This window comes from Strigops habroptila, chromosome W (assembly GCF_004027225.2).
Source record: "Strigops habroptila isolate Jane chromosome W, bStrHab1.2.pri, whole genome shotgun sequence".
Lineage (NCBI taxonomy): Eukaryota > Metazoa > Chordata > Aves > Psittaciformes > Psittacidae > Strigops > Strigops habroptila.
The window spans coordinates 14915247-14971851 of record NC_044301.2 but is presented as its reverse complement, the minus strand read 5'-3'; the positions used below and the strand labels follow the sequence as shown (position 1 = coordinate 14971851).

The 56605-nt window shown below is 44.5% G+C and overlaps 1 long non-coding RNA gene and 2 other non-coding genes across 3 annotated transcripts; 1 reads left to right on the top strand and 2 right to left on the bottom strand.

Annotated features, from left to right (window-relative positions):
• Window positions 1-15418: 15418 nt before the first annotated feature.
• LOC115619052 lies at window positions 15419-32886 on the bottom strand. Its single transcript, XR_003994899.1, has 3 exons — window positions 32775-32886; window positions 16090-16093; window positions 15419-15430 (listed from the first exon to the last, which is right to left on the bottom strand). It is a non-coding gene; the product is annotated as an uncharacterized LOC115619052 (long non-coding RNA).
• LOC115619308 lies at window positions 23869-24031 on the top strand. Its single transcript, XR_003994965.1, has one exon. It is a non-coding gene; the product is annotated as a U1 spliceosomal RNA (small nuclear RNA).
• Window positions 32743-32905, bottom strand: LOC115619307. The gene has a single exon (XR_003994964.1). It is a non-coding gene; the product is annotated as a U1 spliceosomal RNA (small nuclear RNA).
• Between the last annotated feature and the right edge of the window lie 23700 nt (window positions 32906-56605).

Below are 56605 nucleotides of genomic sequence, written 5' to 3'. Positions count from 1 at the left end.
TTTTAGGGGATGCCTTTATTATTTTATAAGCCCTTTCTATCATATATATATATAAAAAGCACCCTTTTTAAAGTATTTTTCTATCAGAGTCAAGGTCATATATCTTAAAATGTAATCTCCCATATTCCCCAAAATTAACCCAGGAATTACATTTTGGCTTGTATCTTACAAATTCCTAGTTCTAGGTGTAAAAGCATTTGCCTTCATAATAGTTAGCTATCTTCTGTATTTTAAGACTTCTGTGGTGGAATCTAGATTGGCTTTACCAATCTGAGGATTCAAATTTCACTAAAGTCCACTTTTTCCAGTTGCAAGCTTTTTGTAAGCCATTCTTCTCAGTATCCTCACACTATATTTTCATTACATGAGATAAACCAACAGATTTTGGCTCAGTTCCAGAGAAGCACCAAGATCGAGTTGACATTTGGTTGTGATCTTACGAATTGTCATCTCTATTACAGGAAACGGAGGAGATAAAATCAAGGTTCCTACTAGAGATCTTGTTGGAGCATGACGTCAGGGTAAGAAGGTGTTGTGGTTTAAGCCCAGCCGGTAACTCGGAACCACACAGCCGCACGCTCACTCCCCCCCTTCATCCTACCCCTGCTCCCAGAGGGATGGGGAGGAGAATCGGAAGAATGTAACTCCCACGGATTGAGATAAGAGCAGTCCAGTAAGTAAGGTATAATACAAACCCACCACTACTACCACTAATAATAATAACGATAAGGGAAATAACAAGGGGACAGATTAAAGTTGCTCACCACCCACCGACCAATACCCAGCCTGACCCCAGTAGTGATCTCGGCCTTCCGGGTAACTCCCCCTGGTTTATATACTGGGCATGACGTGCCATGGTATGGAATACCCCTTTGCCTAGTTTGGGTCAGGTGTCCTGTCTCTGCTTCTTCCCGGCTTCCCCTCCACCCTGGCAGAGCATGAGACTGAGAAAGTCCTTGGTCGGAGTAAACATTACTTAGCAACAACTAAAAACATTGGTGTTATCAATCAGCGTTGTTCCCAGGCTGAAAGTCAAAAACACAGCACTTCACCAGCTACTAAGAAGGAGAAAAATGACTGCTATAGCTGAACCCAGGACAGTATGCACCCCTTATTCCATACCATTCATGTCATGCTCAGATCCCACATTTTTCAATATAGCACCGCTTTTGTCTCATATATATATATATACACCCACACCTACACACAAAGAGAAAGACATCATTCCTTAGTCCATGCACCAATCCCTATAAAGTTGCTGAATTCATCCAGTCCATGATGTCAGGCTCCATCTCTTGTAATAGTCTTTCAGGGCAGGAGGGACAGTATGTAGTGTTGGGTTGTTGCCTGCTGATGACACTGCCAAACTCATCTGATGACTGCTGAGCTTGTCTGGTTTCCTCAAAATTCATTCTTTGTTGAGGTGATGATCACAGGGAAGTCAGGGTCAGTTGCTGGCGACCTGAAGATATCTAGCTGGTGGGCTATAAAAGTGTTCTAGAGCAGGCAACAGCATACAATTAAGTTCATTGGCTGTTTTCCCCCAAAATGAAATCCCCTTGAGGTACACATCGGACTTCCCCATCTTCCCGCATTACCCACCAAGTATATCCAGGTCCCTGAGCAAAAGCAACCCCACGAGTGGGTTTGCCTTTACCTGGAGCAGGAAAAACCCAGACTGTCTTCCCCAACAAATTCTTTATGTGCACCACAGGAACTTTATCCCCCTCTACAGGACGTAAAAGTTCTGATTGGGCTGGGCCAGCCCTGTTGGCAGATCCCCTACTGTTGACCAACCAGGTGGCTTTTGGTAAATGTGTATCCCAGTGTTTGAAAGTCCCACCACCCATTGCTCTCAGTGTAGTTTTTAACAGCCCATTGTACCGTTCGATTTTCCCAGAGGCTGGTGCATGGTAGGGGATGTGATATACCCACTCGATGCCATGCTCTTTGGCCCAAGTGTCTATAAGGTTGTACCGGAAATGAGTCCCATTGTCTGACTCAATTCTCTCTGGGGTGCCGTGTCGCCACAAGACTTGTTTCTCAAGGCCCAGGATAGTGTTCCGGGCAGTGGCGTGGGGCACAGCATATGTTTCCAGCCATCCGGTGTTTGCTTCCACCATAGTAAGCACATGGCGCTTGCTTTGGCGGGTCAGTGGGAGTGTGATATAGTCAATCTGCCAGGCCTCCCCATATTTGTACTTCGGCCATCGTCCTCCATACCAGAGAGGCTTTAAGTGCTTGGCTTGCTTAATTGCAGCACATGTTTCACATTCAGGAATAACCTGGGCAATAGCATCCATCGTTAAGTCCACCCCTCAATCACGAGCCCATCTATATGTTGCATCTCTGCCTTGATGGCCTGAGGGGTCATGGGCCCACCTGGCTAAAAATAATTCACCCTTATGTTGCCAATCTAAGTCCATCTGAGCCACTTCAATCTTAGCAGCTTTATCCACTTGCTGGTTGTTCTGGTGTTCCTCAGTGGCCCGACACTTATGTACATGAGCATCTACGTGGTGTATCTTCACCACCAGGTTCTGCACCTGAGCAGAGATATCTTGCCACAGTGCAGCAGCCCAGATGGGTTTACTTCTGCGTTGCCAGTTGCTCTGCTTCCATTTCTGCAACCACCCTCACAGGGCATTTGCCACCATCCATGAGTCAGTATAAAGTACTGGCTGTTTTTCTCATTCAGCAATGTCCAAGGCCAGCTGGATGGCTTTCACCTCTGCAAACTGACTCAATTCACCCTCTCCTTCAGCAGTTTCTGCAACTTGATGCAGGGGACTCCACACAGCTGCCTTCCATCTCTGATGCTTTCCTACAATATGGCAGGACCCATCAGGAAACAAGGCCTATTGCTTTTCACTCTCTGACAGTTCATTATATGGTGGGGCCTCTTCAGCATGCATCACCTCCTCTTCTGGTGACATCCCAAAATCTTTGCCCTCTGGCCAGTCCATGATGACTTCTAGAATTCCTGGATGACTGGGATTTCCTATCTGCGATCGTTGTGTAATTAATGCCACCCACTTACTCCATGTAGCTTTTGTTCCATGATGTGTAGAGGAGACCCTGCCTTTGAACATCCAGCCCAGCACAGGCAACCGAGGTGTCAGGAGAAGCTGTGCTTCAGTGCCAATCACTTCTGAAGCAGCTCGAACCCCTTCATAGGCTGCCAGTATCTCTTTTTCAGTGGGAGTATAGCTGGCCCCGGATCCTTTGTATCCCCGACTCCAAAAGCCGAGGGGTCGACCTCGAGTCTCCCCTGGAGCTTTCTGCCAGAGGCTCCAGGTAGGACCATTCTCCTCAGCTGCGGTATAGAGCACATTTTTCACGTCTGGCCCGGTCCAGACTGGTCCAAGGGCTACTGCATGAACTCGCTCTCATTTAATTTGTTCAAAGGCTTGTTGTTCCTCAGGGCCCCATTTGAAATCATTCTTCTTCCAGGTCCCGTGATAGAGAGGGCTTACAATCATACCGTAATTTGGAATGCGCATTCTCCAGAACCCCACAACACCTAAGAAAGCTTGCGTTTCTTTCTTGTTAGTTCGTGGAGACATTGCTGTTATCTTGTTGATCACATCTGTGGGGATCTGGCGACGTCCATCTTGCAATTTTATTTCGAAAACATGAATCTCCTGTGCAGGTCCCTTGACCTTACTCCGTTTTATGGCAAAACCGGCCTTCAGCAGGATTTGGATTATCATCTTCCTCCCTTTCTCAAAAACTTCTGCTGTGTTGCTGCACACGATAATGTCATCAGTGTGTTGCAGGTGTTCTGGAGCTTGCCCCTCTGTGGTATGACCAGAATGACAGTACACCTCGTTTAAGTGTTTTACTAGTTTTTCCGGATTTTTCACTTGTTCAAGGGTGAGGTTCCAAAGCACTGGAGGGGCCCACTGGCCTAAATACTTGCCCATACTGTCCCACACACCCTGCCACTCATGACTGTCCAGCCTCAGGGAAAATCTCTTGGTGGTCCTCCTATATCTTCATCTAACCCTAGACCAGATTTAAACCGAATACTGCTTAACTTTCGAGATCAGATGAAATAGGGTGTTCCCAGGGTGGGATGGCTGTGGGTAAAACACACTCCGTGTGTTTGCCGACATGCTGATCCCCAGCACAATCAGCAGGCAGGTCTCAAGGGTATTCAAAGGCCATCCAAAACCTTCAGAACTCTCAAATGCTGTTGCAAATAGCCTGGTGGGGGAACGGGGGGTGTAAGGGAATGCCTCCTTCATAGGTTGACCCCCCGAGGAGAAAAAAAAGATATGTAATTGTTAAAAAATTTCATTATATACCTCCCAAAGTATAGAGGTGATGGCCACGCTGGGAACACAAGCCAGACCAGTTTCATGATCAATGAGTCTATTGTATTACAAGTCATTATCATGAAGTACAGTGAAACAAGAACCTTAGCCCAGGCCCCCCAGCCAATAAACACTTAAACAGCAAATATTGTCTGTAAGATACGACATGCTGAAACTCCGAGATCAAGTGCAAGAACTCTGAGAGCAAATAAATCAACATTGTGAAGAGTAGTAACAATGAATGCTTATCACAAATATCATTAGACACACTCTGGTCAGATCTGTCGTTATCTCAACCCTTCGTGCCCCACGTTGGGCGCCACAAAGAACTGTCGTGATTTGAGGCCAGCCGGTAACTCGGAACCACGCAGTTGCTCGCTCACTTCCCCCCTTCTTCCTCCCCCCACTCCCGGAGGGATGGGGAGGAGAATCTGAAGAATGTAACTCCCACGGGTTGAGATAAGAGCAGTCCAGTAACTAAGGTATAATACAAAACCACTACTGCTACCACCAATGATAATAATGATTAGTGAAATAACAAGGAGAGAGGATACAATTGCTCACCACCCACCGACCGATACCCAGCCCGACCGGAGCAGTGATCTCGGCCTTCTGGTTAACTCCCCCCAGTTTGTATACTGGGCATGTCGTGCCATGGTATGGGATTCCCCTTTGGCTAGTTTGGGTCAGGTGTCCTGTCTCTGCTTCCTCCCGGCTTCACCTCCTCCCTGGCAGAGCATGAGACTGAGAAAGTCCTTGGTCGGAGTAAACATTACTTAGCAACAACTAAAAACATTGGTGTTATCAATATCAGCGTTGTTCCCAGGCTCAAAGTCAAAAACATAGCAGTGCTCCAGCTACTAAGAAGGAGAAAAATGACTGCTATAGCTGAACCCAGGACACTGAACTAAGTAGGTCAGATTATGATCTGCATAACCCTCCTGTTGTCAGTGCTACTCCCTCATAAAAGGACTGGTTCAGTGTGACCATAGGTCTTGTAAATTGGTATATGGCATAGAAATGCATACTAGATCTGTCTCTGAGACTGTGACATTTACTACAAATTCGGGTCCAGAAGATTTGCTAAAAACTCTGAGGGAATTTTGACACTGTGGCAACTCATGAATGAAAAAGAGGACTGTGTCGTTTACTGGTTAACTTCAGTTTCTAAATGATTCATTTGATATAACATAATCTTAAAGATATGAATTCAGTCTAATTAAAGACAGATGTGCAAAATATAGCCTGTATGATGGATATAAGAAAAACATACTTTTCCATGTGAGTGGCAAGACTGCAGCCACAAATACCTCTCCAGTTTGGTAGCCTCAAAAATGCATTCACAAATATTATTCATCTCAGTGGACTGCAAAGATTTATCGGGGGTTATAGGTTTCTGAAAACATCTGTGAAACTAGGAGTTCTGTGTATGTGTGTATTCGTCACTCAGTAAAGAGTCACTTTCTTTTACTGTACCCAATTGTCTCAGAGAGCAGCAATTATGAGTAAGGCAGTCTGGAAGAGAACGAGGTGTTCAGAAATGGATTTTATGGGGAAAATATAGCTTGATGTTTACAATAATTTCTCCAATTTATAGTCATAAAAAGCATCTTTCCAACATGTCAATATGTCTCCTTACCACTTTTTTTGTGGGAGAATCTTTTAGAAAGAAAATTACATCTGAATTTGCCTCAAATTCTTTTAAAATAGCTTCTCATTTTGGATGAGGAAGGCAGAATGCATCCACCTATAGATGAATGCAGTAATCCTGAAACTTCAGGAGTTGTGTAAAAGAGGCATCTGGTATTCATTGATTTTGATGAACCACTTCTTGGTTTATGGATGTTGTTGAATCACTATGTTATATCAGATTTTTTCATGGTCACTAAGGCATTTTTAAAAGATATGCCTACTAAAAATAAGAAAAAAAGAAAAGTCCCTATGGGATCTAGGACTCATATCTTGTTAGTGGTGATAGGTACACTGGAGTGTGCTAAAGTCTGTAAGGGTACAAACATGCACCCTGAGCAATACCAGCATTTCTTTCCCACATTCACAGAGACTGAAGTGCCATTAATGTTACTCAGAGCTTTGTTCATGAAGGAACCACAGGATAAGCTACTGAATGACAGTTCTGGATTAAATATTTGCTGATGATTCTCATTTTCTGTCTTTCAATGTCTAGCTGAGATGTTTTATAATGACTACTTCTGGATGCATAGCTGTAAAACAGAGACAGTCTGTGATTCCTAGGATCTACTTGGTCTTCTCATCCCTCGTTTTAAAAACAGATAAAATGGGGGCTGCTCCTGTGCCTCATTTCTCTAGATTAAATCATCTTTTCCTATTGATTTTCTCATTTTTCTTTTTGACTTATCCCTTTGATGTTATCCATTAAGACTCATACATATTGTCCCCAAAGCCTCATTAATTTTGTTACGATAACCATTTCAGATAATCCATCATTTAAAAAAAAAAATAAAATCGATATTTCTTTGGGTTTGTGCCTCTTTGAGCTTTCCAGTCCCCTGCAGCTAGACCAAACCCAGTGACAAGCACAGCAGCTGCTCAAACCCTGACCACAACAGACAACGCAACTACTCCAACGCCAAGTACAGCAGCTACACCAACCCCAGTGACAAGCACAGCAGCTACTCAAACCCTGACAGCAACAGACAACACAGCTGTTGGTGTTACTCAATCCCCAAGCACAGCAGCTGCACCAACCCCAGCAACAGACACTGCTGCCACTCCAACCACAGTGATAGACACTGCAGCTAAACCAAATATCCAATTTGTGACAATATCGGTTGCCCCTGTAAGCCAAAGCAAACGAGAGGCACAAAAAGCAACCCATGTAGTGAAGAAAGATGAAGTCCCAATGCAATTACTACATGCAACAGCATCTGAACAAGAGTTACTACTACGTGGGTCAGAGGAAGAGGAAGAAGAAGAAGAGGTCACTTCTCGACCCCGGACCTCAACCGAACTGCGGAATATGTAAAAAGATTTCAGCCATCTTCCAGGGGAGCACATTGTCACCTGGTTGCTCCGATGCTGGGACAATGGGGCCGATGGTCACGAACTAGAAGGTAGGGAAGCCAAGCAGCTGGGATCACTTGCTAGGGAAGGAGGAATTGACAAAGAGATTTCAAAAGAGAATCAAGCCCTCAGCCTTTGGAGGAGGCTCTTGGCAGCTGTGAAGGAAAGGTTTCCCTACAAGGACGATATTATGAGTCGCTCAGCCAACTGGACCATGATAGAGAGAGGCATCCAGTCCCTGAGGGAATCAGCCATTCTAGAGATGATCTATTGTAGGCTGGATGCTGGGAATGCATCTGTAGATCCAGATGAAGTTGAATGTACACGACCCATGTGGCAGAAATTTACACGGAGTGCACCATCATCATAGGCCCACTCATTGGCATCGATGACCCAGAATAACGCAGCACCACCAACAGTGGATGAAGTGACTCTTCAACTCTGAGAGTTCGAAGACAATTTCACCCCTTCCATCATTTCAGCTGTGGAAAAACTGTCCCAGGAGTTCAAACAATTGAGAGATGATTTATTCGATCTATGCAGCTCCCCACGTGTACCAACCCATGTCTCAACTATTAACAGAAGGCGCCCTACTTCTCGAGAGAAAAAATATAGGAGGTAAATGCCACGGGCCACCCTATGGTTTTACCTGTGGGATCATGGAGAAGACATGAGAAAGTGGGATGGAAAACCCACCTCAGCTCTGGAGCAACGGGTGCGTGAACTGAAGAGGAGAACAATGGTCAAGGATGATCCTCCCATGAAAGCTGCTGCTCCAGTCTCTGGTGAGCAGTTTCCCAGATGGAGTGGAAGAGCTGATTTTACTCCAGGTCCTGTGATAAGGAATACTAATCCCTTTCTAGAAGACATAAGTGGAGAATCTTATGATCACTATTAGAGGGGCCCTGCCTCCAGCCAGGTGGAGGAGAGGGATAATCGAGTTTACTGGACTGTGTGGATCAGATGGCCTGGCACATCAGTCCCACAGAAGTATAAGGCTCTAGTAGATACTGGTGCACAGTGTACCCTGATGCCATCAAGGTATCAAGGGGTGAAACCCATTTCTATTTCTGGAGTGACAGGAGGATCCCAAGAGGTGACTGCACCAGTGGCTGAAATCAGCCTGACTGGGAGGAAGTGGCAAAAGCACCCCATTGTGACCGGTCCAGAGGCTCCATGCATTCTTGGCATAGACCATCTCGGGAGAGGGTACTTCAAAGACCCAAAAGGGTATAGATGGGCTTTTGGTGTTGCTGCCCTGGAGAGAGAAGAAATAAAGCAGCTGTCCACCTTGCCTGGTCTCTCAGAGGATCCTTCTGTTGTGGGGTTGGTGAAGGTCAAATAACAAGTGGAATCGCGACCACAACAGTGCATCAGCGGCAATATCACACCAACTGAGATTCCCTGATTCCCATCCACGAGGTGATCCGTAGACTGGAGAGCCAAGGAGTGATCAGCAGGACCCGCTCACCCTTTAATAGCCCCATATGGCCAGTGCAGAAGTCAAATGGAGAGTGGAGACTAACAGTAGACTATCGTGGCCTGAATGAAGTCACGCCACCATTGAGTGCTGCCGTACCGGACATGCTAGAACTTCAGTATGAACTGGAGCCAAAGGCAGCCAAGTGGTATGCCACAATTGATATTGCCAATGCATTTTTCTCAATTTCTTTGGCAGCAGAATGCAGGCCACATTTCGTTTTTACTTGGAGGGGCGTCCAGTACACTTGGAACCGACTGCCCCAGGGGTGGAAACACAGCCCTACCATCTGCCATGGATTGATCCAGACTGCACTGGAACAGGGGCAAGCTCCAGAACACCTGCAATACACTGATGACATTATCGTGTGGGGTGATACAGTGGAAGAAGTTTTTGAGAAAGGGAGGAAGATAATCCAAATCCTGCTGAAGGCCAGTTTTGCCATAAACCGGAGTATGGTCAAGGGACCTGCACAGGAGATTCAGTTTTTGGGAATAAAATGGCAAGATCGACGTCGCCAGATCCCCACAGATGTGATCAACAAGATAACAGCAATGTCTCCACCAAGTAACAAGAAAGAAACACAAGCTTTCTTAGGTGTTGTGGGGTTCTGGGGAATGCACATCCCAAATTACAGTCTGATTGTAAGCCCTCTCTGTCACGTGACGCGGAAGAAGAAAGATTTTAAATGGGGCCCTAAGCAACAACAAGCCTTTGAACAAATTAAACAAGAAATATTTCATGCAGTAGCCCTTGGACCAGTCTGGACCGGGCCAGATGTGAAAAATGTGCTCTATACTGCAGGCTGTATATAAACCCAGTATATAAACTGGGGGGAGTTACCCGGAAGGCCCAGATCTCTGCTCAGGTCGGGCTGGGTATCAGTTGGCAGGTGGTGAGCAATTGTATTCTCTCCCCTTGTTATTTCCCTTATCATTATTATCAGTGGTCGTAGTAGTGGTTTTGTATTATACCTTAGTTACTGGACTGATCTTATCTCAACCCATGGGAGTTATATTCTTTTGATTTTCCTCCCCATCCCTCCGGGAGTGGGGGGAGGACGAAGGCGGGGAGTGAGCGAGTGACTGCGTGGTTCCAAGTTACCGGCTGGGCTTAAACCACGACATTCAATTAGACTACATGGATTCAAAAAGTATTAGGATCTAGCCTAAATCTAATCTAAAGGGACATACTAGCTGGCAAGTTACACTAAAATCTTCATTTTATCAAAATGACCTTATGGATCTGGACCAAGTTTCTGCATCATCTACTTCTCAGCCCCATAGCAGTCCTCTGACAAGCAAGATCCTTCCCAATCTGGAGGGAAGGACACGAGCCCATTCAGAGGTGCATATTTACCATAATGTGTCCGATCGATAGCTTTGGGAGGCAGTTTGAGAAGACTGCAACAAAGGAGGAAGCTCATCTCTGTTCTTCACAAACCTATTTGGAAAGGGATTATTTTTATTACTGCAATGAATAAGACCACAATGATTTAGGCTGAATGAAATATGGAACATCCTGCAGCACCCTCCATCCAGTTGTCTGACTCACACCCAACCATCTGCAAGCTTCTAGATGCCAAAGTCATTCTCAACCTGATCATTTGCCTTTGCAATTGGGGGCAAAAAATTATGCCTCATGCCAAAATTCAATTTTTGAACACCACCAATGTTTTGGAGAATGTCTCTGAAAACACTGCAGTCCATGCTGCTAGACAGTGAATAGCAGGAAACAAAACCCCCTCAGTTTTCTTGTTTTCATCTTTCCCCCCTCCAGCTTTGGTCATGCATTCACCCACTTTAATGAAATTTTCCTAGAAAGCTCAGTGCTTGTTACCTTGATAGTCAGGGCAGTTACACTTTAGTTGTTGGTAGTTCTGCTTGTGCAACAGTAATCCCAAGACAAAAATCCCACCAGTCTCAGAGAAACAGTGTTACTGTTTTACCTGCTGTAAATCAGAGGGGAAAAAAGGAAAAAAAAACCCCAACAAACAGTGGGTTTTACAACATTTTTTGAGAGGGAAAGACAGAATACATACCATGTTACAGAACTAGGAATTTCAATGTTTTGAGCATAGCTACTAGCTTATAGACTGTATATAATATATATAATACATATAATGTGCTTATATGTTGTGCATAATATAATATGTATGTTATATATGTATCTAAGTACACACATGGGGGATAAATGTCATCTTTCCCATCCTTGCTTTGACTACTGGCTTATCTGATGGCCCAGAGCAGAGAGGACAGGGAAGTCCCTCCTTGCCCTGTCCTGGCTTTACCCTGTGGCTGTCAAACTCATCAACAAGCTGTCACATCTGTCCTTTTATCTTCTATCTAACCTGCATTGATTTTGCCTTCTCATGTTATGTAAAATTTAAAAGACTGAAGGAAAAATTTGACAGAAGAAAAAGTAATGAAAAACAAATGGAAGAACTTTACCAGCTCTAATAATACTTTCAGGAGCTCATGCACAGGGAGAAGGAAGGGCAGTGTCTGTGCTAACAGGATGATCTGTGTGGGCACAGCTAAAGTGCAATACCATATAATGTACTCAAACTCCCAGTACTACAACTATTTTTCCACTCCCATATGGAATAACCTAATCTCTATCCTCCTGTTTGGCTTTTTTCCCTCAGATATTTTGGCGGGGAGGGAGAGAACCAGCCTTAAATCCTGGAAGAGCTCTCAAACCCAAGCTTCATTTCTGATTTCAGTTATGTTTAGAGCATAACATGGGTTTGTTACTCTGTGGTCCCTTGCTGAAATAGGTCAGTGTGGCCTCCCCAGTTAAAAGCTGCCTGCCAATTATACTTTGCTTCAGGCCAAAATTCTGCATAAAAACACCAATGAAATATTAGTGCAGGAAAAGGCTCTTTATTGTTCTTATTTATATTCCAGCAGCACTTAGGGGATGGATGCTTCTAGAACAGGTGCTGCTCAGAAATGCAGTAAGAAACAGTCCCTACTTAGGATAAATGAAGAAGAGGTAGGAAGGAAAACTGAAGAGTGAAAACAGAGGCCAGATCTGCTCAGTCCCAGATGCATGTCTTTCCCATCGGATTATGCCACGGCATTGTAAGATGTACCTGAATCCAGATCTCACAGTGTGGGAGAGAGTTTAATCATGCATCTAATTGTTTTAATTTAAAGAGTTCATGTCCGAAATCCCTGTTTCTTCTTGTCGTGGTTTAAAAAAACACTTTTGTCATAAGAACTGATCAGAAAGACACAGTGAAGGTTTCTGGATATCCAGGTTAAGTTAAGGCTGATTTTTTACTTGCTCATACATTGCTGTCCTAAAACACAATTAGCATAGAGCAATGGCCAATGTTTACTTATCACTTTCCCCATACATTTCAAGTATTGCACTCAGTTATGCTGGTCAGTTAGGACAGAAGCACATGACAGAGAGTTCTGATTGTGCTTAACATGTAGTTAACAGTTAAAACCAGCTAACTGAATCAAAACCAGCATAAGCTTCAAGGGTTCTCTGCTTGCCACCTACACCAAGCCATCCCTGGAAGCAGGAGCAGCTCATGTCTCTGATGCTCCAACGGTAGGACTGTCTTCCTCACTGACAAGGAAATTTGGCTTTGGTGGAGTGGCTGGTGGGTAAGTGATGGGAGCTGAGAAACTGTCATTGAATGAACTTGATAGGACCGGAAAAAGAACATGACCTGAGGTACAAGCTTTGTTATGGTCCTCATTAATGCAGCCTTCATCTTCTTTTCAAGGGAGCTACTTATTTCTGTGCCTCAGGTGAGATCCAGAGCCAGCTGGAGATAATTTAGGCCTACTTCACTCATGTTGATGTGTCTGGATTTAATATTGGCTTTTCTGGAACCCTACTATGACTCTTTGGCTTGGAGAGATGGCTCGGGTAGTTATCCTGAGCATAATATTTTGTTAACCAACTGGCTGCAGATCTATTTCAAATATGAAACAGAAATCTGGTTATCCAGGACTAACAAACCTCAAGCTCTTCCACTGCTTAATGCTCAGCAGCCCCCAGCTCTGGGGAACATCTTCAAAAGCCTTTCAGTGAGCAGCTTAACCAATGCCTGCTGGAGAAACACACAAAAGCAAAACAAAGTCTTCGGAGAGAAAATCCAGTGGCAGGAGAGATGGATGGATGCTGCTGGGAGAGACGGAGAGGGAGCTGCAGAGAGCAGTGAGCTCTATCAACGGAGGTCACCACAGACTTTGCTCAGTAGAAGCAACATACAGATTCAGCCAGCCCAAACCCCACTGCTGTCCCCATGCCTCATATTTCCCAGTGCCCCTGGGGGCTGTGAATACCTGATTCAAAGGACCTAAGCAATGGCCTAAGGAGAAGCTGGAAGAGACCCCAGATACAGCAAGTCTTTAGAAGAACAGGCAATAAAAAGCCGAGGCACATCATGACAGCCTTTGTTCACGCTGTTGTGTCTGGGGACAGGCATAAAACCACCAGTTGAAATCCCTGTCAACCCAGAAAGCCAGAGTAGGATTAAAAAACTGTCCCATGCAAGACTGCTCAGGTATATTTCACCTGCACTGTTGCTCATTGGCACTATCCGGGGATGGTATCAGCCTTGTGTTGCTTGCTGTTCCTTGTGTGCAGGATAATTTGGTACAGAAGGACATCACTGATGGAAAGGAGATACTAAGTGTATCCTCATCAGTTTTATACAGACCATTGGTGTTATCAGAGGGCTAGGACAAAGGAGGAGCATACAGAGACACAGCGATTCAGAGCCTGTAGAAACCAAGCCCCTGTAAGCTTACAGTAACTTCAGCTTGACCTAACAGCATCTAAACTTCCCTCAAACATGTTCAGCAGAAGAGCAAAGCCAAATTAAAAAAAATATCTTTTTTATTTAATTTCAAACACCAGCTCCAATTTGGTGCCTGACTTACACACAGGTCTGGTGAGAAATATTGGTGTAATATATATCACAAATCGAGATTTTTTTTTTAATTCAAGCTCTTTGAAATCTCATCTGTTAGATCAGTGGCTGTTACTACACCCTCTTACTTAAGCAGCTAACTGTGGTCCTGTTACATGACAGTGGTGTGGAAAAACCCTGGATATAACCCAGCAGTTTTGATGTCTGCAGTAACTGTACCCTACCTTCTCTTTCATGAAGAAAAATTAGCTAAAATACTTGAGATAAAATAAAACCACTATGAAAACCTATCTAATTGAATTAAATGAAAGTAGCCTTTCAGACTGCCCATTTTGTGAATAACCTTATCTTCATGTCTACTATTTGACAGAAGTCTAAATTGTCCTAAATTTTATCAGAATAAATCAACTAAACAAAAAAGAATTCCTTCTAAAAAGGACAGACATTCTTACTAGCCATCTGGAATATATTATTCCTTTCCAAGTAGCATTGTTGATACTGAAAGTGTTGTAACAATATCCTATTCTAATGTGGTTCTGCAGTTGCTCCATCCATAATAAAACTAGTCATGGATTCCAAAGAATCCACTTAGCATGACAAGATCCTCAAAACCTGGATTATTTGTGTAAGACTCTAATTTGACATTCTGAGTTTCATGGTCTGATGAAATTTCTTATCATATTTTTAAAGGAGACCAAAGAATGAGCATCATCTAATCTGGGGAAATGCTTTTGCTGAACCATACACCCTCCAAATTCTTTTAAATCCTAAGGAGAGATGGAGACTAAAAATGAGGAAAACCTTCCCTGTTTCCTGTCTTGCAAAGCCTAAAATAACCATACCTTTTTTATTTTTTTGAGTATTTGGTCAGGTCTGCAGAATGGCTGCATTCAAAGTTTACCTGTATACCATAGGAAAAGTGTAATATACATTACATCTGCTGCCTTGCAGATGTTTATTTGTAGCTATGTCTCATTTCCCAGCACTGTTCCATCTCAATCCTTAAGGAAGCTAGAGATGGGTTCTGTAAAACTAATTTCCCTAGGAAATTAGACTTAAAATTAGAGAAGTCCCATTGACTTTGTTGCAGCCAGGTTTTCACCTTGCTTTTTCACTCTCCCTTTGCCCACTTGCTGATGCACTATATCTGATCTGTCCTACCTATCTAACCTCAGTTTATCTAGCTGTACACATTCATGATTAAGCAAAAAAATAGCCATTCTTTGTAAAAGCTCTTCAGAGCTTCACAGGGAAAAGCAAGGATTGATTGCAAAAAACCAAAATATCATCATAACAGAGTCTGTTAGATGCTGGAGATTACCAATTCCAGCCATTCTATCAGCCAAACACTTCCAAGCAATTTAGCTCACAGCAGCAAATCTCAATGAAAAGCTGCTCAGAAAAGGGGATGAGAAGAGTCAGAGCCATTTCAGAACTTCTTTGAAGTCTTAGACTTCACCATCAGTCTGCTGTTCCCTCAGGTCCCTTTACTGTGCTTCAGCCCAAATGCCATCCCCTCACAGACAAAGAGCCCTGGGTGCAACTTTGCATTGTTGTTTGCCCACACTGAGAAACGAAGCCTGTGATTCACAGAAAGCCACAATACCAGCAAGAAAATTTTGTCTATGTGGTTGTTGGCAACTGCTGGGACAAAATATGGCTTGAAGTCATAACAGGACCTGGTGTCCCCTCCCTCCACCCCGCCATCCTTGCTGAGATACAGCTGTGAGTCTTTCTTCTTGTTTTCTTTATTCTCTGGGTTTCCTGATAGTAGAGGTTCTACCAGTCTACAATTAGAAACAGAGCTTTGTGCTCTGACTGCCCAGAGATAGGGCAGTGATTTATCTAGCCAACATGCCAAGGACTTGGCAACAATGTCAAAAACAAGTTCATAATAAATAACTCTTCTTGGGGCATTTCCTTCACTTTCCAATAGAGGAAAAGCAAAGAAAAATGACAAAAAGCCCCTCCTTTTCTTCAGACAACTGTGATTTATTATAGGCAAATTGTGGAGGATTCCAAAAACATTATTCCTATAAGGGAAGGTAACTCAATCTCCAGCAAAAATAAACAGACATATTTAAATAAACTTTCTGAGAATTGTTGCTGCTCTTTTCACAGAAGTTGGGGGAACATTTTTTCCTCTGATACTGACAAGTTGCTGCTAAGTGCCTGCTCTGAAGACCCAGGGATCTCCTCTGGTTTGGGTGGCCTGGTAAGTCATCAAAGGATAAAAGGTAGAGAACAAAAGGAAACATCAAAGTATTATGAGCTGCAGATGAAGTGCCTGACAGATGCTGGTTTGCTGCTTATGGGAACTGTCTTTCTGCATCGGAGTAGAGGTTCACCCAGCTTGTTGCCCAGGCTCCCAGCCCAGCTAACAGTGGGGTAGGGAAGGGTAGATGTGCAAGGTCTTTCCCCGATACACTTTCCTAGGGGTCAGTGGTTTAGGGATTTCCCATAGCTCTTCTGAGTAGTGAATTCAATAAATCACAGTACCATTGAGACCATATACCCTGCTAGCATCTGAGTACTTCACAGAAGAGAAGGATGTCCCTCATAGAAGCCTTGGGAAGAAAGCTCAAGCCAGTGAAATAGAAATGGCAATACAAAAGTCTCTCATTTCACTGATGCAGAGGACTTAAGCCCACTTTAAAAGTGCACATAGCAACAAGCCCTACACAGTAACATTCTTGACTCACTCAGGAAGCTGGGCACCTTCTTTTAGCTCTCTCCACAACCAAGAGACAAGCATCTCTTTCTGGCCATGGGAGCACCGCATCATTTTCTGGGCTCTTCTGGTTGACCCATGTAGGAAAAAAATCAAGCTTCACTAGGTCAGAAAAAGAGCATTAGCAAGAGCACAAATGGATATTATCATAGAATCATAGAATAGTTAAGGTTGGAAAGGACATTAAGATCATCTAGTTCCAACCCCCCTGCCATGGGCAGGGATGCCTCACACTAGACCATGTCACCTAAGGCTCTGTCCAACCTGGCCTTGAACACTGCCAGGGATGGAGCATTTACCACTTCTTTGGGCAACCTGTTCCAGTGCCTCACCACCCTCACAGGGAAGAGCTTCTTCCTTATATCCAACCTGAACTTCCCCTGTTTGAAACCATTACCCCTTGTCCTATCACTACAGTCCCTGATGAAGAGTCCTTCTCCATCATCCTTGTAGGCCCCCTTCAGATACTGGAAGGCTGCTATGAGGTCTCCACAGAGCTTCTCTTCTCCAGGCTGAACAGCCCTAACTTTCTTAGCCTGTCTTCATACAGGAGGTGCTTCAGCCCCCTGATCATCCTTGTGGCCCTCCTCTGGACTTGCTCTAACAGCTCCATGTCCTTCTTATGTTGAGGCACTCACTGTGGAGGTCTCTTAATTTCAGGCACCACTCTTGATACTGTGTTTCATATTGCTCCTTAGTAAAAATTCACAAAAGGAAAGGAAATATCCCCATCCTCTTTTCTCTATAGAAGGGTAGTATTTCAAGCATTGCTGCAGACACACCTCACAGTTTGGGCCCCAGCACCCTTAATGTAAGTCCCTTCAACATATCAGGGTCCACACAGACTTCAGAGCTTTCAGCTATACTAAGAAACCTGGGGACAACAATCTTCCCGTGGCTCAGAGGACAGGATCCAACCCCTCTGCATTGAGGCCTGCAGACCTTCTTCTCTCCTCTGTGATAAAATGAGAGGGAGAAGGTTAAATACCAACTTCTTTCCTCCTCTCCTGCTTTGGCACTACAGGGGAAAATTACTTAATATGACCAATAGCAAATGGATTAATAAGAATTTGAAAACAAATGCAGACATTCAAGAAAAGTCAGGTTGTGGGCATCCAGCCCAGTGAAGCTTACAGAGAAATGGCATCTACTTGTCAGTAAAGACTGCCCACTGGTATTTAGGTCATGCTTTTCCTCCTTAGCTTTCACACATAACCCCAACCTCTGATCCCATAAGGTGTGGAGAACCCCAGCCAATTGCCAGTGCCCTTTGAACACCCCCTTGTGATTTATTGCCTCAACTGAGTGTGATCTGGTTTGCAAGGCACACCTTATGACTCCTCTCTTACTGGCCTTGCTGTTTGCTTTGCTTTCTTTTTTCTGAATCACTTTTTCATTAGCGGTTTTTATTAATTAAGAAAACACACTCCAGTAATGTGAATCCCATTCTCCCCACTAAGATAAGACATAATTAATGACATAGGGCAAATTAGTCATATAGTTGCTTGGGATTGCCATTGTTCTCTTAGATGCTTCTGTGAACACATCACCTAGACACAGGGCAGATCTTTTCTTATTAAGCTTATTGTGCTTCATGAAGTTTATTCCTTCACAGTCCATCAGCAAGAGAAAGGTAATTACAGCAGCTCTTTTTACTGCACTTAAAAAATTATTAGGATAAAAGAGTGTGGAGAAAAACTGCAAGTCCTGTCTTTATGGATTTCTGTGACGATGAAAAGGTTGGCAAGAATAATTTACTGATGAATTAAGAGTGAGCTGAGCTCCTCTGGTTAGCTGAGAACCAGACTAAAGACCAGAGCTCGCACATAGCTTCAGGCAAATCAGGCAGGGTTAAATCCCCTGATGAGCTGAGGCAGCCAGGACATCCTATGGTACAAAGCAGACTGCTGCTGCAAAGGCTCCTTTTTCAGGCTGTGGAGACAGCGAGACACCTTGGCCTGGGCTCCAAAATAGCTGGCATGGGAAGCAGAGAGCTGCTGGCCAAGGGAAAATGCTGAAGGAAGAAGGGAATCAGGTGCTCCAGTTGCTGGCTCCCAGTCTCACTGTGACAATCTCCATGGCTGAATAAATGCCCCAAAACAGACTCCTAATCCAAATCATAGCCCTAATCTATGCATCCACCAAGTCGTTAGAGGACTCACCTTTGAGGTGAGACAAGGAAGTACAAAATGAAATATAATCCTTTGTAAATAAGAAAATTCAGTTTTAAGTAACTTTAAGCTTGGTGGCTTTGTACATAACAACAAAACTTTCCAAACCTAAAAAGCCCAACCAAAAGAACATAATAAGGATCCTTGTGTAAGATAAATCGCTGTGGCTGACATAGTTTTAGAACCTTATGACCATCGTATAAAATTTATTGTTAGCAAAATGAGGACTGTAGATAAAGAGTGTCTGAAACTAGCAGATGTTCAGGATGTGCTGTAGCTAAGTTAACTGATAAATAGAAGGATGGGAAGAAATCACTCACTTATGTCAGCAGTGTTACCAAACTAATTAAACTGGCGTAAGCACTTATCTACTGTGCAGACCTCAAAGACTACCAGAACAAGAATTCAAGGAAAAGATAAGGTGATGAAGAGGAAGATGATGAAGAAACGACCACCAAAGGCCCCAAAGACCACTACCATAACAAAGTGCGCATGCGGGAAGAATGTTCTAGGAATGCGATGTCATGTATAAACAACTTCATGAATATGTATACAATATAATGAATATGTATGACTAACAACAATATAATCACGGTTTGGTTGATGCTTGGACAGAACACGCTAGGAGGAGCTATCCCCGTGTTCTCCAGCACTGCAATAAAGAATACCTGCTTGTCAACTTAAAACTTTGTTGACGAGTTCCTGACGAGTTCCTAATGAGTTCTACGAATCAGAGGCATGAGACATCTCATCCCTGGGCCAAGAACTACTTCAGTATCTTATGCTGTGTGCTGGATCCCTGATGACGGCCCTTGTCTCCATGTTGGCTGGGCAGTGCAGTGATGCTGATGATCATTCTCTGGCTCAGCACACAATAAACTTTCCACGACTGAGCTTGATGACTACAAAAGCCTTGGGAACACCTTCCACTTGTAGCCAGATGCCTCTGGAGAAGACAGGCCAAATGGAGAAGGACCCAAATGCTTCATGGAGGAATGTCTGTGGTCCAAGGATGGGAATGAGAGTTGGACATCTGTTTTTCTGCTTCCACCTTTCTTGATGGCAGTGATAGTCAATTTGCCCAGAGACTGATGCCTCAGGATCCTCACTGTCGAAATGAAGGTGCTAATGGACTTTCAGGGGCTTTCTAACTGGGCAGCAGGGGTGATTAAGAATCTATACTTTGTACTGAGACATGCTGAGCTAAGCCACCATTTCCTTTTGTGGCTACAGCCCTAAGTGCCTAAATTGTCTGCTTATGAGATTCAGCTCATCATCCCAAGCCCCTGTGAGGCAGGGAGGTAACACCTGAAACCCTCTGCAGTGCTCCTCAACCACAGGGGCTAGATAAAAAACCCTGCAGGAAATCTCCATTTCCAAATATTTTGCAGTGAAAATAAAATACTTCAGCATGAAAGTACAGCATGTTCTTCAAAGTACATTCTTGTAAGTACATGTTGTTGTGATCTTTTTGTATCATTTTCCAGATTAATTAAGAATGTATTTATTTAAAAAAAAAAAAAAGATCTGCAGAGTGGTTAGAAAAGTCCCTTCTGAGTTATGTCCTCTTGCTTCTCAGTCTGGGCTGCCTTGGTGGTTTCTAAGACCAGTGTGAATTGTCTCATACTATCTAATAGAGCTTTTAAAAAAGAAAACCAAACCAAAACCAAAAAACAACAACAAAAAAACCCAACACTCGAAAGAACTCAGGAACCATCATCATAAACTAAGGGAGTATTTTAAGAACTCAATTCAAATATCTTTCAGAGACAGATATATCACTGAGCTACAGGGCCTTTTTTTTTTTTCATAGGATAGGTAGTTTTATTCCCCCCAAAAATAGAATGCTAATGCTTTTGATCCCAGTTCTCTCTGGCAGTCTTTCAAGTTTCCATAGTTTGGCAACCTAGCAAGGATTAAGAGACTTCCTGATGTTCTCCTCCCTTCTGAAAAGGAACACATGGCTGACGTACCCTTTTTTGCATGCAATATTCAGGCCCACAGTCAATGGGGATGTCTTACCTGCTTTCCATTTGGTGTTACTTCTTGTACTTCACCTGCTGCACTAATGTGATAAAATACAGTGCTGATGGAACAGATCTTTAGCCTGGCAATTAGCATCCTCTCCCCATATCAATTCCCTTCTCCTTAGACCTTCTAAGCCTGTGAAAACAAAGCACGGAGCTCCTAATAGGGAGAACAAAATAGGGGGAAGAAACCATACATCTACATGGTAACAGATTTCTGATTTTGCTGGATTGGTTAAAACATGGAGCACATCCAGATTATTGTGAAGAACTGGTACCTCCTTAACAGTTCTGGTTCAGAAAGTACCACTTAGCCTTAGACTTTTTTGGACAGTTTGCCACAGAAAAAGTGAATGGAAATCCACTGATCAAAGAGTATACATCTGCAACACTAAAAGATATCAGCCAGCCATAAAAGTGCTGTAAATCATTATTTCATACCTGCTCATCCTAGTAGCCATAATCCATTTGTGACACTGACCCTTGGCATCTTTTATGGCTTTATCTTCAGATATTCCCAGTATCTGAATAATCAGGCTGTTTTCCTATAACATCAGGAAATTGAGGCTGTTTTGCCTAAAGAAACCTGGATCTCCCACCAGCCAGGCTTTGCAGCATCATAATAAAAGCACCCACCATGGGAAAGAGAGGTGTATATTTTGTTCCTCTGCCAATAAATTTCATACAAAGCAAATGATTCATACAAGAACAAAGACTCAAATGGGGTCATCCTATAAATGAGTGCCCTTACCTTTGCATTCCCACCTCCTCTGGGTCACCCTTTGGGGCTGCTTTGAGGTGGTCTACCAAGTAATCCCTGCAAGGTGAGTCAGCCTTCTCTTATGATCCTATTACTAAGTTTCAAACTTCCAACCCCTCAACACTGCCATATTTTAAGTAATTTTAAGGTCCCAGACACACGTATTTAGCTGTTTATGAACATTTCCTGATGGAAAGTTAGACTTCTTTAACATCTTTTTTAATTAAGGCACTTTAGAAGTGGTAAGATAGGACTAATTCTTCTGCCCTAGCTTAAAGTAACTTGGCTGACATCACCTGGGCATCAGATAAAAAAACAGGGAGCTTGACATATCTCCGACACTTTGATGAAGATGGTGGTGCAAGGAAAGACAAACTCCTCATTGACCTCATTGAGTCTGTCCGCTCTCCACATCATGAACAAGAACATTAAAGTCTCTCAGAAAACTACAGACTTGTCTGCCCTTGAGGATGATTTTTCCTGTTTAATTTGACTGCCCTAAAACTTGGGAGTATAACTGCAGTTTCATACTGGTAATTACTTGGCAACTACAGAATTGCTGGACCCTGAAAAGCTAGATTACCGTGTAAGCTTTCATTATATACTTTATTCATACTTACTTTCTAGAGAAAGCCCCCAAACTTGAAATAAAACAAAAGGGAGAGTCATCATGAGGAGAAAGTGCAAGCTAAGTGCATGCTATTTTTTACTGTCAGTTGCTGCACTAGAGGCAAGAAGCCAGGAGCAAATGATTCAATAAACATTTGGCAATATTAAGCTTTTGGTGTCTCACTACAGTGTTTTTCAGATGGATAGATGTAAAACAATCCCAAGTCAAACTATAATCAAGGTATGTGACATACTGGTTCTGTTTCTGACATACCTGCCATCAGGTATGGTCCAAGAGAGGCAGATATGAAGGAAGTGGTGGAATGGAGGGAAAGTAATCTAGCCAAAACCCATGCCCAATTCATCCAGTTCATTCCAGTGATCAGTAAAGATTATTAATGTCTGCACCTTGCCACTCAGTGATACTTTCCAGGATGTTCTTCAAGCAACATTCCTGAAAGATAGCTGCTGACAGAAGCATCTTGTTGTAAAGCCTGCCATCAAAGAGCTGCAAAACAAAGTGGTTTTCCAACAAGATCAGAAGCTGGGTTGGGCAGGAAGATGGTGCAGAAGAGACATGCTATGCTGTTGTGGTTTAAAGCCAGCAGGTAACTCAGAACCACGCAGCCATTCACTCACACACCCACCCCACCACCCCTCCCCCTCCAGGCGGGATGGGGAGGAGAATTGAAAGAATGCAAACCTCAAGGGTTGAGATAAGAACAGTCCAATAACTAAAGTATAATACAAAACTACTACTACTAATAATAAAAATGATGATAAGGGAAATAACAAGGGGAGAATATAAAACTAAAAGGGGAAAGGAAAAAAAAACCATAAGTGATGCACAATACAATTGCTCACCACCCACCGACTGATACCAAGCCCAACCTGAGCAGAGATCTGTGCCTTCCGGGTAACTCCCCCCAGTTTCTATACTGGGCATGACATGCTGTGGTATGGAATACCCCTTTGGCCAGTTTGGGTCAGGTGTCCTGTCTCTGCTTCCTCCCGGTTTCCAGTGCCCCTCCTCACTGGCAGAGCATGAGAGACTAGAAGGTCCTTGATCGGAGTAAGCATTACTTAGCAACAACTGAAAACATCAGTGTATTATCAGCACTGTGCCCAGACTAAAGTCGAAAACACAGCACTGCATCAGATAGTAAGAAGGAGTAAAATGACTGCTACAGCTGAACCCAGGACAGTATAGACCCCTTATTCCATACCATACATGTCATGCTAAGATCCCAAATATTTCAATATACCATCGCTTTTGTCTCATATATATACACATATATATACATATACACACACCCACACACACAGAGATATCATTCCTTAGTCCATGGACCAACCCATATAAAGTTGCTGAACTCATCCAGTCCATGAAGTCAGGCTCCATCTCTTGGAACAGTCGTTCAGGGCAGGAGAGATGGTGCATAGTGTTGGATTCTTCCCTGCTGATGACACCGCCGAACTTGTCTGGTCACTGCTGAGCTCATCTGGTTTCGTCAGTGTTCATTCTTTGTTAGGGTGATGATTGGAGGGAAGTCAGGGTCAGCCAATGGTGACCTGAGGACAGTGCTGCTGCTGCTGCCAGCTTTTCCCATGACTTTATTCTCCAGTGATGATCATGACAGCACATATCTTCTCTTCAAAGACCAGAGTGCTGGAGATGGGCATCTAGCTGATGGGCTATAAAAGTGTTATACAGCAGGCAACAGCATATAATTGAGTTAATTAGCTGTTTTCCTCCAAAATTAAATCCCCTTGAGGTACACACTGGACTTCCACATCTGAGCAGTTGATTCATTAATTAGCACACACATTAGCTTGAATGCAGGGGAGACACCATGATTGGGCAGGTGGTTTTTCCAGGACGAGGCTCATCCCTTGCACTCCGGGTGTGCTGACCCCTGCGATTTCCCCAAATGCGGGAAACTGGACTGCATAATTGGTGGTACTGGGGGACCGTGTTCGCACTCTCCCCTTTTCCTCAGGGGGTCAACCTATGGAGGAGATATTCCCTCACACCCTCCGCTCCCCCACCAGGCTATTTACAGTAGAAGTAGATTCTGGAAATGTTAAAGATCTTGAACATCCTTTCAATGCCCTTGAAAGCACCCTGCTCCTTTTGCTGGGAACCAGCTTGTTGCTGCATATGCTCTCTCTCTTTGGCCTATGGTGTGACCACCTTGAGAACGCCCAATCTTGTCCAATGTCGGAAGCTAAGCAGGATCCGGCTCAGGTCTTGTCTAAGGTTAAATGACTATTTAAGAATACTACCAAGAGATCTTCCCCGAGGGTGGAGAGTCATGAGTGGCAGGGTGTGTGGGATCGTATGGGCAAGCACTTAAGGCAGCTGGCCCCTCCAGTGCTTTGGAATTTCACTCCTGAACAAATGTGGAATCCAGAAAAATTAGCAGAACACTCAGACAAGGTGTGCTGTCATCCTGACAATACCAGAGAGGGGCAACTCACTGCAACGTGCTGGGGCTTGGCCTACACCTATAGAGCCCTGTTCTGTAAGGAGCAGGAAAAAGATGCCCCTGGATGTGATGGCAAAGCAACAGACAACGCAGCTACTCCAACTCCAAGTATGGCGGCTCCCCCAACTCCAGCAACAAGCACAGGAGCTACTCAAACCAGGACTGCAACAGATAACTCAAACCCCGACAGCAACAGACAATGCAGCTACTCAACCTCCAAGCACAAAAGCTACACCAACCCCGACAACAGACACTGCAGCTACTCCGACCACAGTGATAGACACTGCAGATAAAACAAAGGACCAATCTGCACCAATATCAGTTGCCCCTATAAGCAAGGGGAAAAGCAATCGACAACCACAAAGAGCAACGCATGCAGTGAAGAAAGATGAAGACCCAATGCACATACTAGAGGGGACGCCATCTGAAGGAGAGTTATTACTACAGGAATCAGAGAAAGAGGAAGAGGAAGAGGTATCTTCGTGATCCCGGACCTCGACCGAGTTGCGGAATATACGAAAAGATTTCAGCCATCTTCCAGGTGAGCACATCGTCACATGGTTGCTCTGATGCTGGGACAATGGGGCCAGATGCAGTTTCTGCAGGGGACTCCACACAGCTGCCTTCCATCTCCAACGCTTTCCCACAATATGGCAGGACCCATCAGTAAACAACGCATATTGCATCTCACATTCTTGACAGTTTATTACATGGTGCTGATCCGTAGACTGGAGAGCCAAGGAGTGATCAGCAGGACACGCTCACCCTTTAGTAGCCCCATATGGCCAGTGCAAAAGTCTAATGGAGAGTGGAGACTAACACTACACTATCGTGGCCTGAATGAAGTCACACCACCATTGAGTGCTGCCGTAACAGACAGGCATTTCAGCCTCCAGTACAGTCAACTCTTGGGATCCTCCTGTCACTCCAGAAATAGAAATGGATTCCACCCCTTGATACCTTGATGGCATCAGAGTACACTGTGCACCGGTATCTTCTAGAGACTTATACCCCTGTGGGACTGATGTGCCAGGCCATCTGATCCACACAGTCCAGTAAACTCGATTATCCCTCTCCTCCACCTGGCTGGAGGCAGGGCCCCTCTAATAGTGATCACAAGATTCTCCACTTATGTCTTGTAGAAAGGGATTAGTATTCCTTATCACAGGAGCTGGAATAAAATCAGCTCTTCCACTCCATCTGGGAAACTGCTCACCAGAGACTGGAGCAGCAGCTTTCATGGGAGGGTCATCCTTGACCGCTGTTCTCCTCTTCAGTTCATGCACCCATTCCTCCAGAACTGAGGTGGGTTTTCCATCCCACTTTCTCATGTCTTCTCTATGATCCCACAGGTAAAACCATAGGGTGGCCCATGGTGCGAACCTCCTATATCTTCTCTCTTGAGCGGTAGGGAGTCTTCTGTTAATAGCTGAGACATGGGTTGGTACGCGTGGGGAGCTGCATAGATCGGATAAATCGTCTCTCAATTATTTGAACTCCTGGGACAGTTTTTCCACAGCTGAAATGATGGAAGGGGTGAAATTGTCTTCGAACTCTCAGAGTTGAAGAGTCACTTCATCCACTCTTGGTGGTGCTACGTCATTCTGGGTCACTGATGCCAATGAGCAGGCATATGATGATGGTGCACTCCGTCTAAGTTTCTGCCACATGGGTCATGTACATTCCACTTCATCTGGATCTCCGGGTGCATTCCCGCCATCTGGCCTATGAAAGATCATCTCTGTAATGGCCGATTCCCTCAGGGACTGGATGCCTCTCTCTGTCGTGGTCCAGTTGGCTGAGTGACTCATAACATCATCCTTGGAAACCTTGGAAACCTTTCCTTCACAGCTGCCAAGAGCTGCCTCCAAAGGCTGAGGGCTTGTTTCTCTTTTGCAATCACTTTGTCAATTCCTCCTTCCCTAGCAAGTGATCCCAGCTGCTTGGCTTCCCTACCTTCTAGTTCGTGACCGTCGGCCCCATTGTCCCAGCATCGGAGCAACCAGGTGATGATGTGCTCCCCTGGAAGACGGCTGAAATCTTTTCACATATTCCGCAGCTCGGTCGAGGTCCGGGGTCGAGAAGTTACCTTTTCTTCCTCTTCCTCCGATTCATGTTGTAATAGCTCTTGTTCAGATGCTGTCCCCTGTAGTAATTGCATTGGGTCTTCATCTGTCTTCACTACACGGGTTGCTCTTTGTGGCTGTCATTTGCTTTTCCGCTTGCTTATAGGGGCAACTGATATTGTCATGAATTGGTCATTTGGTTTAGCTGCAGTGTTTGTCACTGTGGTTGGAATGGCTGCAGTGTCTGTTGCTGGGGTTGGTGCAGCTGCTGTGCTTGGCGGTTGAGTAACTCCAACAGCTGGGTTGTCTATTGCTGTTGGGGTTTGAGTAGCTGCTGTGCTTGTCACTGGGGTTGGTGTAGCTGCTGTACTTGGAGTTGGAGTAGCAGCGTTGACTGTTGTGGTCAGGGTTTGAGCAGCTGCTGTGCTTGTCTCTGGGGTTGGTGTAGCTGCTGTGCTTGGAGTTGGATTTGCTACGTTGTCTGTTGCTTTGCCATCAGATCCAGAGACATTTTTTTCCCTTTGAAGGTGCTGGATAGTGTTGAGCAGGGCTCTGCAGGTGTAGGCCAAGCCTCAGCACGTTGCCATGATTTGTCCCTCTCTGGTATAAACAGGACGACAGTACACCTCATTTAAGTGTTATACTAGTTTTTCCGGATTTTGCACTTGTTCAGGGGTGAAGTTCCAAAGCACTGGAGGGGCCCACTGTCCTAGATACTTGCCCATACTATCCCACGCACCCTGCCACTCATGACTGTCCAGCCTCAGGGAAAATCTCTTGGTGGTCCTCCTATATCGTCATCTAACCCTAGACCAGACTTGAACCCGGTACTGCTTAACTTTCAAGGGTGTTCCCAGGGTGGGATGTCCATGGGTAAAACACACTCCGTATGTTTGCCAACATGCTGATCCCCAGCACAATCAGCAGGTAGGTTTCAAGGGTATTCAAAGGCCACCCAAAACCTTCAGAACTCTCAAATGCTGCTGTAAATAGCCTGGTGGGGAGTGGGGGGTGTAAGGGAATTCCTCCTTCATAGGTTGACCCCCTGAGGAGGAAAAAAAAGATATGTAATTTTTAAAAAATTTCATTATATACCTCCCAAAGTATAGAGGTGATGACCATGCTGGGAACACAAGCCAGACCAGTTTCATAATCAATGAGTCTATTGTATTACAAGTCATTACCATGAAGTACAGTGAAACAAGAACCTTAGCCCAGGCCCCCCAGCTGATAAACACTAAAACAGCAAGTACTGGCTGTAAGTAAGATATGACATGCTGAAACTCTGAGATCAAATAAATCAACATTGTGACGAGTAGTCAAAATGAATGCTTATCACAAATATGATTAGACACACTCTGGTCAGATCTGTCGTTATCTCAACCCTTCCTGCTCCCCGTTGAGTGCCACAAAGAACTGTTGTGGTTTGAGCCCAGCCGGTAACTCGGAACCACGCTGTCACTCGCTCACTCCCCCCCTTCTTCCTCCCCCTGCTCCCGGAGGGATGGGGAGGAGAATCAAAAGAATGTAACTCCCACGGGTTGAAATAAGAGCAGTCCAGTAACTAAGGTATAATAAAAAACCACTACTGCTACCACTGATAATAGTAATGGTAAGGGACATATCAAGGGGAGAGGATACAATTGCTCACCACACGCCGACCGATACCCAGCCCGACCCGAGCAGACATCTGGGCCTTCCGGGTAACTCCCTCCAATTTCTATGCTGGGCATGACATGCTGTGGTATGGAATACCCCTTTTTCTAGTTTGGGTCAGGTGTCCTGTCTCTGCTTCCTCCCGGCTTCCCCTCCTCCCTGGCAAAGCATGAGACTGAGAAAGTCCTTGGTCGGAGTAAACATTACTTAGCAACAACTAAAAACATCGGTGTTATCAGCGTTGTTCCCAGGCTCAAAGTCAAAAACACAGCAGTGCTCCAGCTACTAAGGAGAAAAATGACTGCTATAGCTGAACCCAGGACAACAATAAAATCTTAGCCTGGAGCAGTTTGTGCTTCTTTAATCCTTCACTTGAGACTGGTGTCTTTGGAAATATTAGCAAGGAAGAAACGTTTGACAGTCGAAGGCTTTGATTTACAGCCTGAGGTCTGCAAGCCAGAGCTCTCATACTCTATTTAATTACAGACTCTTGAGATGCTGGAAGATAAACTTGAAAAGGATGCATTGGCTTCCCTCACCTTGTTTTCACAATAAGTCTCTTAATTAACAACAGGTAGAAAACAACTGAGGAAGTACTACCAGCTCCGCAAATAGCTTCAAAAATCTTCCCAAGCAAAAAATAAGAAGGAAACAAACTAAAAAACCCAGAAAAGCTGCCAAGCGGTAACTGCTGAGTGTGAAGTATTGTAAATGGATAATAAAACCAATATGTCTCTAAATTCATTACTGATACCTGACCCAAAGTAGCCGAAGGGGTATTCCATACCATGGCACATCATGCCCAGTATATAAACTGGGGGGAGTTACCTGGAAGGCCCAGATTGCTGCTCGGGTCAGGCTGAGTATCAGTTGGCGGGTGGTGAGCCATTTTATCCTCTCCCCTTGTTATTTCCCTTATCATTATTATTATTGGTGGTCGCAGTAGTAGTTTTGTATTATACCTTAGTTACTGTTCTTATCTCAACCCATGCGAGTTAAATTCTTGTGATTCTCCTCCCCATCCCTCTGGGAGTGGGGGCAGGAAGAAGGGGGGGAGTGAGCGAGCGGCTGTGTGGTTCTGTGTTAAGTCTAACGGAGAGTGGAGACGAAGAGTACACTATCATGGCCTGAATGAAGTCACGCCACCATTGAGTGCTGCCGTATCTGACATGCTAGAACTTCAGTACGAACTGGAGTCAAAGGCAGCCAAGTGGGATGCCACAAGTGATACTGCCAATGCATTTTTCTCAATTCCTTTGGCAGCAGAGTGCAGGCCACAGTTTGCTTTCACTTGGAGGGGCGTCCAGTACACTTGGAACCGACTGCCCCAGGGGTGGAAACACAGCCCTACCATCTGCCATGGGCTGATCCAGACTGCACTGGAACAGGGGCAAGCTCCAGAACACCTGCGATACACTGATGACATTATCGTGTGGGGCAATACAGCAGAAGAAGTTTTTGAGAAAGGGAGGAAGATAATCCAAATCCTGCTGAAGGCTGGTTTTGCCATAAAATGGAATAAGGTCAAGGGACCTGCACAGGAGATTCAATTTTGGGGAAAAAAAAGGCAAGATGGATGTTGCCAGATCCCCATAGATGTGGTTAACAAGGTAATAGCAATGTCTCCACGAATTAATAAGAAAGAAACACAAGCTTTCTTAGGTGTTGTTGGGTTCTGGAGAATGCACATCCCAAATTACAGTCTGATTGTAAGCCCTCTCTATCACGGGACCCAGAAGAAGAATGATTTCAAATGGGGCCCTGACCAACAGCAAGCCTTAGAACAAATTAAAGGAGAGATAGTTCATGCAGTAGCCCTTGGACCAGTCCGGGCCGGGCCAGATGTGAAAAATGTGCTCTATACTGCAGCCGGGGAGAATGTTCCTACCTGGAGCCTCTGGCAGAAAGCTCCAGGGGAGACTCAAGGTCGACCCCTCGGCTTTTGGAGTCAGGGATATAAAGGATCCGAGGCCAGCTGCACTCCCACTGAAAAAGAGACACGGCACCCCAGACAGAATTGAGTCAGACAATGGGACTCATTTCCGGTACAACCTTATAGACACTTGGGCCAAAGAGCATGGCATTGAGTGGGTATATCACATCCCCTACCATGCACCAGCCTCTGGGAAAATCCAACTGTACAATGGACTGTTAAAAACTACACTGAGAGCAATGGGTGGTGGGGCTTTCCAACACTGGGATAGACATTTACCAAAAGCCACCTGGTTGGTCAACACTAGGGGATCTGCCAACAGGGCTGGCCCAGCCCAATCAGAACTTTTACGTCCTGTAGAGGGGGATAAAGTTCCTGTGGTGCACATAAAGAATTTGTTGGGGAAGACAGCATGGGTTATTCCTGCTTCAGGTAAAGGCAAACCCACTGGTGGGGTTGCTTTTGCTCAGGGACCTGGATATACTTGGTGGGTAATGCGGGAAGATGGGGAAGTCCGATGTGTACCTCAATGGGTTTTAATTTTGGGGGAAAACAGCCAATGAACTCAATTGTATGCTGTTGCCTGCTCTAGAACACTTCGATAGCCAACCAGCTAGACATCTTCAGGTCACCATCAACTGACCCTGACTTCCCTCCGATCATCACCCCAACAAAGAATGAATTTTGAGGAAACCAGACGAGCTCAGCAGTGACCAGATGAGTTTGGCGATGTCATCAGCAGGCAATAACCCAACACTACACACCGTCCCTCCTGCCCTGAAAGACTATTACAAGAGATGGAGCCTGACATCATGGACTGGATGAATTCAGCAACTTTATATGGATTGGTCCATGGACTAAGGAATGATATCTCTCTCCTTGTGTGTGGGTGTGGGAGTGTATATATATATATGAGACAAACGCGATGGTATATTGAAAAATGTGGGATCTGAGCATGACATGACTGGCATGGAATAAGGGGTGGATGCTGTCCTGGGTTCAGCTATAGCAGTCATTTTTCTCCTTCTTAGTAGCTGGTGCAGTGCTGTGTGAGATACTGGCAGCCTACGAAGGGGTTTGAGCTGCTTCAGAAGTGATTGGCACTGAAGCACAGCTTCTCCTCGCACCCCGCTTGCCTGTGCTGGGCTGGATGTTCAAAAGCAGGGTCTCCTCTACCCATCATGCAACCGATGCTACATGGAATAAGTGGACCGCAGTAATTACACAACGACCTCGAATAGGAAACCCCAGTCGTCCAGTAATCCTAGAAGTCATCATGGACTTGCCAGAGGGCAAAGATTTTGGGATGTCACCAGAAGAGGAGGTGATGCGTGCTGAAGCGGCCCCACCATATAATAAACTGTCAAGAATGTGAGATGCAATATGCGTTGTTTACTGATGGGTCCTGCCATATTGTGGGAAAGCGTTGGAGATGGAAGGCAGCTGTGTGGAGTCCCCTGCAGAAACTGCATCTGGCCCCATTGTCCCAGCATCAGAGCAACCATGTGACGATGTGCTCACCTGGAAGATGGCTGAAATCTTTTCGTATATTCCGCAACTCGGTCGAGGTCCGGGATCACGAAGATACCTCTTCCTCTTCCTCTTTCTCTGATTCCTGTAGTAATAACTCTCCTTCAGATGGCGTCCCCTCTAGTATGTGCATTGGGTCTTCATCTTTCTTCACTGCATGCGTTGCTCTTTGTGGTTGTCGATTGCTTTTCCCCTTGCTTATAGGGGCAACTGATATTGGTGCAGATTGGTCCTTTGTTTTATCTGCAGTGTCTATCACTGTGGTCGGAGTAGCTGCAGTGTCTGTTGTCGGGGTTGGTGTAGCTTTTGTGCTTGGAGGTTGAGTAGCTGCATTGTCTGTTGCTGTCGGGGTTTGAGTTATCTGTTGCAGTCCTGGTTTGAGTAGCTCCTGTGCTTGTTGCTGGAGTTGGGGGAGCCGCCATACTTGGAGTTGGAGTAGCTGCGTTGTCTGTTGCTTTGCCATCACATCCAGGGGCATCTTTTTCCTGCTCCTTACAGAACAGGGCTCTATAGGTGTAGGCCAAGCCCCAGCACGTTGCAGTGAGTTGCCCCTCTCTGGTATTGTCAGGATGACAGCACACCTTGTCTGAGTGTTCTGCTAATTTTTCTGGATTCCACATTTGTTCAGGAGTGAAATTCCAAAGCACTGGAGGGGCCAGCTGCCTTAAGTGCTTGCCCATACGATCCCACACACCCTGCCACTCATGACTCTCCACCCTCGGGGAAGATCTCTTGGTAGTATTCTTAAATAGTCATTTAACCTTAGACAAGACCTGAGCCGGATCCTGCTTAGCTTCCGACATTGGACAAGATTGGGCGTTCTCAAGGTGGTCACACCATAGGCCAAAGAGAGAGAGCATATGCAGCAACAAGCTGGTTCCCAGCAAAAGGAGCAGGGTGCTTTCAAGGGCATTGAAAGGATGTTCAAGATCTTTAACATTTCCAGAATCTACTTCTACTGTAAATAGCCTGGTGGGGGAGCGGAGGGTGTGAGGGAATATCTCCTCCATAGGTTGACCCCCTGAGGAAAAGGGGAGAGTGCGAACACGGTCCCCCAGTACCACCAATTATGCAGTCCAGTTTCCCGCATTTGGGGAAATCGCAGGGGTCAGCACACCCGGAGTGCAAGGGATGAGCCTCGTCCTGGAAAAACCACCTGCCCAATCATGGTGTCTCCCCTGCATTCAAGCTAATGTGTGTGCTAATTAATGAATCAACTGCTCAGAGCAAAAAGCTCTCCCAGAGTCCTTGCAAAGCTGGGGTTTAGCTTAAAGGAGCTGAGGAATAAGAAGCAAGAAGTAATTTGGGACCACCTAAGTGGCAGCAGGCTCCCCACTGCTGCACTGGACCAGCCTTGGCAGGATGGGCTGCAGAGCCAGGGCACAGCATTATGAAATCAGGCACTGTTGATGAAACCAAGTCATTGCTGGCAAAATAAAACACTTTTGGGGAGTTAGAGGAATATGTGCTTGTGGTGGTTCAAAGCATCGTGATCACCTCACATCCTGACTTCCACTCACCCCTCTTTTTTTTGGGGACTGGCTTTCGTTCAATGTCCAAGGCAAAACTGCCCTCAGATTTTACAAAAATAAGGCCTTAGACTCCAGTTTGTCTCTTTGTCATAGCCCCTTGCTCTTCACTCCTCCTTTTGCTCCATTCCTCCGAGAAAAGCCTTTCTCCTTCACAGTTCTGCCTGGAATCTCTCTCTTTTTTTTTTTTTCAGTTGACACTCCTTTTCAATAAAAAAAAAAATTAATTGCTCCCCTCAGACACCACCTCAGTCTCCACCATGAGCCAGGAAATGCCAGTTATACACCACAGGAAACAAACAAAAAAAAAGAATCTAATTAAAATTCTCTGTTAATGCTTTCCAGAGCCAACAAATTTTTAAGCCATGCTTTCAAACGTGAAGAGAAATGACCGAAATAACTGAATTTTCACTTTTTAAAACTGTTTTTGGTTTTGGTTTGGTTTTGTGTTTTTTTTTAATTTTGATCAGCAAATCCACTTCTCACTTGAAACTGCCTCAATAGAAAAATGAGGGGTGGCTCCCGCTCTGTTTTGCTCCTCAATGCAAAAAAAGTGCTTTAGGGGATTGGGTGGTTGCATAAACTTTGCATAAATGTGGTCAGGTTTGGGTTGATTTTTTTTCCCAGAGGTCAGTCTGACAATGAAATAAACCCCCTCATTTATCTGCAATTTGGAAGTATGGAGTCAAACCCTCCAATTCCCCAGGACTGCCCCACTACTGACCCCTGGACGAGGTTCACTGCTCAATACCATCCCTTCTTGGGTCCCTTACAGGGAATCTGTTCCCTCCTGGGACTTAGACACCAACTGGCTTTGCTGAGCCAAGACCTCGGAGCAGCTCCAAGCCTGCATCTCAGACATGAAAGGTTGGCACACACAAGACAAAAAAAACCCAAAGGAACACATACCCAATTCTGTAATATTGCACATAAAAAAGACCTGCCTTAAAGATCCTGCTAATATTTCTGTTCCCAGTGTATGAATTATTAATATTTAGTATCTGTGGCTCACTAATATTTACTTTAGGAAGTATTTTTATAAAGTTTGACTGATTTTCTCAATGTAGGAGCTAATGGAGGCTCCTGTTGTTAACAGCTAGGGAGCCCACTCTGAACAAACTTTTCTGGTCACTGTTTAAACTGGGCTGCTGGGCTCTTTTATAGCCCTGAACCTCTAACATCGAGTGCTGAGGCTGGCAGGGATCACTGCTGATGGCTCTGCTGAGATGCAGCTAATTTTAAATCTGGATCTCAAGGCAAATGAAAAACCTCTCTTTTACTGGCAAAACTGTCAACAGTCGAATGCTATGTTCGGATTACAGGAAAAGGCTGCGAGAGACCACACACAATCCCTTTTTTGGGCACTTGGCATTAATTTTATTTAAAGTCATAGATTATATAAGAACAGAGCAGAGATTTCACGAGTTTCTCCTGCGTCAGTGTGGGACACCCCATGGTGGGGCTGGGAACCCCCCTCCACACCGAGCCCTGACCACTATGCCATGCTGTGCATGTGGCAGAAGGGACAGGGCTTGACCACTTTTCCAGTAACTCTCCTCAAAAGAGGATCGCAAGCATTTTCTGGAACTGCATCCTGAGCTGTCCACATCAACTAGAGTTGGCTTTTAAAGTCCTTTTCTTGGCCTAGACTTTGAGCTTATCAAAACTTGAGTGCTTTCATAATTTTATTGCTCTTGTTAAAATGTTTGGTGTCCAAACAAGTTCCAGTTTAGTGCTTTATATTTACAAAAATCGTCATTTTCTGATAAAGAAGCTGTTCCCCAGAAAAGCATTGACCAGCAGCAGGCTTCTTAGCTCCATGCATCTGTTTTGCTGTAATGGTTTAAGACAGCCTGACTTCACTCATGTATTTGGAAAGGTGAATGCAGCCTGCCAAGCTGGCCAGCTGCCCTCAGACGCCTGAGATTGTTTCATGACTCTGCAGATGAAAAAATTTCCATGGTCTCCACCTTCTCACCAAAAGCCTGTCCTCAGATGGTGCTACATGCCTGGCACTGGTATGAGATGCCTCTTCTGCATTTCAGCAGTTTGTGCTGCTGTCCAACAGCCAACACTCAGTTTGTGTTACTCTGCTCAGTGACATCCCTAGGGGGATGGCCTAAATCACCCCTTGCTAGCATTTCAGATCAGCATTTTTCCAGGGTTCTCCCCAGTACTATACCTCAGACATGGCAGGAGGTCCACAGGTCCATCTGCAAACCCACCACATGGTCCCACGGCCCTTATTTGTTGGATAAAAGACCTACAGGGGAAAAAAAAAATGTGAACAACAGTTAGGAGAACAATGACTACTTTCTGTTATCTCAGTCCATACTAGCATGACACTGCACACCTTTACCCAAGCCACTTCTACTAGAAGGTCTCTATCTGTGTCACCCATGGGACAATGTAAGTCCATGACTGTGCACCATCCCAGATCTTTATTCCAAGGATCCTTCTTCCTTTCTTGGGGATTGTTTTGTCTTTCTGGTCCCTCTCTTTGCTTCCTCCTGGACTTCCCATAGTTGGTTGTATACTTTTGGGGCAGTATGTACAGATCCAGACATCATACTGCACTAGAGACCTTAACAGCATGAAGAAAAGCTGAAAGGTTTTTCACATGTCTTGCAGACTGTGTCCCAATTTGCACATCAGATATGACATTTATCTCCTTGGCAATAGTGTGATGATTCTGACTTTTTTATCTCAGTTGGGCTGAGTTACTGCCTTACTGGTTCTTCTCCATCTTTTATTATTCTTTGTATTCTTCCCTTCCCATTTTTGCAGACTGTTTCTCCAACTTCCAACACAGTTACTGATGCAGTTTTGAAGCCCCTTGCATTTATCTAAACCATATTTTGATTATGAACATGTCAAGTGAGATGGTATCAAAAACCCTCCTACAGTCAATCTGTATTGGGTTTTACTCTTTTTTCTTTTTTTTTCCCCTCACCTCACAAAGCCTGTTAAGCTGGTAAAGAAGGAAATTAGGCTGCTTTTAAGATTTGTTTCTGTCAAACTTGTCCTCTGTCCCTTTGGTATAGTTCATAGATGGTATTTTCTTAAGCTTTCAAAAGTGCAAAAGATAGATGTGCAGAAACAAGCCTTGAAGCAGCTACTGAAAAACAAAACAAAACTTGAGAATATCAGTGTCAAGCACCTCTCGGAACAGTGTACATGTTGGCAGGTCCTGCCTCTCTTGCGGTCATGGTCACCAACAGCCCCTAAAGCAGAGGAGCCCCAAACCTGAGAGAAGTAATACTTGTAAGGCATTACGAAGCACTGAATTTATTTTGCAAACCTGTGCTCCCTTCTCCTTCTGCTTTCAGCTATAATATTCCACCTGAGCCTCCTGACTTTTAGCCCGCTATAAATATCCTTGTATTCAATTTGACACTTAATAGACTACGATGTGCTCAGCTATGCAGCAGAGGGTGAAGGAAACTACATATAGCCCTTGGCTGCTTACATGGGATGAAGGGTGAGGAGCAAACGCTGCAAAGAGTGCTGCATAAGGGAGACTTTGTCTGTTGATTTAACTCCATAACCTTATCTATCTTAACCACTATCAACAAGATATAAGGGTGGCTTCTGTTTGCACTGAGGATTCTTTACACTGCTCTGTCCACACCCTAAAGTAGCATAAATGTCTTCAAAGTGCCTTAAAGTAAGTCCTTAGTATAAATGAGAACCAACCCCATCGTTTGCAAAATGGCTTTGTAAACATTGCTTGGGTGCATTCTATAAATGAATGTGAGTTTTTGGAAGAACACCCATCCCAAGGCATACCCATGCTATACATAGCCTCTGATGAGCTCAGCATGGGGTGAGGAGCAGGCAGCAGAAGGCAGAAGAACAAGTAACAAGACCTTTTCCTTAAACAGCAATCAGGGAGAGCCCTGCAGCTTGCTGATCCCAGAGGATTATCTGCAACATAGGAAAACAGAGTTATCAGATCTGCTTCTTTTGCAGACTGCTACCCTCACTCAGGTCAACACTGGTTTCTCTTTCCCCTCTACTCTCGTTCAATCTTCCAGTTTTTATGTCCTCTCCACTAAAGCATGAATCTGAATCATGCCCCCACAGCTGGGGAGAAAAAATAGATCAATCTTGCTCCTACCTCTTTGTGTTGTGCTCTAAGTCCTCACTTACCTGATCTGCATAGCTGCTCTCCAGAAAGAAGACACAGTGTTGTCTGTGATGTTGTTCTCATGCAGCACTCATGATAACACCATTTTCTTGCTGACAAGCATAGGATAAAGGACATGGCTTGAGCAGGAGGAAACAACAATTCACAAAACCAGAGCCAGCATCAAAAGGTCAGAAGCTAACACAAAAAAATGGGAATGTCAGCTTTAAATTTTAGGTGTTATGCTGTTTTTCTCTCTAAGCCAACCAGGACCTAAATTTTGCCAGAGTAATTTTGGAGCATTTCACAGCACTAGCAAATAGGAACTCAAGTAACTCTTACAATTAATAGGATGGTCTAAGCAGCCTCAGCATGACCATGAGCATTAGTATGAATACCCATCCCTGCTTACTTTTAAGCTCTGCTTGTGAAAATCTTCCCCAATACTTTCAGCAAGGGAGATATTTTTGCATCAGTGAGAATGGGGGAAAGCAAGCACAAACTGGACATTAGCAAGTTCAAACAGGCAGCTTGTAATTGCAAAGTATGCAGAAGCTATGAAATTTTCTTTCTGCAGAAATCACTGGCAGCAGAATAAAGGTGTTATCTTGTAAGTCCTTGGTTTGGGCTTTACAGTCAAATACCATTCAACCATAACTGTATCAGGACAGCTTAGGAGTAATGCAAACATCTCTGTATTTTATGTTGATCTTGTTGCAATGGAAAACATAAAATTTTATTGCTGCCTTGTCAGTCAGGACTCCCTCCCATAGCTCAGTCCACATTTTTTGTCAAAAGCCATATGGTGCTCATTGCCTGGAGGCTGAGTTGTAAACCTCCTTGCCATGTTGCTCCTTTAACCAAGATGGTGTTGAATTACCATGAAACAACTCAGTTTGATTTGTGGTGCTATTGGCAAGTATGAGCTTGGAGAAAATTTCAAGGGGAATTTAAGAAATAAAATACATGTGTACTTTTGCCTTCGAAAAATTAAGGGTGCATTTAACAACAGCCTGGTCAGGTGGGGGGGGAGTTCATCTCAGTTGTATTTTGCAGCACTACTTCATTAAACATTTTTCCAACCACTTTTCATCTACTTCAGCACTTACTTATATTGCAGGGACTGATTTTTCCTTACTCTCAGGATGTTTTAGGAAAGGATCTTTCTTATTCTTGATGGAGTAAAGGTTGACTTTTAATGCTTGGGCACTGGGCAGTTTTATTTATTTGTCTGTGGAACAGACTCTGCACATCCCAATCTTGCTTGGGCTCTCCAGGGGATACTCTAGTCCCCAGGAGTAATCCCAAATAGCTCTTCTAAATACAACGCCAGCTCTGGCTAAGCATTAAAGACAAGGGAACTATTCATTCTGGGAAGGTTTTATTTCACAAATAATTCAGAAATCAAAAGAAAATGGGGGGGAGATATTTTACAATTCTGTATTTAGAAAAAAATATATATATTTTATAAACAAATACATGGCCCCTTGAAAAATATGCAAAGGAATGCAAAAATTTACAAGAAACTTTTATACATAGGAAGTAAAATACATAATTTTTCATAGGAAAAAAAAGTGCAACTCTATGAACTGGCCCTAAATATTTAGACTGCACAACCAACCAAGTGGAGACTCCTCAATCAGCTGTTGGCTGAATATCTTAAAATGAAGAAATTAATGGAGCAAACAGACCCAACAGCATGTGGGCAGCTGGGGAAGTGCTGTGCTTTGGCTTTCGCACTAGTTGTGTTTTCTGGAGAGCTGGCTATGCTGAGCCAGATGCTCTGCAATGGCAGTGTCTGCACTGGCAGGCTTGGCTTAAAAACTAAATTTCTTGGAAAAGAACAACCAGGCAGCATTGGCTTTGCCAGGGGTTTCACCAGACTCTTCATAAGGCTACACCTGGATGCTTCAAGCTGGCACATACTTACTAATCTGCTGAGCTGGTGTCTAAGGAGGAACAGATCTTGTGATATAAAGATGTGTTGTATCTTTAAGCTGCATTGAAATATATTAGGCTGAGAAATGTTTTGGTATCAGAAATAAAATCAGCAAATATTTGGCTAAAAACTGGCACTGTCCCACCTATATATGAATAGCTAGCACACATGATTGATTGCAAGTAATTGATATATCATGACTGCCTTGGAGGACCTGATAGCTCCTAATTCTGGTGGAGATATGTTTAAATTAATAGCACCCAGGACCTCGAATAATATTTATGTAGTAAAGTCACAATTTCTCTTTTGTACAACAAATATAAAAATAAACAGATACAAACTTAAATTAATGACAATTTCTAAAAATCCAAACCAGTTGGCTGAAGTTAAAAATATGCAATTGTAACTTGAATTATGCATTTTAGGATATTTCTGTTGGAATAATAATTCTTCCCTCACCTCCTTTTCATCAGGTAGATATATCCCAAGCCACTTGGATTTTTATGTGCTCAGAATAACCTCCTGGACTTTTCTGCAAGAGCCCTCACATGTCTTTCCATCATTTTACAGCACACGTAATTATAGAATCATAGAATAGTTAGGGTTGGAAAGGACCTTAAGATCATCTAGTTCCAATCCCCCTGCCATGGGCAGGGACACCTCGCACTAAACCATGTCGCCCAAGGCTCTGTCCAACCTGGCCTTGAACACTGCCAGGGATGGAGCATTCACAACTTCTTTGGGCAACCCATTCCAGTGCCTCACCACCCTCACAGTAAAAAACTTCTTCCTTATATCTAATCCAAACTTCCTCTGTTTAAGTTTGAACCCGTTCCCCCTTGTCCTACCACTACAGTCTCTAAAGAAGAGTCCCTCCCCAGCATCCTTCTAGGCCCCCTTCAGATACTGGAAGGCTGCTATGAGGTCTCCACGCAGCCTTCTCTTCTCCAGGCTGAACAGCCCCAACTTTCTCAGCCTGTCTTCATACGGGAGGTGCTCAAGCCCCATCATCCTCGTGGCCTCCTCTGGACTTGCTCTAACAGCTCCATGTCCTTTTTATGTTGAGGACACCAGAACTGTACACAGTACTCCAAGTGAGGTCTCACGAGAGCAGAGTAGAGGGGCAGGATCACCTCCTTTGACCTGCTGGTCACGCTTCTTTTGATGCAGCCCAGGATAAGGTTGGCTTTCTGGGCTGCAAGCGCACACTGCCGGCTCATGTTAAGCTTCTCGTCAACCAACACCCCCAAGTCCTTCTCTGCAGGGCTGCTCTGAATCTCTTCTTCCCCCAACCTGTAGCTGTGCCTGGGATTGCCCCGACCCAGGTGTAGGACCTTGCACTTGGCTTGGTTAAACTTCATAAGGTTGGCATCGGCCCACCTCACAAGCATGTCAAGGTCCCTCTGGATGGCATCCCTTTCCTCCAGCATATCAACCGAACCACATAGCTTGGTGTCGTCGGCAAAAAACCTGGTGTCATCGGCAATTATCACAGACAGCATGTTAGAGGTGGGATCCTACGTTAGCATTGAGGCATTTATGTGTTCTTGCAGTCCCTGTGAAGAATACCTGATTGCATATCTTACTCTTTCCAATTCAATAAATAGCACTATGGCTACTATTTGGCCCATGATGGTCCTAGATTCATGCTGCAGTATGTAGTGGGCTCGAACCAGACCATGTATAGCATAATTATTCACAGTGGGCAGAAACGGGGAAGCCTTATCTCACTGCCAAGATCTCAAATGCTTCCAACCAGCAGCTTTTCTAAGATATGCTCCAGCTGTTTTTAACATCAATTTACCTAGTAAGAAAAAAAATAGTTCAGTTTTCCTATCTAAAGCAAATACTGTACACCTTGGAAGACAATACTATATAAACAAAGACGACACAGAGTCATTTCTCTCTATCCATCCCAAAGGTAGGTTTTCTGTGCAGCACTTTTGGAGACAATCCAAAGCAGCTCCAATTTCATATTTTACAAAAGGTCTCTTTCCAAATTCAGATTTCACAAAGAAAGAAACCCCAAAAGTGAGGCAAACTGAGTGATAAATGTAATTTCCTTGCTGATTTCATGGCGTTTACAGAATTAAAGTGCTTAATCATATAAACATTTTTGATCTGTGTTTTGAAACAGCTTGAAGAGGTGGCTTTTATATCTGTCTATATTAAAACAAACATGACCTGAGCATAAGAGCAGCTATGAGACATTTGCCAAATAGAGGGAAATATTTTCTCATTTGTTATAAAATATTACAATCAAGTTATTGAGCAGAAGGATTATGCATTTACAAGAACTGAAGAATTAAAGTTTAAGTTGCCTTCTTATGACTAATGAAGTTGCAACCAGATTTGTGTTTAGACCAATTCTAAAAATTCATTTCCAATATAAAGCAGAGAATATACTCCAGCCTTAAAAGAGCAGGTCATACTAGGCTCTTCTCTTGGCTTTGGAGTGCAGTTGGGTGCATGTTGAGATGCAAATAACAAAATATGAAATAATATCATTACAGCACCTCTGGGTTTTGCAAAACATACCATTCTGGGTATCAAATGCTTGTGGGTACATCATTTACACTGATAGTGGGGATCTGTTGGTTTCACAAATTGAAAGGGAAAAGTTAATCTAACCCAATTTATGTCATAACTTTAAAGTCTCAGAACTGCATACACACCACAAAGAGCTTCACAAAGGTGAAGTGAACATTCTTCCTACAGCTGCAACCATTCCTAGCAGAAATAAGATTATCACTACTTAACTACTACAGATAAAACAATCAGCACTGCTGTATAAAACAATACACTTCATTTAACTGAAATTGTATTTGAAATGGCATATAAAATAGGATGAGATGTGCCAGCACAGGAGCTCAAATTCACTGACTTCTCATAGGTTGCCAGACTTGCAAAATACCTGGGAATGTTTGACCAGCAAACACTAAACTTCCCATTTTAATTATCTGGTGGCCTCATTTTCTGCAGTGAGGATCTCTACCACCATTTCACACCCTACTCCAGTCCCCAAAAAACCTTGATGTCCAGCTGACAAGAATGTCCTCTCCCCAAACGTGACACCATCATACAACATAGTCTAGCGTGATGCCCCAGCAGCCTTACACAGCAGTGCTGATGCATGCCACCTCATTGGGAAAAGACCAAATTTTCTCTTCTGTTGCACACAAAACATCATACATACACAAAAACACTCTATCAAAGCCCAGCCTCTCCCCAAAAGATGCAACTTTTCAAACAGTTTCTCATTTCAAAGGGTCCAGTGCCTGTATAGTTGCTCACTTCTGAGTCTGCCCGGCAGTGTGCATCCTCACACCCATCACAGTAGATGCTTCACACTCTAGAAATGCCACCCGGGGCCAGGCCAAGATCCCTACATCTGCTGTACATTGAGCCACCGCCGTTCTGTGTAGCACACCTCTCGTAAATTGAAAGTTAGAACAGTTTATCATTGCTGAACGCCCCTAGAGAAACAAAAAGAGGAAATGAAAAGATACAACACTGAACGGGTGTGATGAGATGCGAACAGCTGAGTCAGAACCTGGTGTGCTTTTTTTTTTTTTGTCTTCCCCTCCCTCCCCCCCCCCCCTTTCTTTTTTAATTCCCTGAAAGAGATCAGCAAGGAGGGTACAGTCAGAGCTGATGCCATCAAAGAAGCCTTCCTGTCTCTGGAGATCAACAGAGCGCTCTCTCCCAAAGAAACCTGGACCTTCCCTGGGAATTTACTGCTTCACAGAAAAAATTCAGAAGGCATTTCCATCCACAGGATTCTTTAAGCTGGAAAAAAAAAAAAGAAAGAAAAAAGAAAAAAATAAAAAATAAAAACCAAAACCCAGGTAATGAACCAAATGCAGACACTGCAGGACCCAAAGTGCAATAGACCTACAGGCAACTACAAATTTCTTTGAGGTACACTGCTTCAGCACACTGGCTCTGTGCTGATGTGGCCTGAGCAGGAGAAAGATAAAGGATGAAAAAGAAGAGGCACAAATCCACGAGTTCACCTTTGTTTTATGTTTTCAATCCAAATCTACAGCATGAATGTCAACAAAAGGAACTGGGAAGCAACAGCCTCTCTTACAGCTCAAGCTTTTATCCAAGGAACACTGTGCTCCCTTATGCAGAGATTCAGGCATAAAGAGGAACATGTTTTCCTAAAAAAACAGTTGTCAAATAGGCTGGCAGGTTCCCAGGGCCTGTCTGGCCTGTGTCTTGGTGCTGGCAATGGGAGCAGCCAGATCAGCTAACATTAAATGACAATAAATATGGATATTAATTTTCAATCTGCAGAGGTGTCCCCAACAGCTCAAACTCCAAGCTGCTGGGGATGAATGTGTGCATGGGGACAAGGTTTTTTTTCTGTTCCCAGCCCTTATTTCTTCAGCCCTGCTGGGCTGCAAAACCCCAGGAAAAAAAGTAAAATTTCATATTCCCCACAAAATAAACATTCCAACAAGGGTAAAGACTCAGTAAATCTTAAAGGCAACCTTTTGCCATACCTGTTTGGGTATGTATTTTTACCAGAGGTTATTTCCAGTGTCCTAAAGAGCAAAGGTTTTCACCTTCATCTTTGAAAAGCTATTTCACTATCTAGTGGGTCTCACAGCATGAAGGTGCTCCTTATTGTTGAGTGTAAATAACATTTTCCAAATCTTCATGATCATCCCTGCTGCGAGAATGTCTTTGGTTTCTCTCACCTCCTAGATTGGCACTGGGTGCTCATATTGCATGTCACTGCTAGTGGTAGAGTTTATTCTTAGCTAGGGCAGAGTTTGCCATCCAAGTATAAAATTATCTGTTAGTATACAAGATAAGTGACAGCAAGACAGAGATAGAAGAAAACTCATGAACAGGTTTGTCACCAAAATCCAATCTACCAGACTGCAAATCACAGAACTGCAAAATGCTGACCCTGATAGATCTACACTAAAGCAGCCCATATTTAATGCCTATAGCTTTCCTGTCTTAGTCTATTTCTTATTCTATTATCTGAGATGCTCTACAGCATTCTGGGATATCCATTATTAGAATAAAACCAGCAAACTCAAGAAAGCTTTAAACTAGATGTGTTGGGGGAGGGGAGCATTGATCCATCCCAACACTCCTGGTCAGTTGCCAGCACCTGTAATAAGTGCTTGGAGCCATGTAGAGATGTTCCAGCTGCCCCAGCCATTGAGTCGGCTGCATTTGGAGCTCGGCTAAGGTGCCTCTATACAAACGCCCATAGTATGGGGAACAAGCAAGAGGAATTAGAGATGTGTGCAAGGCTACGGGAATATGATGTCATTGGTATCACAGAAACATGGTGGGATGGCTCCTATGACTGGAGTGTCAGAATGGAAGGTTACAGGCTGTTTAGAAAAGACAGGCCAGGCAGACGGGGAGGGGGCATTGCTATCTATGTCAGTGATAGGCTGGAGAGTATGGAACTCTGTCTGGGGACGGGTGATGAGTCAACAGAGTGTTTGGGGGTCAGGATCAAAGGGAAAACAGCAATGGGGGACATTATGGTGGGGATCTGTTACAGGCTGCCTGATCAAGAGGACTCTGTGGATGAAGCGCTCTATAGACAGATAGGAGCAGCCTCACGCTTGCAGGCCCTTGTCCTCATGGGGGACTTCAACCATCCTGATATCTGTTGGAGGGATGGTGCGGCCCAGCAGAAGCAATCCAGGAGGTTCCTCGATTGTGTGGAAGACAACTTCCTCTTTCAAGCAATAGAGGAGCCGACAAGGAGAGGTGCCATGCTTGACCTCGTGCTCACCAACAGGGAGGGACTGGTTGGAAATGTGATGCTCCAGGGCAGCCTTGGCTGCAGTGATCACGAGATGGTTGAGTTTGAAATCCTCAGGACAGTGACAAGAGCGTGCAGCAAGCTCACTGCCCTGGACTTCAAGAAAGCAGACTTTGGCCTCTTCAGGAACCTCCTTAGTAAGGTTTCATGGGATACAGTCCTAGAGGGCAGGGGGGCCCAAGACTGCTGGTCGATGTTCAAGGATCACCTGCTACGTGCTCAGGAGTGTTGCGTCCCGACTAGAAGAAAGTGCAGCAGGAGGGCCAGGAGACCTCTATGGATGGACAAGGAGCTGCTGAGGAAACTTAGAGGGAAAAAAGAAGCTTATAGAAGGTGGAAGAGAGGACAGGCGGCCTGGGAAGAATATAGGAGCATTGCCTGGGAAGCTAGGGACCAGGTTAGGAAAGCTAAGGCCCAGCTAGAATTAAGTTTGGCAAGGGATGTAAAAGATAACAGGAAAGGATTCTATAGATATGTAGCAAATAAAAGACAGACTAGGGACAATGTGGGCCCTCTCTGGAAGCTATCAGGAGAACTGGCTACCCTGGATTTGGAGAAGGCTGAGGTTCTTAATGACTTCTTTGCCTCCATCTTCACCAGCAAATACTCTGACCACACCACGAAAGTCTTGGAAAGCAAATGCAGGGACTGTGAAAATGAAGACCTTAGGCCCACTGTAGGAGAGGATCAGGTTCGAGATCATCTTAAGAACCTGAACGTGCACAAGTCCATGGGATCTGATGAAATCCATCCACGGGTCCTGAAGGAGCTGGCGAATGAAGTTGCTAAACCACTGTCCATCATATTTGAAAAATCCTGGTAGTCAGGTGAAGTTCCCGATGACTGGAAGAAGGGTAATATACCCCCCATTTTCAAGAAGGGGAAGATGGAAGACCCAGGGAAACTACAGACCAGTCAGTCTCACCTCTGTGCCTGGCAAAATCTTGGAGCAGGTTCTCCTGGAAAACATGCTAAGGCACATGAAAAACAATGAGGTGGTTGGTGACAGTCAACATGGCTTCACTAAGGGGAAATCCTGTCTGACCAATTTGGTGGCCTTCTATGATGGAGCCACGGAACTGATGGACAGGGGCAGAGCAGTTGACGTCATCTACCTGGACTTGTGCAAAGTGTTCGACACTGTCCCGCATGACATCCTTGTCTCTAAATTGGAGAGACATCAATTTGATAGATGGACCACTCGGTGGATAAAAACTGGCTCGAGGGCCGCACACAAAGAGTTGTGGTAAATGGCTCGATGTCCAGTTGGAAACCTGTAACGAGTGGTGTCCCTCAGGGATCAGTGTTGGGACCGGTCCTGTTCAACATCTTTGTCGGCAACTTGGACAGTGGGATTGAGCGCACCCTCAGCAAGTTTGCCGATGACACCAAGCTGTGTGGTTCAGTTGATACGCTGGAGGGAAGGGATGCCATCCAGAGGGACCTTGACATGCTTGTGAGGTGGGCTGATGCCAACCTTATGAAGTTTAATCAAGCCAAGTGTAAGGTCCTACACCTGGGTCGGGGCAATCCCAGTCACTGCTACAGGTTGGGCAAAGAGATTCAGAGCAGCCCTGCAGAGAAGGACTTGGGGGTGTTGGTTGACGAGAAGCTTAACATGAGCCGGCAGTGTGCGCTTGCAGCCCAGAAAGCCAACCGTATCCTGGGCTGCATCAAAAGAAGCGTGATCCTGCCCCTCTACTCTGCTCTTGTGAGACCTCACTTGGAGTACTGTGTACAGTTCTGGTGTCCTCAACATAAAAAGGACATGGAGCTGTTGGAGCAAGTCCAGAGGAAGGCCACGAGGATGATAAGAGGGCTGGAGCACCTCCCATATGAAGACAGGCTGAGAGAGTTGGGGCTGTTCATCCAGGAGAAGAGAAGGCTGCGTGGAGACCTCATAGCAGCCTTCCAGTATCTGAAGGGGGCCTATAAGGATGCTGGGGAGGGACTCTTCCTTAGGGACTGTAGTGGTAGGACAAGGGGTAATGGGTTCAAACTTAAACAGGGGAAGTTTAGATTAGATATAAGGAAGAAGTTCTTTACAGTGAGGGTGGTGAAGCACTGGAATGGGTTGCCCAGGGAGGTTGTGGATGCTCCATCCCTGGCGGTGTTCAAGGCCAGGTTGGACAGAGCCTTGGACCACGTGGTTTAGGGCAAGGTGTCCCTGCCCATGGCAGGGGGGTTGGAACTAGATGATCTTAAGGTCCTTTCCAACCCTTACTATTCTATGATTCTATGATTATCCAAGGCCAAAGCTGAATCGAGGACAACTTTCCAGTCAGTGCCTCTTGAGTCTGCACCAAAGAAACTGCTGTGGTGAAACTCTGTGTTAGTGACTAGCCGCCTCAGCAAAATTTATTCACCCAGTTGCTTGAAAAGCAGATGCTTTTCCTGAATTAAGGTAAATGATCACCAATTATCCAGGATAGTTCACTTCCTTCTTTCTAGGAAAACCAGAAGGGCTGCACCCACTGAGTGGTGTAGCTTTTGGACAGGCATTACCCCATAAGACGACCCCAAGTATGGAGATTAGCACTTCTAAAAAGACTAAAGCCTCTCTGTTGCACACTATGCCATTACCCTGCTCTCCAAGATGTGCAGAGTCAGAAGAGCTGGAGGAACACAAATCACTAACAACTGATGACTAAGATCCCAAAGCGTCCAGAAAAAGGAAGCAAAAGCAAAGAAGGCCAAGACATAGTATAAACTTGGCCATCATCTCTCTAGAGGATTTACATACAGCAAGCTGGAATAACAAAAAGCAAAACCTAGCTTTGCACAGGGAACTGCAGCAGGTGAAAATCACAACCCCATAAACTCCCTGATTGCTAAAATTCAAAGTACCACAAAACCAGTGCCAAGGGCAAACATTCCCATTGTGTAGGTACAATACAGATCATGCTGTTTCATTCTCACAGCCATATATGGCAGGTTTGCCTTTCCCCCTATATATTTATCACTTTGGATGGCCTGTCTCTTGGCAGGTCTTTGAGTTTTGAGTGCCAATTTGGTATTTTGCTTCTATATATGGTCAAGGGAGCAAGGGAACGCTGTGTTTGGAAGATATGCTGTGAATCCGCCCTAGTATGTGATGAGAAATCTGTAAATCTAAAATTGGCTCATAAAATTAAACTGTCCTGAATCAATTTGCAATGTTCTCCACTGGGAGACATCCTAAACAATGTTCTTTTCAAGGCATTCCTGCTTTTTTCCAGGACTTGCTGTTCTGTCACTTACTCAAAGCTTTGACCAACAGGCTTTTTGTTGCTTTTCCCCAAACCTCCTCTTATAACTCTGTTGGATTACAGCCCTCTCATATCCCAGGCTGGGCCTCTCTGACGAATTGATTGCAGAGCTTTTGGAAGATGAGGCATTACAAGAACAAGGCCTTCCCCTCAAATTCAGAAGTACAACAGCTATATGGACAATGCAACGGCTTTCCATGGCATAGCCCCTTGGGATGCTCTGGGAGCATCTCCTGATGAAGTGGGCTCTGAGGCATACCCCATAAAATGACAGTACTTCTTATAGTGGGCCATTAACAATAGTCTGTGACTATGAGTTTAATCACCCATAATTTCCTCATTAGTGTGACTGGTTTAATCATTAAGTTCCATATCTCCTGAGAGCTGAGCCACCCAACTTGGTTTACCCTGGTGATAAATGCCTGCCTCATTATGTGGGTGATCTATCCTCCTCCAAATAATTGCTGCACAACTGTGGATAAAAGACCTTATCTCAAGAGCAGAGAGTTGTTTTCTCTCCTGGCTCCATAGGGCTCCTAAGCAGGGATGGGGACAGGTTTCCCTTGCAGCCTTGTGCACACTAGGATACAGGCAGAGTGTCAAATAACAGTGTCTTGTGAAACTTAAAAGCTCTTTTATGGCCTTGATAAAGACCCCTGGATGTTCACACAGCTCCAGCATCACCCCAGAACTGGTCCTGTCCACATGAACAAGAGCTGAGTTTATTTCCTAGGCAAAATAATGTGTTCATAGTTTTTTTGTTTTCTTTTTTTGTTTTTGTTTTTTTTTTTTAATGTCCCTACATTGCCATGTAAATGGGAGGGGAAGAGCTTTGCTGCAGTGTGCTACCAGGGAAAAGAGGCAACAAATCTTCTGTTCCCCAGCCAGCTGCTTCTTGCTACTAATTTCAGCACTATGAGGATCCTGGATATGTTTCATGCTGCTTCTATCTGCAAACCCTGCATGCAGGCAGCAAGTCTCTTCTCACTGAAAAGTAATGCCATTAAGTGGCATTACCTTGGATTTGGGCATCAGCTTTTCCCATAGCATATTTTCTTGCACTTTGTTCGTTTACCCCCAAATTTAAGGCTCCTCTATGTCCCTGTTCCAGTCTTAGTAATTGCACCATGAAGAATTTCCTGTGCTGCTTTTTAAAGCAAAGGCTTCCAATATCTCTTTGTGCTTTAAACCACCAGGAGTACCCAGGAGATAATCTTACAAACACACAATCCAAGATAATTTTATAATGATGAGTAAAAACCCCCTGATCAGAATGCATTTAAAGTGGGTACAAATTCCTTAACACAAACCAAGATAGTGGCTTCTATGCTCCCTTGAATAAAAATCAGAATTATGCCACAAAACCTGCCAATTCTTCATGTCACAGCTTTGTTCTTCATGGCAAAACAAACTTTCATAGGCCTTCCTGGGATCATGCAAATGTGAATGCTACCTCGGGCCAAAAGTGGAGTGAATCATGTAATTACACAGACTGACAAAACATTTTGTCATCAGAGTTTGGACTATCAGGAGCATTTAGCAAGTCAACATTTTGTGAAAGATGCTAACAGGCCAGAGGGCACCTAGTAGGGAGTGCAGGCTAGAAATGGGGCAAAATGCCTCATTTTCTTTTAGATAATTTTCCTGGGTTCAGCTGTAGCAGTCATTTTTCTCCTTCTTAGTAGCTGGTGCAGTGCTGGGTTTTCAACTTTAGTCCGAGAACAGTGCTGATAACACACTGATGTTTTTAGTTGTTGCTAAGTAATGTTTACTCCGACCAAGGACTTTCTCAGTCTCATGCTCTGCCAGGGAGGAGGGGAAGCCAGGAGGAAGAAGAGACAGGACACCTGACCCAAACTAGCCAAAGGGGAATCCCATACCACAGCACGTCATGCCCAGTATAGAAAGTGGGGGGAGTTACCCGGAAGGCCGAGATCACTGCTCGGGTCGGGCTGGGTATTGGTCGGTGGGTGGTGAGCAATTGTATTCTCTCCCCTTCTATTTCCCTTATCATTATTATTGGTGGTAGCAGTAGTAGTTTTGTATTATACCTTAGTTACTGGACTGTTCTTATCTCAACCTGTGGGATTTACATTCTTTCGATTCTCCTCCCCATGCCTCACGGAGCGGGGGGGAAGAAGGGGGGGAGTGAGTGAGCAGCTGCATGGTTCTGAGTTATGGGGTAGGCTTAAAACATGACAGTTCTTGTTGGTGCCCAACATGGGGATCAAAGGGTTGAGATAATGACAGATCTGACCGGAGTGTGTCTAATCATATTTGTGATAAGCATTCATTGTTTCAGATTAATAGTCACTCATCACAATGTTGATTTATTTGCTCTCAAAGTTGTCCCGCTTGGTCTCAGAGTTTGAGCATGTCATACCTTACTTGCAAGCTAGTATTTGTTGTTTTAGTGTTTATCAGCAAGGGGGCCTGGGCTAAGGTTATTGTTTCACTGTACTTCATGATAATGACTTGTAATACAATAGAATCATTGATCATGAAACTGGCCTGGCTTGCATTCCCAGCATGGTCATCACCTCTATACTATGGGAGGCAAATAATGGGAATTTTTTAGCAATTATATTTTTTTTTCCTCCTTGGGGGGTGAACCAATGAAGGAGACATGCCCTCACATTCTCTGCTCCCCCACCAGGCTATTTACAGCAGCATTTGAGAGTTCTGAAGGTTTTGGATGGCCTTTGAATACCCTTAAGACCTGCCTGCTGATTGTGCTGGGGCTCGGCTAAACATAGAGCATGTGTTTTACCCACGGCCATCCCACCCTGAGAACGCCCTATTTCGTCTGATCTTGAAAGTTAAGCAGTGTCGGGTTCGGGTCTTGTCTAGGGTTAAATGACGATATAGGAGAACCACCAAGAGATTTTCCCCAAGGCTGGACAGTCATGAGTGGCAGGGTGTGTGGGATTGTATGGGCATGCACTTAAGCCAGGTGGCACCTCAAGTGCTTTGGAACTTCACCCCTGAATAAATACGAAATCCGAAAAAAACAGAAGAACACTTAAACTAGGCATGCTGTCATCCTGGCAATACCAGAGAGGGACAACTCACGGCAACATGCTGGGGGTTGACCTACGCCTACAGAGCACCTCTGGAAAAAGATGTCTCTGGATCTGATGGCAAAGCAAGAGACAACACAGCTACTCGACCCCCAAACACAGCAGCTACACCAACCCTGACAACAGACACTGCAGCCACTGACATGGATTGATCCAGACTGCACTGGAACAGGGGCAAGCAACACATTAATGATATTATCACATGGGGCGATATAGTGGAAGAAGTTTTTGAGAAAGAGAAGAAAATAATCAAAATGCTTCTGAAGGCCGGTTTTGCCATAAAACGGAGTAAGGTCAAGGGACCTGCACAGGAGATTCAATTTTTGGGAATAAAATGGCAAGATGGACGCCGCCAGATCCCCACAGACGTGATCAACAAGAAAACAGCAATGTCTCCACCAAATAATAAGAAAGAAACACAAACTTTCTTAGGTGTTGTGGGGTTCTGGAGAATGCACATCCCAAATTACAGCCTGATTGTAGGCACTCTTGACCACGTGACCCAGAAGAAGAGTGATTTCAAATTGAGCCCTGAGCAACAAGAAGCCTTTAAAAAAATTAAATGAGAGAGAGTTCATGCAATACCCCTTTGTTGTGGTTTAAGCCCATGCAGGCTGCTGCACTGTGGCAAGATATCACTGCCCTGGTGCAGAACCTGGTGGTGAAGATATGCCACATAGATGCTCATGTACCCAAGAGTCGGGCCACTGAGGAACACCAGAACAACCAGCAAGTGGATGAAGCTGCTAAGATTAAAGTGGCTCAGATGAACTTAGATTGGCAACATAAGGGTGAATTATTTTTAGCCCAGTGGGCCAATGACACCTCAGGCCATCAAGGCAGAGATGCAACATATAGATGGGCTCATGATCGAGGGGTGGACTTAACAATGGACACTACTGCCCAGGTTATTCATGAATGTGAAATGTGCTGCAATTAAGCAAGCCAAATGGTTAAAGCCTCTCTGGTATGGAGGACGATGGCTAAAGTACAAATATGGGGAGGCCTGGCATATCGACTATATCACACTCCCACCGACCCGCCAAGGCAAGCGCCATGTGCTTACCATGGTGGAAGCAACCACCGGATGGCTGGAAGCATACACTGTGCCCCACGCCACTGCCTGGAACACTATCCTGGGCCTTGAGAAACAAGTCTTGTGGTGACACGGCACCCCAGAGAGAATTGAGTCAGACAGCGGGACTCATTTCCGGAACAACCTTATAGACACTTGGGCCAAAGAGCATGGCATTGAGTGGGTATATCACATCCCCTACCACGCACCAGCCTCTGGGAAAATCGAACAGTACAATGGGCTGTTAAAAACTACACTGAGAGCAATGGGTGGTGGGACTTTCAAACACTGGGATACACATTTACCAAAAGCCACCTGGTTGGTCAACACGAGAGGATCTGCCAACAGGGCTGGCCCAGCCCAATCAGAACTTTTACGTTCTGTAGAGGGGATAAAGTTCCTGTGGTGCACATAAAGAATTTGTTGGGGAAGACAGTCTGGGTTACTCCTGCTTCAGGTAAAGGCAAAACCACTTGTGGGATTGCTTTTGCTCAGGGACCCGGATATACTTGGTGGGTAATGCATGAAGATGGGGAAGTCGGATGTGTACCTCAAGAGGATTTAATTTTGGGGGAAAACAGCCAATGAATTCAATTATATGCTGTCATGTGCTTATCATGGTTTAAGCCCAGCCGGTAACTCGGAACCATGCAGTCACTCCCTCACTCCCCCCACTTCTTCCTCCCCCCGCTCCCAGAGAGATGGGGAGGAGAATCGGAAGAATGTAAATCCCATGGGTTGAGATAAGAGCAGTCCCGCAACTAAGGTATAATACAAAACATTACTACGACCACCAATAATAATAATGATAAGGGAAATAACAAGGGGAGAGGATACAATTGCTCACCACCCACTGACCGATATCCTGCCCAACCCGAGCATTGATCTCGGCTTTCTGGGTATCTCCCCCCAGTTTATATACTGGGCATGACGTGCCGCGGTATGGAATACCCCTTTGGCCAGTTTGTGTTAGGTGTTCTGTCACTGCTTCCTCCTGGCTTCCCCTCCTCCCTGGCAGAGCATGAGACTGAGAAAATCCTTGTTCGGAGTAAACAGTACTTAGCAACAAATAAAAACATCAGTGTTATCAGCGTTGTTCCCAGGCTGAAAGTCAAAAACACAGCACTGCACCAGCTACCAAGAAGGAGAAAAAAAGACTGCTATAGCTGAACCCAGGACAGTATCCACCCCTTATTCCACACCATTCACGCCATGCTCAGATCCCACATTTTTCAATATACCATCACTTTTCTCTCATATATAAATATTTATACACCCACACACAAAGAAAGAGATATCATTCCTTAGTCCATGGACCAATCCCTATAAAGTTGCTGAATTCATTGTCTGTCTCAATTCTCTCTGGGGTGCAGTGTTGCCACAAAACTTGATTCTCAAGGCCCAGGATAGTGTTCCGGGCAGTGGCGTGGGGCACAGTGTATGCTTCCAGCCATCCGGTGGTTGCTTCCACCATGGTAAGCACATGGCGCTTGCTTTAGCGGGTCATTGGGAGTGTGATATAGTCGATATGCCAGGCCTCCCCATATTTGTACTTTGGCCATCGTCCTCCATACCAGAGAGGCTTTAAACGCTTGGCTTGCTTAATTGCAGCACGTTTCACATTCATGAATTACCTGGGCAATAGTGTCCATCGTTAAGTCCACCCCTCGATCACGAGCCCATCTATATGTTGCGTACCTGCCTTGATGGCCTGAGGTGTCATGGGCCCACCGGGCTAAAAACAATTCACTCTTATGTTGCCAATCTAAGTTCATCTGAGCCACTTAAAGCTTAGCAGCTTTATCCACTTGCTGGTTGTTCTGGTGTTCCTCAGTGGCCCGACTCTTGGGTACATGAGCATCTACGTGGCGTACCTTCACCACCAGGTTCTGCACCCGAGCAGCGATATCTTGCCACAGTGCAGCAGCCCAGATGGGTTTACTTCTGCGTTGCCAGTTGCTCTGCTTCCATTGCTGCAACCACCCCCACAGGGCATTTGCCACCATCCATGAGTTAGTAGAGAGATAAAGTACTGGCCATTCTTCTCGTTCAGGAATGTCCAAGGCCAGCTGGATGGCTTTCACCTCTGCAAACTGACTCCATTCACCCTCTCCTTCAGCAGTTTCTGCAACTTGTTGCAGGGGACTCCACACAGCTGCCTTCCATCTCTGATGCTTTCCCACAGTACGGCAGGACCCATCAGTAAACAATGCATATTCCTTTTCACTCTCTGACAGTTCATTATATGGTGGGGCCTCTTCAGCATGCATCACCTCCTCTTCTGGTGACATCCCAAAATCTTTGCCCTCTGGCCAGATCATGTTGACTTCTAGAATTCCTGGATGTGGTGCACTGAAAGCACAGACTCAGGTCAGTGAGGACACTGAGACAAACTTTATTACAATCAAGCCCCTTTTATTCCCTCATTCGGTACCTTCTCAACATGCCTGGGCATGTCACGCTTTTCCTGTTTCCCAACATCCTGGCCCATCAGCCCAAGGCTTGTTCGGTATCAGGGCCTCATAGCTTTCATTCAGAGTGTTGCTCAAGCCCATCATGCAGATCCTGTCGCCTTTACCTCCCACATCTCCCCCTTTTTTGTTTTGTACATCTACTATCAATATCTGCTTGAGGGCTCGATCGATAAGAGATTGCATAAGTTTCATTAAACAAGGAATACAAATTAACAAGCTAATAAACACTAAGAAAACAAAAGCTCCTAAAACAATCAATTTTTTTACCCATGCTCTTATTCCAGCAAATAAACCTGAAAAAGGATTCCATTCATCCTCAACCTGAAGTTTTCCTGTGAGTTCTTTAAGTGTTTGTATACTTTTGTGAACTGATTCAGAGTGGTCTGAAAGGTTCATGCAACATGGACCTTCAAAGTCCTCACACCCATGACCATGGGCAAGGAGAAGAAAATCTATGGCAGCCTGATTTTGTAAGGTTGCATGTCTTAAAGAATCTATATCGAGGAGGAGACTGGAAAGAGCATTAGATGTGGCATTTGTTTGCTTTGCAAGCCAACATCCTAATTTGTTTAGAGTTGCAAGAGCTTGTGCAGCGGCTACTCCTGGTGCAAAAAAGGACGCTGAGATTATCTCTGCAGGACTCCAGAATGTAGCCGTGTCTTTGCAGTCGGGAGTAAAAGCATGAGCAGATCTTTTTAACCTGTGGAGATGGTGGAATCTAGTATAATTCAGTATCATAGAAATATTTGGGGTTAACATTGTTAATCTGCCTAAACTACAAGGGCCTCCTCATAGGTGAGAAGGGATGCCAGGCCATGCTCGATCTCTGCAGATTAGAAAGATGCCTCAGGGAAGCGATATAGGACTATTAGAAGAGTGAGAAATGGTAACAGACATATGATTACACCATATAGAAGCATTTCGATAGACAGACAAAGAAGAGTTAACAATTTGAATTAATGATTGATTCTGTCCAGTATAATTAAAATACAAACATTCATCCATTTTAACAGAACCTAATAAATCAATTCCTTGAGGTTCAAAAACTTAAGAACATTCATAGGGTGTGTATCCCCCACTCCCTCTTTTTTGTTCTGTACATTTTGGCCCATGGGAGAGTGTGGGATATCTGTTGTTGGAAAAGTACTAAGGTAGGTTTGGCTGTATATCCAGGTCCATTATCAGTTTTAACTTTCTTTTTCTTTTTTTTTTTTCATGCAGCAAATCACTTTATTGCCTATTGCTCTAGCTTTTATACCATTCTAGCAAAAGCTATCTTTATCATATTGCTCTAACTCTTATATACCAAGCTATTTTATCACATCATGTTGATTTCCTGGTTTACAGTTTTGTTTTTTCAACATTCTTTGTCGTTTCACAAACAGTCCCAAAATAACCAGTTCCTTATCTTTCTGTTCTCCAGCTCCTGTCCAGGTAGGTTGTTCTGCTTAATCACACAGTGTACTTTGCTTCTTCTTTAACTCTTTCTTCTCCAGCCATGTAGTTACTTCTCTTGGGCAGCGATCAAATAGTTTCTATCCTCTTCCACATAGTGTATTGCATGTCCATCATTATCAAACAAAACAACGTTTTAAAATCATTTGGGGTAAAT